This window comes from Heteronotia binoei, chromosome 3 (assembly GCF_032191835.1).
Source record: "Heteronotia binoei isolate CCM8104 ecotype False Entrance Well chromosome 3, APGP_CSIRO_Hbin_v1, whole genome shotgun sequence".
Taxonomy (NCBI): Eukaryota; Metazoa; Chordata; class Lepidosauria; order Squamata; family Gekkonidae; genus Heteronotia; species Heteronotia binoei.
In genome coordinates, this window is record NC_083225.1 from 19,069,221 (window position 1) to 19,141,309 (window position 72,089).

Genomic DNA, 72,089 nt, shown 5'->3' on the forward strand with positions numbered 1-72,089 from the left:
TGGGGAGAGGCTGTCTTGCTGCACAGCAGCTAACTGTTACTGTGGAGGCAATGCTTCTTCTCTCCCCCACCCCCCACCCCCAAAACGATTCTGCTCCAGGGCTGGAGAAATATTTTTGCAGATCTGTGAGTCGACTCACTCCATTTTGTTTTTAGAACTACTAAGAATCCATTGTCTGTGATCAGCCCTCCAATTTTTTAAAAATGAAACTTTAGAAGCCATGAAGCTGCCTGATGCTGAATTACAGCATCGATCCATCCAGGTCAGTCTTGTCTATTCAGACTGGCAGCAGCTCCCCAGCGTCTTAAGCAGAGGTTGTTCACATCACCTGTTCAGTAACATCACCTGTTACTGAATAATTAAGGAATACCCCTATAATAATGAATGAAAGCAGGCTTCTGTCTTCAAAAAGAGGGTGTCTGATGCAATGTTTGTTAGAAGCACAGACAGCCTTCAGTGGGTGTGGGTTCACAGATGTGTATTAGGATAACACAAAGGGGCCTCACTGAGAAGCTTCTTGCTGGAGCTGATAAGGCATGGAGACAGGAGGTATGGAAAAGTACTAGAAGGAGAGCAAGGGGGTGAGGTATGTTGAATCAGATAAACTTGTGAGCCTGCCTGCTAAGCTTGCTTTGTGCTTAAAAAGCCGGTCTGAGGATTGCGTTGCGGGGAGGTTCAGTATTTTTGGAGCTATGTTGCTGAACATATGAACATGAACATATGAAGCTGCCTTATACTGAATCAGACCTCTGGTCCATCAAAGTTAGTCTTGTCTACTCACACTAGCAGCGGCTCTCCAGAGTTTCAAGCTAAGGTTTTTCACACCTACTTGCCTGGACCCTTTTGAGTTGGAGATGCTGGGAATTGAACCTGGGATGTTCTGCTTACCAAGCAGATGCTCTGCCACTGAGCCACCATCCCTCCCCTAGAGAAGCTTTTAAAACGGAAGTAATAACGTGAATTAGAAAATTAGAAAAACTCCGCAAAGAGTTGCCAAAATAAATTCTAAACAACTCATCTTGGAACGGAAAATCCTGGATTCTATTGAGAGCTCCAAAATCCAAAAATATCTACTCTTCATCAAACAAAAATACTGCATCAGCTCTCCTTGCTCTCTGAAATTACTTTCTTGGATTCATCCATGTTTCCCAAGATACTAATGGGCACTTGTATACCAAGTCATCAGACAGCACTCAAATCTTTCATGACTATTACCAGTCCCTGTATACTTTTTTGGAGATACCGGGGATTGAACCTGGGACCTTCTGCTTACCAAGCAGATGCTCTGCCACTGAGCCACTGTCCCTCCCCTTTAGTGACTCTCCAGGATCTCCAGCTGAGGTTTTTCATGCCTATTTGCCTGGACCCTTTTTAGTTGGAGATGCCGGGGATTGAACCTGGGACCTTCTGCTTACCAAGCAGATGCTCTACCACTGAGCCACCGTCCCTCCCCTTTAGTGGCTCTCCAGGGTCTCTAGCTGAGGTTTTTCACACCTACTTGCCTGGACCCTTTTTAGTTGGAGATGCCGGGTATTGAACCTGGGACCTTCTGCTCAGCAAGCAGAGGCTCTACCACTGAGCCACTGTCCCTCCCCTTTAGTGGTTCTCCAGGGTCTCCAACTGAGGTTTTTCACGCCTACTTGCCTGGACCCTTTTTAGTTGGAGATGCCAGGGATTGAACCTGGGACCTTCTGCTTACCAAGCAGATGCTCTGCCACTGAGCCACCGTCCCTCCCCAACTGGACCGTGCTTATGGTACCAAAAGTAAAATACCTCGCTTCATACCAGTAATGTGTGCAGTTCCGTTATTTTCCTGCTACACTACCTGATCCTTTTAAATGGAGATGCTGGGGGTTGAAACGGAGACCTTCTGCCTGGCAAGCAGATGCTCTGCCACTGAACCGCGGCTCCTCCCAGTTTTGTGGCACTGTGGCAGAGCGGCTAACCTGGCTTTTTATCCCCATTTTCGCGTTGTTGTAAATGATACTTGTTGAGTGATGTGCACTGAAATTATCCAGAATGTTCAAATGGTAGTTCAAAATGATAATAAAATAAAACATATAATTATTAAATGGTACAGATATTGAGGTGAAGGATAAGAAGCGGTGTTATTAGTTAGTAAGAAGCGGCCCCTTGGAGCAGAGTGGTAAAGCAGCAGTACTGCAGTACCGTGATCTGAACTCTCTGCTCATGACCTGAGTTCTATCCCAGCGAAAGCTGGTTCAGGTAGCCAGCCCAAGGTTGACTCAGCCTTCCATCCTTCCGAGGTTGTTCAAATGAGTCCCCAGCTTGCTGGCGAGGGGGGGGGTGGAGTGTAGAGGACTGGGGAAGGCAATGGCAAACCACCCCGTAAAAAATCTGCCGTGAAAACATTGTGAAAGCAACGTCACCCCAGAGTCGGAAACGACTGGTGCATGCACAGGGGACCTTTCCTTTTCCTATTAATTAGTGATACCACGGAAACTGTCCATTTCGTGGAGACATGTCAAACATATGGCCTGGACCGGCCCATCTTTGGGGATTGCCCAACATAGAGTTGACAAGCAGAAGTGGCAAGGAGGGCTCGTTTGGTCCAGAGTTCTGCTGAGGAAGGTGCAGGCCTGAAGCCAGAAAATTTGGGGTGGGGGAGAAATATAAGGGGAAGAAGGGGGAAGGGAATCTCCCCAGCAAGGCTCAGTGTGGAGGAGGCAGGTAGGCAGGGCAGAATAGCCTGCCCCAGCACCTCACTGTGCCTGCACCAGGGTGGTGGGGGAGGAGTTCACTGCATCATTTGACTTGTTATGGGACCCAGGCCACATAATGGGTTCACGTTATGCCAGCAGCAAGTTCCTTCCCCACCGCCCTGGCACAGACACAGTGGAGGGGAAGGACAGGAACAGCTCCTTTTCTCATGGTCAATCGATGCACGGCCTTGCTGGGTGTCCTGCTGCTTCCTCCTTCTAGCTGTAGCCAAGCAGGTGAGGAGGGAGTGGGGGTTTGAGAAGCTGGCTGTGAGGCTGCATGGAGGCCGCCACACACACACACACACACACCCCGCTGATCAGCCACAGTGGGAAGCACACAGGAAGTCCAGCCACTGCTCACCAGGGTAAGGAGTAAGTGCAACTGTCCACCGGAGTAAGAGATAAGTGCAATTGTCCACTGGGGTAAGGGGTAAGTGCAATTGTCCACCTGGGTAAGGGGTAAGTGCAACTGTCCACTGGGGTAAGGGGTAAGTGCAACTGTCCACTGGGGTAAGGGGTAAGTGCAATTGTCCACCTGAGTAAGGAGTAAGTGCAACTGTCCACCGGGGTAAGGGGTAAGTGCAATTGTCCACTGGGGTAAGGGGTAAGTGCAATTGTCTACCTGGGTAAGGGGTAAGTACAACTGTCCACCGGGGTAACGGGTAAGTGCAACTGTCCACCGGAGTAAGGGATAAGTGCAATTGTCCACTGAGGTAAGGGGTAAGTGCAATTGTCTACCTGGGTAAGGGGTAAGTGCAACTGTCCACCGGGGTAAGGGGTAAGTGCAACTGTCCACCAGGGTAAGGGGTAAGTGCAGCCTGTTATCCTCCCAGGTTGGGTTGAGGGGGTCAGGGGGTGTTGCAGATTTGAGACGGGGCACTACCCCCCCACACTGGGTATGGCTCTGAGGAGGGGTATGAGTTATGGTCAGTGGTAAAATATCTCCAGTACCTGGCATTACAGTTTATGGCACACATGGCCCAGCTCAACAAAGTGACATTTCTGTCAGATTCAGCCCTCATAACAAATGAGTTCAACACCTCTGTTAGGTTAAAATAACTGACCGCTCTACAGCACTATCAGAGATGGGGGGAAATAAAACAAGAAATTTAAAAAGTACGCACAGACAAAATGTTGAACTGTTGATTTAATCCAGAATCAAATAATATCAACCCTTAAGTGGAAAAGTCTAGAAACAAAGGCAATTTTTATTTTTCCAATCCAGCAACAAGAGTATTTTTTACATTTATAATAGAGAAATAGCATTGATCACAATAGGTTGCTTAGACACAATAAAGCAGTCATCCCCAACTTTTTGGAACCTGTGGGCACCTTCGGAATTCTGACCCAGCACGGTGGGCTCCGGCACAAAATGGCTGCCATAAAATGGGTGCCACAGGAGGTGGAGCCATCTACAAAACAGGTGCTGCAGCTTATGTTCACTCACATGGTGAAGATTCTTATGCTGTGGTGGCAGCCAAAGCCAAAGCAACATTTTTAAAAATCTGCACTGGCAATCAAATATACAAGAGCCAATTAGAAGCCTTGCTAGGCAACAGCCCCACCTGGCCCCACCCACTTTCCAAAAACATTTGGGGAAAATATCAGCAGGCACCATGGTGCCCACAGGCACTGCACTGGGGAACCATGCAACAGAGTATATTGTCTCAGTATAACCTAGCCAAATTTAAACATGTTTGCAGTACACAGATTTCAACAGAAGATTGATTCTTAATTCTTAATTGAAGCTTAATTCCCACAAATCAATGGAGACTTTAAAAGCCTTGGTAGGATCATTAAAAATTATTCCCAGGGACTGGTCGTGCGCCCATTAATCAATCATAAACCATATCCCTCTCCCCCCAAAAAATGTAGAAATTTTATTTCTCAGCTTTCCCAGCCATGCTCCTTCCTGAATATTGGCATTAAAAAAAAAAAAAACCTCTGTAGAAAATTACGATAGTGGAAGAGGTTGGAAAAATAGATTATACAACAGAAGATAGGCGTCATTGTAAACGTACAGTTTCTGATCCCCAGGGCTGTAATTGATGCTCTGAATTGTTTCCATCACTTTATCAAAAATGATACTTATTTGCCCTTCTTTTCCTGTGTTGGTGTCGTAACTGTAAAAGATTTCCTCTTTCCTTGTATTGAGAGTCCTCGTGGCATACAGCACCCCGCATATGATGAAAGCGTTTGATACTGATGGCTTATACTGCCTTGTTTGCCACGTATCGAGCACCTCCAGTGTCGTCTCGTTGAGTCTGCTGATCACAATGTTACCTGTGCTGGCTTCTGTGGAGTAAATCACCCATAACCCATTCTCATCCACTGCAAAATCCATATCTTGCCAGGATACGCCCGCATAGGAGAATCGATTGTTATAGGCAGCGTTTGGAAGCATTTTTCTCAGAGCCACTTGGTTGGTGTTTAAATCCAGCTTGCTCATATCTCTGGAGCTATGTGCATTAAAATACATGTAATTTTTGTATACGGCGGTACCGCTGCCTTCACCATACTGAACTCGATACTCCTTCGGATTTTTGTAGAGCAGCAAATCGTCATAGGAACGGTGAAGTCTATAATATTCCAAGTATCTCCCGTCAGTATTCAATGGAGCAACCCAGAAGAGATCTTTCTCAGGAGTTAGGGGAGAGTAATCCCTTCCCCAGGCACCATATTTGTAGGCAAATCCTCTCCAGTTCAGCTGAATCACATAGGGCTGGCTGACATTTAGGATTCCGCTGTGATTGCAACTTCCTGAAATGAACCCAAAATCAGAAATGTTTTATATACAAGCTTAAAGGGAAGGATATCTTCAAAAATAGGGATGCCAGCCTCCGGGTAGGACATGAGGACCACCCAGAATTCTAGCTCATCTCCAATCAGTTTCCCCAGAGAAAATGAATGTTTTGGAAGAAGAAGAAGATATTGGATTTATATCCCGCCCTCCACTCCAAAGAGTCTCAGAGCTGCTCACAATCTCCTTTACTTTCCTCCCCCACAACAGACACCCTGTGAGGTAGATGAAGATATTGGATTTATATCCCGCCCTCCACTCCGAAGAGTCTCAGAGCGGCTCACAATCTCCTTTATCTCCCTCCCCCACAACAGACACCCTGTGAGGTGGGTGGGGCTGGAGAGGGCTCTCACAGCAGCTGCCCTTTCAAGGACAACCTCTGCCAGAGCTATGGCTGACCCAAGGCCATGCCAGCAGGTGCAAGTGGAGGAGTGGGGAATCAAACCCGGTTCTCCCAGATAAGAGTCCGCACACTTAACCACTACACCAAACTGGCTCTCCTGGTGGATTCCATGGCATTGTACCTCACTGAGGTCACTGTCTTCCCCAGGCTCCCCCCTCCAAATCTCCAGGAGTTTCCCAATCTGCTGGTGGCCAGGGGGACCTGGCAACCCTAGTTCAAAAACAGAACTATCTGAGGCAGGAACAAAACTCATGCCTCTAAATCAGCCCCCCCCCCCAACCATTTTGAGCCTGGCAATATATTTGGAATTCTGACACAGTGCGGTGGACACAGCCTAAAATGGCTGCCACAAAATGGCTGCAACAGGAGGTAGGGCTGCCAACCTTCATGTGGTAGCTGGAGATCTCCTGGGACTACAAGTGATATCCAGCAGACAGAAATTGGTCTCCCTGGAGAAAACAGCTGCTTTGGAAGGTGGACTGTATGGTATTAGACTCACTGAAGTCCCTCCCCTCTTCAAACCCCACACTGCTCAGGCTCCACCCCAATCTCCAGGCTTTTCCCAGCCTGAACCTTGCAACCCTAGCAGGAGGTGAAACCTGCCATAAAATGACCACCTCAGCCACACAGTGAAGCTCCTTGTGCTGTGGTGGCAGCTGTCGCCAGAGCAACACACAGCCAATCAAATCTCCAGGAACCAATCAGAAGCAATTGCTGGGCAAAAGCCCCACCTGTCCCCACCTATTTTCTAAGAACAATAGGTGGGCACCAAGAAAGTTGTTGGCAGGCACCACGGTGCTCACAGGCCTCACCTTGGGACCCCTTTCTAAATAAAGGCCTGCCCCTCATGAACCTTCTTCCCCACTGGGAGACCTCCTGACTCATCGACTTATTCCTCTGTCACCCTCCTCTCCAACTCTGGCCAACTCCCTGCGCCTCCCATGCCTCACTTCCAGGGCCTTTTTTGAACAAGAAGGCACAGGAATGCATTTCCAGCTGTACAAAACAATGGTGAAAGGAGGTGTGGCCTAATATGCAAATGTCCCCAATGGGCTTTTTCTCACTCCTGTCCTCTGAGCCTTCAGAGAGCCCTTGCAAGTTCTATGCTGAGAGAAGCAGAGGACCATCTGCATTCAAATGTTGGAACCAGATAAATATTACTATTAAAAGCGATTACTAGATTTAGAGGACAATGATCACTAAGTGGGCTATCACCAGCTTTGAAATGGTCCGCTTGATCTAGTAATGTAATCTGTTGTAGGGTCACAATGCAGAAGCACTCGATGGCAAAGCACCGCTGAATGCTTCTTGCTTGGAAAACCCTACAGAGTCATCGTAAGTCAACTGTGACCTGACAGCACCTTCTATAACGTATCTTCATCAGCACAGAACAGAAAAGCTAGTACCGATAATAATAGTTTTTATAGGCTGGTTTTGTTGCTAAAGAGAGTCCCGCGGCACAGAGTGCAGTTCTAAGCTCTGCTCGCGACCTGAGTTCGATCCCCGGTAGAAACTGGGTTTTCAGATAACTGGCTCGAGGTTGACTCAGCCTTCCATCTTTCCGAGGTCGATAAAATGAGTACCCAGCTTGCTGAGAGGAAAGCGTAGATGACTGGGGAAGGCAAGGGCAAACCACCCCGTAAAAAGTCTGCCGTGAAAACGTTGTGAAAGCAACATCACCCCAGAGTCGGAAAAAACTGGTGCTTGCACAGGGGACCTTTCCTTTTCCTTTCCTTTGTTGCTAAATGTCTCACAGTTTACCCACTCTCAAAATCAATGGAAGTTCTTCTCACAGCAGAGATATCATTTCCTCTGTGGGTTATAGTTTGCCTAAACTGACAACTGCATGGACTAAATTAGTACAACTACATAAAAATGGTTGTGTTCAAATTTAATGCTTATGTGCATAAATCTACAATTTGTTTATTTTAAAGTAAAAATAAAGGGATAAAATGTCACTTGCGGGGCGCATAGATGTGGTTTGAAATCATTTTTTCGTGTCATTAAACCGAGTGCCAGGCGAGCTTTCTTTTAATAATTCATGAGTAGTTTCATAAATAAAAACAATCATGGATCCAGCCAATAGGGCATTTCTGTACAAAAGAAGCGAGAGAACTCTCTCCTGAACGCTCGTTTGTTTGTAATTTTGGAAGTAATGCATGAATTATTAAAGGTAGGAGCAGCTTTAGCTTAGTCACATCAAAAATACTTGGAGGGAAAGAGTCTTTTTTTTAAAAAAAAAAAAGATCATTCATGAAACATACTTTTTAACATGTACACCGTCATACAGTTGTCAGGAAGGGAGATCTGTTTCCTGTACAAATTCTGAAGGTTGTATTATTGTTTTGTTCGTATTTTTTACATGTAACTGTGCTGCCTGGAATTAGGGTTGGAGTTAGAAAACAAAGTAATCTCTCGTTTTGTAAATAACAGCAGGTACATCGAATTGGACGTGCCGCCGTTATTCAGAGGGTGGCTTCTTTCACTTTTTAAGGAATATTTATTTTATTTAATAAGAACATAAGAAAAGCCATGTTGGATCAGGCCAATGGCCCATCCAGTCCAACATTCTGTGTCACACAGTGACCAATATCTGTGTGTGTGTATATACACACACACACATATACATACATACATATACACACATACACACACACACACACACACACACACACATATATATATATATATATATATATATATATATATATATATATATATATATATATATATATATATATATATATATATATATATATATATATATATATATATACACACACACACACTGTGGCTAATAGCCACTGATGGACCTCTGCTCCATATTTTTATCCAATCCCCTCTTAAAGCTGGCTATGCTTGTAGCCGCCGCCACCTCCTGTGGCAGTGAATTCCACATGTTAATCACCCTTTGGGTGAAGAAGTACTTCCTTTTATCTGTTCTAACTTGACTTCTCAGCAGTTTCATTGAATGGCCACCGGTTCTTGTATTGTGAGAAAGGGAGAAAAATACTTCTTTCTCTACTTTCTCCATCCCATGCATAATCTTGTCAACCTCTATCATGTCACCCCGCAGTCAAAGTTTCTCCAAGCTAAAGAGCCCCAAGCATTTTAGCCTTTCTTCATAGGGAAAGGGTTCCAAACCTTTAATCATTCTAGTTGCCCTTTTCTGCACTTTTTCCAATGCTATAATATCCTTTTTGAGTTGGGGCCCAAAGTGGCTTAGATCATTCTCCTCTCCTCCATTTTATCCCTGAGGTAGGTTAGGCAGAGATTGTGTGACCAGCCCCAGGTCACCCAGCAAACTTCCCTGGAAGAGGGGGGATTTGAACCTGAGCCTCCCAGATCCTAATTCAACACCCTAACAGTTGCACCAGACTGGCAAGAAGTGGGAAAGAATGCGTACAAAGTGGATGCAGGTCTGGTACAAAAATTGCCTTGGTCACCTGAATCAATGAGAGGATAATTAATCCCCTTTGGCCACTGGCTTATGGGAGGCTGGAAAGTCACACATGGTGCTGCCTTGTACTAAATCAAACTATCCACCCATCAGAGTCAATATTGTCTACTCAGACAGGCAGAAGCTCATCAAAGACTCAGGCTGAGGTCTTTCACATCACCTGCCACCCGGTACTGGAGATGCTGGGGACTGAACCTGGAAACTTCTGCATGCAAAACAGGGACTCTTCCACCGAGCCACACTCCCATAAGTCTCATCTTGTCCCCATGCTCTTCAGCATCTGAAAGAACCCACTGTAAGAAGTCACTGAGAGACCTGAAGTTCTCTCACTGTGTGCTGAGAACCCCCTCCCCTTCTCTGTGTCTGTTAAGAACATAAGAAGAGCCCTGCTGGAACAGACCAACAGTCCATCCAGTCCAGCATCCTGTCTCACATAGTGGGCAATCAGTTCCCAACAACAGGGAAGAGAGGCTGAGGCCTTCTTCTGATGTTGCCTTCTGGCTCTGGGATTCAGAGGATTAGTGCCTCTGAATATGGAGGTTCCCCTCAGTCACCAGGGCTAGGAGCCACTGATAAACGTATCCTCCATGAATCTATCTAATCACCTTTTAAAGCTGGTTATTCCTGCGGGCAGCACTACATCTTCTGGCAGCATATTCCACATTTTATTTTTTCTGGGTTAGATAGGGCTCTACCACACCCAAAGTTTAAGTACTCGTTTTGGAGGTTCTCTTCATTGTGATGACTGGCAAGAAGGATCCTGGTCCCCCACTTGGAGAAAAATTGGAGGGGAAATGCTGGAAGTCCCAAAAATGCAAAGGAAAATGGAGTACCAAAAAGCCGCCTGACATCAGTTCAATACTTTGCTCCAAAACCACCATAACGAGAGTTTCAGCTTCCTCTACTACTTTTCTTCTGCCTCTTGGGCTGTAGTCAATGTACAGCCAATGTGGTGTAGTGGTTAGATGTTGAATTAAGATCTGGGATACCCAGGTTTGAATCCTCACTCTGCCACGGAAGCTCACTGGGTGACCTGGGGCCCCTCACACCCTCAGCCTAACCTACCTCACAGGGTGGTTGTGAGGATAAAACAGGAGAGGCTGTTTTAGGTAGATAACAGCTGATGGGAAAGATGCTCACACGCATGCTGATCCTCAGCTTTAAACTGCAATCTTATGAGGCTCCTTTTCATAGAATTATAGAGTTGGAAGGGACCTCCAGGGTCTTCTAGTCCAATTCCCTGCACAATGCAAGAAACTCACAAATATATTTCCCCAAATTCACAGGATCCTTATTGCTGTCAGATGGCCATCTAGCCTCTGTTTAAAAACCTCCAGAGAAGGAGAGCCCATCACCTCCCGAGGAACCTTGTTCCACTGAGGAATCACTCTAACGGTCAGGAAGTTCTTCCTAATGTTGAGCCGGAAACTCTATTGATTTAATTTCAACCCATTGGTTCTGGTTCTACCTTCTGGGGCCACAGAAAACAATTCTGCACCATCCTCTATATGGCAGCCCTTCAAGTACTTGAAGATGGTGATCATATCACCTCTCAGCTGTCTCCTCTCCAGGCTAAACATGCCCAGCTCCTTCAACCTTTCTTCATAGGACTTGGTCTCCAGACCCCTCACCATCTTTGTTGCTCTCCTTTTCATTAACCTTTCTACGTTAGAGTTGCCAGGTCCTTTCAATGAGCCAGTGGGGGGATTTTGTGGAAGTTCCTGGAGTGGGCAGGGTTGTTGCATGATGCGCTGATTGCACTCGGAAGTGACATCAGAATGTCAGTGATGTCAGGGGCAAAACTTTGCTTTTTGGGCTAAACTCTATGGTAAAATTAACCTCAAACCATAGAGTTTTGCCTAACAAGCTGAGCACCCCCAGCAATCACCGACATGCTGATGTCAGTTCAAGGTGATGTCAACATGTCATGTGTGGTGTTGCTGTTTGAGGGGGTGTGCGGGAGCTTCCTCCCACCAGCCAGAGGGCAATCCTCCACCCCTACCTGGGGAATGGTACCCCTACTCTGGGTTGTATTGGATATATCACATTTATATCCCGCCATGAGCCCATCAGGGGAGGGTGGGATATAAATGTGGGTGGGTGGGTGGGTGAGTGGATGGATGGGTGGGTGGGTGGGTGAGTGGATGGATGGATGGATGGATGGATGGATGGATGGATGGATGGATGGATGGATGGATGGATGGATGGATGGATGGATGGATGGGTGGGTGGGTGGGTGGATGGATGGGTGGGTGGGTGGATGGATGGATGGATGGATGGATGGATGGATGGATGGATGGATGGATGGATGGATGGATGGATGGATGGATGGATGGATGGGTGGATGGATGGATGGGTGGATGGATGGATGGATGGATGGATGGATGGATGGATGGATGGATGGGTGGGTGGGTGGGTGAGTGGATGGGTGGATGAATGGATGGATGGATGGGTGGATGGGTGGATGAATGGATGGATGGGTGGGTGGGTGAGTGGGTGGAAGGATGGGTGGGTGAGTGGGTGGATGGGTGGGTGGGTGGATGGGTGGGTGGGTGGATGGATGGGTGAGTGGGTGGGTGGATGGGTGAGTGGGTGGGTGGATGGATGGATGGATGGATGGATGGATGGATGGATGGATGGATGGATGGATGGATGGATGGATATCTACTTTGCCTGTGAGAAGCAAAGCAAGTTTACCTGCAACCTCCCTCCCTCCCTCTCTCCCTGAAGAGTCCCTGAAGACTCTTTGCTACTGTAAAAGATGAAGTCCTTTTGCAATGGAAGGAAAGAACAATACTTTGGAAACTTTCTAGCTATTTCCTGAAAGAGGCTAATGTCTTTGCTAAGCTTTAAAGAAAGGTTTGAGGTCTGGAGGTTTTTTTTTTTTCCATCCTTTTCCCCACTTGACCCAACAGACCAAAGGTTTCTCATGCCTCTGACAGAAAGCACTGCAATGTCTATGAGATACGAAAGTCCGAAAAGGTGTCTGAACAAGGACTACTTCATCTTCTATCATCCTTCTTTCTCCTTCTAACGAAGTGTCAGGAGGCCCAACATCGAAGGCTATGGAAGTGATCTGTGGGCAGGGAGGCCCTCTACCCATGATAAACACTCCTTCACACAAAGTCTTCTTAACACTCTAGCTCATTTCACATATTCAATGTACAGTTAGGAAAAATTGCCCTATTATGAGGCACTAACGTGAGAGGTCTCCTGCCAGCCACCCTAGAACAAACTCTGGCAGCATCTGGACAGTGACATCATTTCCTATCACAATCCATAAATGATATAGGGTGGATTCTAGGAATTGTCAGAAATTCTAAAATAAAACCCTAGAGTTTCTGGCAGGAGACCCACCCTACATCACTTCTAGATTGTCCCCGGAAGTGACAACATGGCACAGATTATGTCACTCCCACTCAAGTCCCCACCCCTGACTCTCCTGCCAGTTGCTTGGCACAGCCTGGCAACTCTACAGTGAGTACATTTAAAAAAATAAGCTTGGGGATTCAGAGGAAATGCCCCTTCCCATCTTTCAAACCAGATCATACAAACCAGGTTTGGGAAAGATCACAGCAAATTGCTTTACTTTGGTGGCAGCAGCCTTAGTCAAGCAACTATGCCTTGTGGAGACCTTCTGTGCGTGAAACCGCTGGCAGCAATCCAGCACAGAAGTAGGTGGCTATGGAACCTTACAGTTTCCCAACCCAGGCAAATGCCTTTTCCTCAGAAGGGCCCAGGCTAAGGGGTGGGGTAGGAAGTGGTGTAGGAAGATTCCAGCTCCTTCTCTCATCAGCTGTACCACAAGTGTCAGGAACTAATCCCTGACAAGGTTCCTCTTTGTGGTTGTAGGTTTCTGATTGACATTTGCTTGACTGATGTTCTTGCCCTGGAATTGTTATTTTTACTTATTAACAGGCTATATTAATTGTCACCCATTATAGATCCCACATGATACTAATCCTATTGTATGAACCTGTTTCAAGAGGCGTTAGATAAAAATATGGAGCAGAGGTCCATCAGTGGCTATTAGCACAGTGTGTGTGTGTGTGTGTGTGTGTTTGTGTGTGTGTGTGTGTGTGTGTGTTGGACTGGATGGGCCATTGGCCTGATCCAACATGGCTTCTCTGATGTTCTTATGTGACACAGAGTGTTGGACTGGATGGGCCATTGGCCTGATCCAACAGGGCTTCTCTGATGTTCTTATGTTTCCAGTTACAAGGTCTCTTGTTGAAATGCCCAGCAGTTGGTGAGATGTGGGATGCAGACTCGCAGGTGGAAAGTGGCCACAGGGAGACACATGTAATCTCGTCTCCCTAAACAACACTGATAAGCGTCAACTGAAGGGCAGAGTTTGCCTTGACTACTGCGGCCTGGGAAAGAAATGCATTTATTTTAATAAAGACTTTCAAAAGACTTTTGGTGGGCATGGGAGAAAGAACCCCCTCTTCTATAATAGTTGGTAACTTTTGATTGTGCCCCAGTCTGGCAAGACCTGGGCTGGTGTTCACTTGTCATGGAATGCTTGCTTTATTATTAAACTTCATTAAACTTCTTCTGATCCCACTCAAGAAGTCTCGCGATTGAACCTGGCAAAATCTTACATTTTGCCAGACTCACCTTGAAGCTGTGAATGGCCTTGACTGATGTTATTGCCCTGGTATTATTATTTTTACTTATTAACAGGCTATATTAATTGTCACCCATTTTAGATCCCACATGAGTGGATCTGGTGAAGAGGGAGAAAGGGCTGCCGGCGCTACAAAACCCAGTCCCTTGGATGAGGGCCACCTGAAGGACCCCGAGCCAAAAGTCCCCAATGAGAGATGGAAGGTCAAGGGCACCTCAGAGGGATCCCTCTCTCCCTCCAAGGTCATCACAGAGTGGAGGTCAAGACCCTGGCAGAGTGTGGATGCTGCAGAATAGCCAGGGATGACTTCCAGACAGTGACAATTGCAGCTCTTGGTGTCTTCTCGAGACCTGGGGAATTCGACAACGTGCACGGAACCACTGGAATCAAGGTGAAGGATTCTGGGGAACCCTACCCACAGATGAACGGGGACTCCCCAGTGCGGCCGGCCTGTGAGTGGCAGAAGTGGAGGAATAGAAGCATCTGCAAGCAGAGATGCATGCCCTGGGGTAAGAGCTATGGGCCGAAAGGACAGCGCTAGAAGAGTTTGTGACTATGAGGCTGCAGAACGCATCGGTGGCACAGCCGGAGGGAGCGGCAGATGAAGAAGAGCAGGAAGATCAAGAAGGTGGCAAACTGCCAGACCGAGTCCTGACCTCACCCATCAGGTCTGGGAGCCCCGGCTCCAAGACATGTCAATTGTCGGGGGCTGGGAAAGTTGAGGGCCAAGTTTGATGGCAACTCTGAGAAACTTGACTACTTTCTGGTGCAGGCCAGAGAATTCCTGCAGGAATGGGGGGATATGCTCCCCAGTGAAGCTAGTAGAGTGAATCTCCTGAGCTCTCAGCTGGAAGGGGATACCACGGACTGGTATGTGACTTTGTACAAAGCCACATCGCTGGACTTGCAGAATGCAATGGATTTCCTGCATGCCCTATGCAAGCAGCTCCAGGTAGAGCTGCCAGTTCCAGGTTGGGAACCACCTGGGAGGTTCCCAACCTGCCGGCCCACATTGGACCAGAGGGGGGGAACCTCTCCCAACGTTGCTGGTGCAATGATGTCACCCAAAAATGACGTCAGCATGCCGTTGATGTCGCATGGCAGCCACTCTAGGCATTTCCGGGAAAACTCTATGGTTTTCCCAGACGGTCTAGCCATTTGGGAGGGAAAACTCTATGGTACAATAGGTACACCATTGTGCCACAAGTGCAAAGCGCGCACGAGGTAAGTCCCCCGCCAGCAGCTCTGAGGGACTTGGCAACCCTAGTTCCAGGACCCCCTAGAGGAAGAGAGGGCCTGATCCATGATGAAGCAGCTACACCAAGGGGCAAAATCGATGTGTGACTACTCAGCTGCCTTCCATTCGTATGTCACCAAGGTTCGAGACTGGAACAAGAGCATCAAAGTGGAGTTCTACAAAGTGGGCCTAAACACAGACCTGGTGGCGAAAGCCTTAATGATAGACAATATGAACACTTTACTTGGATGAGTACAGCTCGTGTGTGAGGTGGAGAAATGAGAACAGATGGTGAAATTCATAAAGCAACAGTAGCACCAAGGCTACGGCCACAACAGTAAGGAGACCCGAGAAGGAGATGAGATTCCTGTTAAGAAAAGCCTCCCAGAAGCTGAGAGAGAACGCTGAATAAAGCAACACCTGTGCCTGAAATGTGTGTGGAGGGGAGAACCACTTCACTGCTGACTGACCAGCTGAGGCCTGGGCCCCTTCTTCCCCAAAGCCCATGGAGGCCCTGAAGAAGATGACCAGAGGACAGCCAGGGGGTCCTCTTGCAAAGTCAAGGATGGTGCTGCGATGGATCACACCTCCACTGACAAGAGGGTTAGCAAATGAGGGTCATTGGACAGTGATGGTGGAGACTTCAAGCTGCTAGGATATGAGACCGACCTGCTGTGAATGGTGCCAAATGGCAGGTCCAGAAACCCAAGCCCCGCCCAGGGTGAGAACACAGAGGACTTTGTTTTATGTATTAATGAAGCCCAAGTTAAACACCTATATACGTGTGCAAGCAATGCTGGACTTGGGGTGCACCCAAGACCTCATTGCTCCTTCCATAGTCATGGGACTAGGAGTAAGCTTGATAGACCTCTCTGAGCCCAACTCCATACATTATGGCATCTATACTTTGAGAGGCCCTGTAGTCTGTTCTAAGAGGTAACTTAATCCCCATGTCTTCCATCTCTTAAAAGATATGAACATATGAAGCTGCCTTCTACTGAATCAGACCTTGAGTCCATCAAAGTCAGTATTGTCTGCTCAGACTGGCAGCGGCTCTCCAGGGTCTCAAGCTGAGGTTTTTCACGCCTATTTGCCTGGACCCTTTTTAGTTGGAGATGCCAGGGATTGAACCTGGGACCTTCTGCTTACCAAGCAGATGCTCTGCCACTGAGCCACCATCCCTCCCCTAGAGAAGCTTTTAAAACAGAAGTAATAACGTGAATTAGAAAATTAGAAAAACTCCTCAAAGAGTTGCCAAAATAAATTATAAACAACTCATCTTGGAACGGAAAATCCTGGATTCTATTGAGAGCTCCAAAATACAAAAATATCTACTCTTCATCAAACAAAAACACTGCATCAGCTCTCCTTGTTCTCTGAAATTACTTTCTTGGCTTCATCCATGTTTCCCAAGATACTAATGGGCACTTGTATACCAAGTCATCAGACAGCACTCAAATCTTTCATGACTATTACCAGTCCCTGTATACTTCTCAGAAACCTTCACCTCTCTCCAAATTTCTCACACACCACTCTCAAATTAACAAACTGTCTGAAGATTAACAAGATGTCTGAAGATGAACAAATTAGCAAACTGTCAGTTCCTTGATTTTCCATTTGAGCCTTCAGAAATTTTGGACACTATAAAACTGTCTTGTCCAACCTTTAACCAATGTCTGCAACGATGTACTTCGGAGCAGAATTCTACCTTTCACCTGGGATGAAGTCTCTATCAGAGTTCTCCCCAAGCCTGGCAAAGATCTCACTAATCCAGCTTCTTTTCAGCCCATTTCCTTATGAAACCAAGACTTCAAAATCTTTACAGCAGCATTAGCCAAGCACCTAAATTCTTTGATAACTAATTATATTCATGCAGACCAAACTGGATTACAGACATCTATAAAACCTTACATGTGCTTTCATCATGGGAATCTTCAAAGCAGGGGTCATTTTGTAGAAAAATAGGTGGTGGAGCTCATCCAGGGATTGTTATGCAGCTGCACCTACTGTTCAATGGACAAGGAGGTGGAACTCTCAGAAAGGTTCAGGAGCTGTGCTCCTGTGAGCTCCCACTGAATCTGAGGCCTGCTTCAAAGTCAGCTGCAGTTCTACTCTCCCTCAACATCAAGAAAGCTTTCGACTCTTTGGAGAGTTCATACTTGTTATCACTCTTAAGGCACATGGATTTTGGAACCACTGTCATCAAAGCTTATTACAACTATCTATTCCAACCCTTCAGCCCATGTTTCTATTAATGGTCTGACACGTTCAAGTTTCAGAAAGGCATGGTCCTTTAGTAGCCTGAGTCTGGCATGATGCAAACATTCATGGTATCACTTGTGGCTCCCATACTCTGAAACAAAGCCTGTTTGCTGACGACATGATGCTTTTATATTTCTAAGTCTGAAGAATCCCTTCCTTGACTGCAACATCTACTTTCAACCTTCAGTTCCATCTCGGAACTTTCAACCTTCCGTTCCATCAAATCAATCAATCCAAATCTAGTATTCTTCCACTCAATCTCTCTTCCACTTCAGCGTCATTCATCCGTCAGCATTATTCCTTTCAGTGGTCTGTGTCCTCCCTACTGTATCTCGGCATTCAAATCCTCACACACTCGTACAACTTCTAACACTTAATTATACAGCAAAATTCAAAGGGGCGTAACCAGCTTGTAAATTTGGAAGGAGGTGTTGCCCGTAAACAAAGTTAGACTGAGTCCCAACTAATGAATGATCATACTCGAAATTGGAGGAATTAGACGCAATTTTTTGTGTGAGAGTCGTGACTGAGGAAGGCGTGGCCGAAACCGGTCTCTTATAAGGAATTATTTCTTCTCCTTGGCTTATTTCTACATCATTGAAAACTACAAGTACAATAATTTGGACTGAACAGTATTTTATGCACTGAGACTTTTGGAAGGAATTTGGAAATTTGTGTGATAATGTGTCTTTAAAAGTGTAAATTTATTAAAATAGTTTGTGTGTACTACTCGGATTTTGTATTTTTTGCCATATTCTAACCAGGTATCCTCTGTACTCACTAATGACACAGGAGTGGGCATGTTTAGTTTATCTTACTGTTTAATCACAATTTAATTCACTTTGGTATAGTATATAATATTATTTTGCTTCCTAAACTTATAGACACGTTTTTGGTCCATATTTAAATTTTCAAATATATTGAAGCTTCAGTTCCAATATATTCTGTCCTCCTCCTACCTAATGGCTTTACAATTTTGGTTCTGTGTTGTAAGAGTGATCATTCTTTGTTTGTTCTTAGTTTGAATTTTCTGCTAAATCATATGCTATTTAACCCCACCTTAGATTACTACAAGGCAGCCCCGTGGCACAGAGTGGCAAAGCTGCAGTATTGCAGTCCAAGCTCTGCTCACAACCTGAGTTCGATGACGGCAGAAGCTGGGTTCAGGTAGCCAACTCAAGGCTGACTTGTCCTTCCATCCTTCCGAGGTCGGTATAATGAGTCCCCAGCTTGCTGGGGGGGAAGTGCAGATTACTGGGGAAAGCAATGGCAAACCACCCTGTAAAAAGTCTGCCATGAAAACGTCATGATGCGATGTCATCCCAGAGTCGGAAACCTTCCCTTTTTTAGATTACTTCCGTATACTTCACATCTCGTAAATTGTCTCCTAATGTGTATACATTTTCTTTTGCAATTTTATTCCTGATTACTTATTCTTTGTATTTGAATATTTATCGTTACATATCTCAAGTGATTTACTTGCTACTGTTCTTGTTCTGTATATATTTCACAACTTTTCAATACACTTTTCTGTCTTTAAACAAACAGTGACTGGACAAACACTTTGTCAAGGATGTTCTAGGTTGATCCTGCATTGAGCAACGGGTTGGATTAGATGGCCTACATGGTCTTTTCCAACTCTATGATTCTATGAAAGGGAGATTAGATAGATTCATGGAGGATAAGTCTATCAGTGGCTACTAGAGAGCCAGTTTGGTGTAGTGGTTAAGTGTGCGGACTCTTATCTGGGAGAACCGGATTTGATTCCCCACTCCTCCACTTGCACCTGCTGGAATAGCCTTGGGTCAGCCGTAGCTCTGGCAGAAGTTGTCCTTGAAAGGGCAGCTGCTGTGAGAGCCCTCTCCAGCCCCACCCACCTCACAGGATGACTGTTGTGGGGGAGAAAGGTAAAGGATATTGTGAGCCGCTCTGAGACTCTTTGGAGTGGAGGGTGGGATATAAATCCAATATCTTCTTCTTCTTCTACTAGCCATGCTGATTTAGGGGACCTGCCACATACAGAGGCACTAATCCTCTGGATTCCAGAGGTAGTAGACAACATCAGGGGAAGGCCTTGGCCTTCCTACCCTGTTGTTGGTTATCCAGAGGAACTGGTTGGCCACTGTGTGAGGCAGGATGCTGGACTAGATGCTACACTGGTCTGATCCTGCAGGGCTCTTCCGATGGTCCTATGATTTAAGCAGTCGTGGTTCCCTACTGGGGAGAAAGGGCAGGGTGTAAATGAATATGACACTTTCTGGAGGAAGGGGCAGATAAATGTGTATCACGTGTCTGGATTTCAGACTGTGCAAAGGAATTATCAGGAGGTCACACCATTACTTGCTATACACTCTAAGAAAGGCAATATAATCTTATGTACATTTTTAATTTCCCAAACAGGGTAAGTGCTTACCAGGTGGGAAGTGGGGAATGCTAGTATGGTTTCGGTCCTTTTCGCACTCCTTCAGTCTATTCTGGAGAGCCATGACTTCTCGACGGATTGCCAGGACGTTATTCTTGTCCAGGGATTCCAGCGCAGTCACTGTGAGGCTCAGATTCTTAATCTAGATAAAGGAAATGACATACAGGCAAGCCTGGGTTATGTTTAGGTTAGTTTTGCACACAAACATTGCTACAAACCTCCCCCCAGCGCCTGGACAGAAGAAATCAAACATGTCTTGGCAAAGGAGTGGGAGTCACTTCAAAGATCCCCTCACCCCTGGGGATGATGGCTGCCTTTACAGGGGTGAAAAGTTGTATGTACCTGAGGCACTGAGGGGGGTTGGTTCTAAAACACTGTCACGACATCAAACTTGTGGAACATTTGGGGTTTGTAAAGATGCTCCATCTATGCACAAAGATGTTTCTCAACATGTAATCTCTTGCCAAATTTGCCTAATGGGAAAGAAAAGCAAGGGGGGTGGGAAGCCACCTGGACTCTAAAACTTCTAGAAGCCCCTCCGATCCCTTGTCAGTGGTCTCAGTGGACTTCATTATGGACTTGCCTCCCAGCAAAGGGGAAACTGTGATCCTAGTAATCGTGGACATTTTCTCTATGCAAGCTCACTTCGTGCCATGTGTACATCTCCCTACCGCTTAAAAAGTAGCTAAACTGTTTACGCAGCATGTAGTGCGCTTGCATTATTTCCAAGACAAAATAATCTCGGACGAGGGCCCCCAATTTGTGGCTAAATTCTGGAGAGAGTTTATGAAATCATCTGGTAGGGAACAAGGGCTCAGTTTGGCTCACCATCCAGAGATGGACGGGCAGACAGACTGGACTAATCAAGTGTTAGACCTATTTCTCAGTTTCAATTACCAACAAGATGATTGGGGAGACTTTCTATCATATGCTGAGCACTGCTGGAAAAAGCTAAAATGGATTATAAACAACAAGCTGACAAGAAAAGCCCCCCCCCCGCCCCCGAAATTCAAGCCTGGAGACTCAGTTTATGTTTCCACAGAACTTGAGAGGGGAACAGCCAAGTAAAAAACTTGGCTGGAAGTATTTAGGACCCTTTAAAGTATGTTGTCTTATAAACAGTGTAACTGTTGAATTGGGTTCCCCCTAAAAATCTAAAACATGTACATTCTGTTCTTCATTTCAGCTTAAACAAGGAAAAACTCCTGGTCCAGATAAATGGCACCCTGAACCAGCCACTCTCCCCCCCCCCCCCCAGTCATGGTTGATGGACAATCACAATCAAGAAGTCAAGCAAACTGAAAATAGATGTCTTGTATGATTTAATTCAGTGAAAACCTCTAATGGTCATAGCAAATGGGTCCAAGCATCTATTGTAAATGCTAAAAAATTAGTTCAAGAGTTTCATAAACAGTACCCTGCCAAACTGGAGGGAATGTAATATTTGGGGGGCAGTATGTCAAGATCCATAGTATGAGTCCTCCTGTCGTATTATTTTTCTTCCTGCACCATTTTGCATACTGTCTGGCTATGGGTATATTACGACATTCTTGGAATGGTTGTTTTGGTTCTCACACTGAGGCTGTTGGTAACTGCCTGGGAATGTGGGGCCTCCCCATCTCTGCCTTTTACACCATCTGGAGATGGAGGCTGGGAGATAAGGAAATGAGAGCACTGTGAATTACTGTGTAAAGAATTCTGTCTTTGAAGTTCAGGGACGGGGGTGGGCATGCTTTCCTGACAATATATAATGCTGTCTCTAGATGTTAGTTTCATTCCTGGCAAGACCTCTGTATGAATGAATCTGAACTAGTAACATATCAATAAAGCTTCCCCTGAGCTTTCCTAAGTATTACTTGGCAGAACCTCACACTAACTTCTGTCTCATTGGGGAAGGACTGCGGCTCAGTGGAAGAGCCTCTGCTTTTCATGCTTTGCATGCAGAAGGTCCCAGGTTTAATCTCCAGCATCTCCATCTAAAAGGATCTGGCAGTAGGTGATTGGAAAGACCTCTGCCCAAGACCCTGGAGAGCCACTGCCAATCTGAGTAGACAATACTGACTTTGATGGACCAAGGTCTTGTTCAATATAAAGGCAGTTTCCATGTGTTCATGTGCTTCATTCTTGAAATCTCTGTCTCTCTCTTTGCCCTCTTCAGCCCTATTTCTATATAAGCGACAGCGTAAACTGGCTTGGACAGAAAGAACTAAATGAGAAGAGCTAAACTCTACCCTCCTGTTGCACATGAACAAAGCATAGGACAATCATGGGAAGCCATTCTCCTTGGGTCAAGTCAGAGATAATTGCGGGGTGGACAACGTTTTAACCATACCTCTACATGCAGCTGCTCAACAACCACATTGCTCCCAGTTAGCGTGCTCTTCAGCTGAGTGATCAGCTTTTCCATTTGAACGATTTCCATTTTCACCAGCTGAAAGTCCAGCTCAGTATAAGAAATGCTGGTCTTCTCCATGGCCTCAACCTTAAGACTTAGGTTCAGAATAGTTTGTTCATAGATTTCGATGGCTTTGGTGTACTGGCTGACCTATAAAAAACACAGATGAATTCATTCCATTTTAGCAAATGTATTTTTTTCATTTTCAAAAGTTTCTATTAGTTTCAGAAAAGCTTAGAAAATTGGGATCGGGGAGAAAAGGGGATAAAAGCACACTACATTCTGGCCTTGTTTTATATAAAATACTTTCCAAAAAACAAAAGGATAGTTCCACAATATTTTCTTAATATAAGTTGTCTCTTATTATTATTTCTTTTGTCTAAACCATATATAATCCATTTTAAAGTTTTATAATGTAACTCTTTAGCTATTTTCTAGTAATTTACCAATTTTATTCAAAATAAATTTGATAATTCCACTAAAGATAAATGTTATAATATAAGCACGGGGAAAAAAGGGGGGGGGGGAATCAGATCACACCAGAGAATCTTAAGAATCTTGAGTGTCCAACCAGGCAAACAACTTCATCCAATTTTTTCTTGCTTCTTCTTTAGATTTCCCAGCCATCAGCTGGGATAAAAAGTCAAGCTCTGCTGTCTCCAAAACTTTTCCCACCAAATCCATTTTCGTGGGAGAGCAAATGTATTTTAAGGTCCCTCATTAAAAAAAATAACTTCTGCCTCACTGTTTCTCACTATCTTGCCCTGATCAAACTATGATCTAAATGGGTACAACGGAGTGCAGTAGCTAACCTAGGACTATCTTTATTTTTAGACCCAGAATTCAGAGCCAAGATTACAGATAAATGGCACAGATAGAGCAAAATGTCTGCCAGACGGGTGACGTGTAATCTCTGATCACCTCTTTTTTTAAAGCAATTTTTAAAACTGAGTTCAACAAGAAAGTGTCTGTGTTCCAAAAGAACACCAAGTGTAGAGTTGCCAAGCAGTGTGGGAGGGTTGGGGGGAGGCAGCGTCCCAAAAGAAAAATTAAATAAAGAAAATAAGGTCTCGGCTACTTACCAGAAGTTCTGACCATAAAGTTCCTGGCAATTCCTAGAGCTACACTTTGTCACTTTTAAGTAGCTGTAGGAATCACCAGGAATTCTATGGTCAGAACTTCCTGTACATAGACGAGACCTTATTTTTATTTTTAATTTTTCTCCGTAGGATAATCACACACACACACACCAGTGAGCATCAGAAGGCAAAGACCGCAATTACCTAGAGGTTTCCTATCATAAATGGGGAAATGGGAACACTGACACAGAGTATTGTTATTCCAGTGTATTCCAGTGAATGGCAAAACTTCTGCAGAGTAGTGTTTCCAGTTGTGAGTAAGGGTCACGAAAAAGTACTTTTGACTAGGAACAACGGCGGGATACTAGGGATGCTTGAACACCCACACATTTTCTTGTATCCTGTTTGCTGGTTACTACTACTACTACTAATTTATTTATTTATTTATTTATTTTATACTCCTTCTTTGTTTCTGAGACTCAAGGTGGATTACATAGTGTAAATTAAATACAACCAACAGGATGAGACATCCAATAAACAACACAATAGGGCTTGGACTACAGAAATCTGGAAAAACAGATGAAAACAAAAAAAAATCTTAAACAGAGCTGAAACATTCAGGAGGCTTACTCCTTCCGGGCACTTCTGGCTCCAAGGATCACCGGTGTTGAATGTGCCGGCATGTTGGTTGAGGCGAAAGAGAGTTTGGCTATTTGGCTGGTGTACCGACCACCCTCTGCACCAGCCAATGCCCTGCCGGCCCTGGTGGAGGCTATAGCAGGCTGGGCGTTGAAGCTCTCTAGACTTCTGGTCCTGGGTGACTTCAATGTCTATGCCAATGACGTGGGCTCCACATTGGCGTCAGACATGGTGTCATCCATGGAGGCGCTAGGATTCTCTCAATATGTAACAACTCCCACCCATCAAGCCGGTCACATCCTGGATTTGATCTTTGTGACAGGAATGACAGTGCACCGAATTATTGCAGATGCAGTGCCATGGTCGGACCACTACGCCCTGAAGGCTCGTCTGAAGGTCCCGCTCCAACCCTGCTTGGGTGGTGAGCGTATTTTTGCTCGCCCGTGGAGCCAAATGGACCCTATGTGGTTTCAAATGGCACTTTGGGATCCTTGGCCCCCTGGCAATTCCCTAGATGAGCTAGTGGAAACCTGGAAAAACAAGCTCACCACGGCCATCGATGAAATTGCACCCAGGCGCCCTCTGCGCCCCTGTACAAAGCTGGCACCCTGGTATACGCCAAGGCTATGGCAAATGAAATGGAGGCTCAGATGACTAGAGAGGCTGTGACGATGAGCCCGTGATGAAGTGACACGATCAACTTATAGGGTATTTATGAGAACCTATGAGATGGCGGTCAAGGCCGCTAAAAAAGTATACTTTACGGCCATGATCGCGTCTGCGAACTCGTGCCCAGCACAATTATTTTGAACAATTCGGTCTCTAACTACCCTATCGATGGGTATACCAAATGCTAGGGAATTGGATATCGGCTGCGACACTTTTGCGAGCTTCTTCGCAGATAAAGGCCTGTTGTTCCGCCACGACCTCCCAGTCACTTTAGAAACAGTAACAGAACTCGAGGGTCCGAGCATGTCTTCTAGTCCAGTTTTGGATTCTTTCACTCCACTCAGCCTGGAGGAAGATGACAGAATACTCTCTACTGTACGCCCAACTACCTGTAGGCTGGACCTGTGCCCCTTTGGCTAATAAAAGCTGGTCGTGAGGGGCTACAGGCTTCCCTAAGGGAAATTGTCAACCTTGAGGGAACCTTTCCCCGGCCTCTTAAGGAGGCTGTGGTTCGTCCCCTTCTTAATAAGCCATCTTTGGACTCAGCTGAATTGGCAAACTATCGGCCGGTGTCCAACTTGCCGTTTTTAGGCAAGATTATTGAAAGGGCTATGGCATGCAGCTTCAGAGTTTTCTGGATGATGCTTCCGTGCTAAGCCCACATCAATCCAGTTTTCTTCTGGGTCATGGGACGGAGACGATACTGGTTGCCCTCACAGATGACCTCCAGAGACACCTGGATAGAGGTGGCTCAGCAGTGCTGATGTTATTAGACCTGTCGGCAGCATTTGACATGGTTGATCATCAGTTACTGACCTGTCGCCTCGCTGGAATCCAGAGGTTAGCCTCGCAGTGGCTTTCCTCCTTTCTCCAGGGTTGGGGACAGGGTGGCACTAGGGGAAGAACTATCCCGGTGACACCCACTTATTTGCAAAGTGCCACAGGGAGCGGTTCTTTCTTCGATGTTATTTAACATCTACATGCGCCCCCTCGCCTAGAGGCATGGGCTGGGTTGTCACCAGTACACTGATGACACCCAACTCTACCTGTTGATGGGTGGCCAGTCCAATTCCACCCTAGAAGATCTGTCCACAGCATTGCAAGCCGTGCCGGGGCAGTTCAGGCTGAGTGGACTGAAATTAAATCTGACGAAGACGGAGGTCCTATACCTAAGTCGCCAGGTCTGGGACCAGAGGTCCGTTTACCGACCTTTGATGGGGTGCAGCTTATGCCAGCACCCATGGTTAAAAGCTTAAGAATGCTCTTGGATGCCTCCTTAATGATGGAGGCCCAAGTAGCCGCCACTGCCAGGTCAGCTTTTTACCATCTGCGGACGGTAAGACAGTGGGTTCCCTTTCTTGATCGTGATGACTTAGCTACGGTAATCTCAAGATTAGATTACTGCAATGCCCTCTACATGGTACTGCCCTTGTCCCACATCCGGTGACTTCAGCTAGTGCGGAATGCTGCAGCCAGGTTGTTAATGGGAGTTCCTTTACGGGAGCACATCCAGCCTGTGCTGAAAGTGCTGCACTGGCTACCGATAGTGTACCGGATTTGCTTCAAGGTGCTGGTTATTACCTTTAAAGCCCTATATGGCCAGGGTCCTGCATACCTTAGAGGCCCCAGCGAGCCCCAGCGAGCACTCTGGTCCAGAACCCAAAACCGATTGATGGTCCCCAGCATCAAAGAAGCTAGGCTTGCGTCAACAAGAGCCAGGGCCTTTTCCATTGCTGCTCCCAGCTGGTGGAATGAGTTGCCGGAGGAGGTGAGGGCCCTGCGAGAGCTCACACCGATCTGCAGGGCCTGCAAAACGGCACTCTTCCACCACGCTTTTTCATAATTACAGCAATGGATTGGGCCCAGAAACACCACCAGTGGCTTGCCTGGGACCTCCAGAAGTTAATCGACCAGTCTGATTACCACCGCTAATATCTTGTTGTCTGGATACATCAAATTATCACCAGATGTTTTAAATGTTTTAACGTTTTTATATTTAATGTTGTTTGTATTTACTGTTCAATGGTCGGGCATGCTGTTGCTGACCCTTGTGTAATCAGCCGTCCTGAGCCTGCCTTGGCGGGGAGGGCGGGATATAAAGTAAATAAATAAATAAACTTTCTGAACATTTCGTTACAGTAAAGTCCTATGTCCTGTGCAAAAAAGCCCTTTTGGATAATTTTATTTTGCATAGTTTTTTGGGAAACTGGAAAAGTGGGAGCTTTTTGAACCTAGTGTTGAAGGCTAAGACGAATAGATTTAAGGGCAGCTTCTATCCAAGTGCTGTGGTTAGGCTAAATGCAGGGTTATGAATGGTTATTTTGTTTGAGATGTAGGCTAAATGTAGGGTCATGAATGGTTATTTGTTTTAGATGTATTTTAATGGTCTATGTATATGTCCTTTTTTTTTAGTGTTGATGTGTTGGATGTTTGTGGAAGAGCACCTCATTTCGTTGCTCTCATTTTCCTTTTCTGAGAACAATGACAATAAATTTATCTTATCTTATCTTAGTCAAGGCCATCCCGTCATCAAGGCCACAACAGAGAATGGATGCTTATCAATTTTGCCCAGTCGCAGAACCTGCTGGGATGAGTGAAGTCATTATGGCAGAGCACAGAGAAGCAATCCCATGCATAAAAGGGGCCATGGCCACGAAGGGCTTTGTCTGTGATAGTCAATACCTTGAATTTAGCCCAGTATTGATGGGCAGCCAGTGGAAAGATTGCAAAATGGGAGCTATGTGCATGTTCTGTCTAGGTCATGATAATAACCCAGCCACGGTAATTTGAACCAACGGAAGTCTCTAAACTGACTTCAAGGGGAGTCCTACGCAGAGCACATTACAGTCTAATCTCAATGTTACCACAGTGTGGATTCAAGCTGCCGGACTAGCTGAGTCAAGGTACGGGGCTATCTTGCAGGCTAGACTGAGTTGGAAGAAAGTATTTTTTGCAATTGCATTAGCTCGCTTCACCAACGGTAATGCCAGATCCTATATAACCCTAAGTGTTAGCTGAACCCCATCAAAAGAGGGAAGCACAAGGTCCTTCAAGACACCTGCTTTCCCAGCCAGCATCATTTCAGTCTTGTCTGAGTTTAGTTCCAATCTATTTGCTTTCAGTCACTCAATTCCAGCAGTCAGGCAGTGCCTCAGGATCTCTATTGAATCACCTGGGGATTTTAATAGAGAGATGTCACCTGCATGTTGATGACATCCAGTTCCAAAGCTACAAATGATTTCTCCTAAAGGGTTTACACAAAGGTTGAATAACATGGCAGATAAGATTGCACCCTGAAGAGCTCCACACCCTGAAGAGCTCCCTAACTAAAGATAGCCCATCTCCAATAGCAACCCTTCAAGTCTATTTTATAAGAGTTATTTAAACCAATCAAAGGCACTTCTCCCGGTCCCTACTGCTGCCTCCAAAGAGGTTGGTATGGTCAAAAACTGTCAAAAACCGCAGACAGATCCAAGAGGAGCGACAGAGAAGCATGACCTTTGTTTTCATTCAGGTGGCAGTCATCAATTAAAGCCACTAGAGCTGCTCCTGTCCTGCAGCCTGGACTGAAACCATACAGGAAAGGGTCTAGAGCCCACATAGACTTGGAGTTGGTCCACTACTGCTCTGTCATTTTGCCTAGAAATCTTTTTTTCCCAACTGCCTTCAGTTCTTTGGGAAAAAATCACCAGGGATCCTCAGTCACGGGTGTGGTTTTTTGACAATATCAGTGAAGCGGAGTAAGGAGAGTAGCAAATGAAGCTTTAAAATAGGAGTCCCCAAGCTTTTTGAACCTGCAGGCACCCTTAAAATTCTCACACAGGGTGGTGGGTGCAACCACCAATTGGCTGCCACAGGAGGCAAAGCCAGCCACAAAATGTCAGGGTGTAAGGTCATACATAGCTAATAGTCACCCTTCAACACTTCAAGCAGAATCTCTGTACATCAGGATGCCTTTCTAAATAAACTTATTATTTCCAGATGCTTTCTCGCAGACAAAGTTTACCATCAGTCGCATAGTGAAGACCGTTGTGCTGCGGCGGCAGCTGATGCTGAAGCAACTTTTTAAACACTCTGCACAGCCAGTCAAGCCCCCAGTGGCCAATTAGAAGCCCTGCTAGGCAAAAACCCCACATAGCCCTGCCCACTTTCTAAAAACGCTTGGGGGTGCCCTGGGCACCATGTTGTGGATGCCTGCTTTTATCCCACAGCAGTAAAACATCTGTCAGCCTTTTCTAAATAGACTCGCCAGTCCTGTCCCCATAGCTCTCTCTGCTTTTGCTCACTCTCACAGAGGGAGGATTTGGTTTAGTCTGGACATTGCTCTGTTCCACCGTCCTCCACTTGCAGTGCCCACCAACTGCATTCAGAGAGGCAAATGAGAACAATATTCTTTGAAGTCAACAGACTCATAATTTAAGAACATAAGAGAAGCCATGTTGGATCAGGCCAATGGCCCACCCAGTCCAACATTCTGTATCACACAGTGGCCAAAAAATTATATATATGTGTGTGTGTGTGTGTGTGTGTGTGTGCGCGTGTGTGTGTGTGTGTGTGTGTGTGCGCATGTGTGTGTGTGTGTATACATATATATACACACTGTGGCTAATAGCCACTGATGGACGTCTGCTCCATATTTTTATCTAACCCCCTCTTGAAGGTGGCTATGCTTGTAGCCGCCACTACCTCCTGTGGCAGTGAATTCCACATGTTAATCACCCTTTGGGTGAAGAAGTACTTCCTTTTATCCATTCTAACTCGACTGCTCAGCAATTTCATTGAATGCCCACAAGTTCTTGTATTGTGAGAAAGGGAGAAAAGGACTTCTTTCTCTGCTTTCTCCATCCCATGTATAATCTTGTAAACCAACATGGCTTCTCTTATGTTCTTATGAGACACAGAGTGTTGGACTGGATGGGCCATTGGCCTGATCCAACATGACTTCTCTTATGTTCTTATGAGACACAGAGTGTTGGACTGGATGGGCCATTGGCCTGATCCAACATGGCTTCTCTTATGTTCTTATGAGACACAGAGTGTTGGACTGGATGGGCCATTGGCCTGATCCAACATGGCTTCTCTTTTGTTCTTATGAGACATAGTGTGTTGGACTGGATGGCCCATTGGCCTGATCCAATATGGCTTCTCTTATGTGACACAGAGTGTTGGACTGGATGGGTCCTCAGCCTGGTACAACATGGCTTCTCTTATGTTCTTATGTGACACAGAGTGTTGGACTGGGTGGGCCATTGGCCTGATCCAACATGGCTTCTCTTATGTTTTTATGTTTTTAAGTGGTAGCAAAATCAAATAGCTACCAGTAGGGAAGTGGTAGCAAAATCTTTTGCTGCATCCCACCTGTGTTTCCTGACATCTGACCATGGAAGCACGCAAGCAAGGCAGATTGGCAGTGTGAATCCACCAATACACTCTAGGTGCTCACTGGTATTCTTTTTTAAAAAAAAATCACTGCCACAAAACACATGAGCGCATGGCCACTAAAAAAGTAAGGGGAAAAAAGGAACCCAAATTGTGCTAAGGGGAAGGCATGCAAGAATTGTGTGAGTGCACCAAAGCACCCCCATGTGATATGGGAGTGCCTCAGATGGGAGTATAAGAAGAAGAAGACTGCAGATTTATACCCCGCCCTTCTCTCTGAATCAGAGACTCAGAGCAGCTTACAACAGGATTTCGGGTTGCCATGTCCAATTCAAGAAATATCTGGGGACTTTGGGGGTGGAGCCAGGAGACATTAGGGGTGGAGCCAAGATCAAGGCTGTGACAAGCATAATTGAACTCCAAAGGGAGTTCGGACCATCAAATTTAAAGGGACGGCACACCTTTGCAATTCCTTCCTTCCATAGGAAATAATGAAGGATAGGGACACCTTCTTTTAAGGCTCATAAAATTCGACCCGCTGGTCCAATCTTTTTGAAATTTGGGAGGTAGTTTGGGAAGAGGCACTAAATGTTATACTGAAATGTGGTGCCTCTACTCCAAAAAACAGCCCCCTCAGAGCCCCAGATACCCGTGGATCAATTCTCTATGATTTTCTATGGGAATAAATCTCCATAGGGAATAACAGAGTTCCCAGCAGACATTTCCCTCCCCTCCCCCCGCTTTCTGATGACCCTGAAGCGGGGGGAGGGTCTCCAAACCGAGGGATCTCCTGCCCCCACCTGGGGATTGGCAACCCTAACAGGATTAGTCCACTCCATTTTGGGGTGCAGCGATCTAAGGCGCTTCTCCCGTGCATGGAGCTGCCTGCCTGTACCCAACCATAGAGAGCAATCCTGTCCCCCCTCAATCTCCACTTCTTCAGATTGAACATTCCCAAGTCCCTCAGCTTTTCCTCACAGGGCTTGGTCTCCAGGCCCCTGATCATCCTCGTTGCTCTCCTCTGCACACGCTCCATTCTGGCCTACAGAACTGAACACAGTACTCCCTTGATGGCGGCTGGGTTCCCTTCCCTCTCTGCCAGCCAATTCCTTTGTGAGCTCAGGTCTAAATCCTGCAAGCTGCTATCTGAAGTTTGGGAAGGCCCTGACAACAAAGTGAGTATGAAGTACGCAACAAAGTGAGCATCGAAACAGCCCTCTGGCTTGTTTCTGGCATCCTGAGACTCCGAAAGACATAGGAGCTAGAAATCAGAGAACCAAAAGAGACTAAAAATGGAGAAATGCTGGGTGTTGGCTGCATGCAGCCAATGGCAGGCAGGCTGCTTCAGCAACTGTTGTGTATCAGGGCTCTGGAAGGACTACCAAAGTACATGCATTTGGTTGTAATAAGGGCATGTGTTTATTGAAAGAACTGCATGATAGCTTAATGTGCTTTTAATGTATGCTGTACATCACCCAGAGTCTGGTGCAAGCTGGGATAGAGTGATTAATCAAGCCTAATAAATCATCATCACCGCCGCCGCCGCCACCACCATCAACCAGGGGCCCAAATCACCAGGTATTTCCCAAGGAAGAGCTGAGCCTCCCAGGAGGCAAATTTTGAAGGAAGAAATAAGAGAAGCTGTTTTTCAAGTTTCCCTCTCACCCTTAAGTTCAGAGCCAACAGAAGTTTCCCTCTCACCCTTAAGTTCAGAGCCAACAGAACTGTGAAGGGGGCGTGAAATATCAACAGGGGAGGGAACAAACATGAAATAAACTGCAGCTGGGGAGAGGAAATGGGCGGAGGTTTCAGACTTTTGAACTGGTTCCTCTTGCTTTGTCCCTTTGATTGGCAGCAAATGCAAGGGAGCTATTTACCTGTATGCCATGGAAAGTTTCTACCCTGCCTTTCCATACCTTAAGCCTCCATTAAAGAGACACAACATTTTTTCCCCCCTGTCAAGTTGGCAGCCCTCAGTAGAAGAACCCTCCTCATCTCTTGATAGCGCCTGACACCAGGCCTGAAGAAAGACTTGCTGATGTTGAGACTGAAGGGATCAGACCGGTCAGCCTGGCAGCTTCCGCACACATAAAGATGATTCAGGTAGGTGAGATAAAATGGAAGTTTCCTTTGCTAATCTTGCTCAGCTTGGTTTGGGTAACAATAAACTGAGGGGCTCATGAATCCACCTTGACACGTCAATAGGCGGAGGGTGCCAGTCTCCCAGTGGAGCTGAAGATCACCCCGAATCACAACTGGTCTCTAGACGACAGAGATCTGTTTCCCTTGAGGAAACAGGCCGCTTTGGAGGGTATATTCTATGGCATTTATACCCCACTGAGCTGCTTCCTCTTCCCAAACCCTCCCCAGACTCCATCCCCAAATCTCCTTTCCAATTAGTAAGGTGAAGTGAACCTCGGCTCCCCAGGAGAGCCTAACAAACTTCACTTGAGATGATTGGAGCACCTGAGGAGGCAGGTGAGGAAGAGGGCCCCTCCCCATCTCAGTTGCCCTTTTTCTCTAAGGAGAGAGCTTCCCGTGTTTGCTCGGTATATATCAAAGAAAATTATTTAAACAACAACAAAAATGTTTCCTTCACCATCTCCTTCTTGTCGCTGTTGTGTGTGCTTTATCTCTTCCCAATTATATCGTGGGAATGTTTATGAATATTTATGGCCAGAATTTATAATTTAGCACTCTGTCTTTGGCTCTGATTAATTCAAGGACACTTCATTTGTTAAGATGGCCTGCTTCCTAGAGCAGTCATAGCCTTTCTCCTGGACAGCTAATTGAAATCCTGCATATTTTTCACCAAGCAGCTCTGGCTTTTGACTGTGCCAAAGCCTTTTTCGGTTTCCCTGAGATAACAGAGGTTGTGGGTTATTTATCAGTTTTACAAGAGAAATGGGAGCTGAATTTCTCCAACAAAGAACCGAAGCAAATGCAAAGCAAGGGAGTTTGTCCTAAGTAGAATAACAGGGATTTCAGATTTTTGGGGAAGCAAGATGGATCTGTGGGGTCTGGGTTGGATCTAATGAATCACAAACTCCTCAAACCCATGAACTCATTCTATGCACAATTTATTGGGTCCAAGACATCACAGGATCAAGGAAGAAGTTCCTCAGCTGTGTCCCTCAAGCAGTAATATTAACTGATCAAAGGACTTCCAGGAGATGAATCACCTCTCTTTTGACCAGTTAATGAACCAATTGAAATTAAATCAAAAGAGTTTCTGGCTCAACATTAGGAAGAACATTCCATCTCCTTCTGTCCTAAGCTTTTGACTTTTCTGCAGTCTTCATTCTTAAGGCTGACACACTTCTTTCTAAACCAGCATAGCTAATAGCAGCCAGGGAACTTTCTGCCTCCTTGGCTCCTCAGTGGCCTTTGGGCAGCTTAGCCAAATACTGGAGTCATTCACTCACCCTTCAGAATTTGCCAGCCTCTAGGCGGGGCCTGGAGACCTCCAGGAATATTACAACTGATCTCCAGCCTAAAAAGATCAACTCCTCTGGAGAAAATGAAGGGGGGGACTGTATGGAATTGTACCCTGCTGCTGTCCCTCCCTTTCCCTCCACTGCCAAACCCCCAACCATCAGGTGGAGCCTGGGGGTCTCCCAGAACTAACTACTGATCTCAAGACTATAGAGGTCAGTTACCCTGGAGAAAATGGCTGCTCTGAAGGGTGGATCGTGTGGCATTGTACCCTGCTGATGTGCCTCCCCAAATCTCCAGGTATTTCCCAACCTGGAGTTGGCATCCCTATGAACTACTCCCACTACAAAGTCCCCTTTTGTACTGATTGAAGGACCTCTCAGCATCCTTTCCCGCCCTTCTGACAGAGTCGGTTGTTCTATTTCACATCTGAAAAAATAGTTAAATTCAAGCCCAGTAGCACTTTAAAGGTAGGGGTCCCACGGCGCAGAGTGGTAAGCTGCAGTACCGCAGTCCAAGCTCTGCTCCCAACATGAATTTGATCCCGGCGGAAGCTGGGTTCAGGTAGCCGACTCAAGGTGAATTCAACCTTCCATCCTTCCAAGATTGATAAAATGAGTTCCCGGCTTGCTGGGGGGAAAGTGGAGATGACTGAGGAAGGCAAGGGCTAACCACCCTGGGGAAAAAAGTCTGCCAAGAAAACGTCATGATGTGATGTCACCCCATGGGGTGGTAATGACTTGGTGCTTGCACAGGGGACTACCTTTATCTTTTTTTTTAGCACTTTAAAGGCCAACAGGATTTTCAGGGTGCCAGCTCTCCTCAGGAGTCAAATCTCCCTTCATCAGAAAGGAGCATGAACAAAATCTTTTTTCAAAGTCAGAAGGTGGGAGGGGTGTTGTCAAGGATGCTTGTGGGGAGTGCTGTGCCAAGGCACCAGGTATTCTGTCATCAGCTTAGTTAGAGCAGAGGGCAAATGCTTGGGGGCAGAAAGTTAGCATCTCTAGTGAGAGAAGAATCCTACATCCCTATTCAGTCCCAGAGCTGGATTAACAATTAGGCAGAGTAGGCACTGCCCTAAGGGCCCCCACGCTTTTAGGGGCCCCGGGCTGGTTTGCCTCTCCAGGGCCGTGGAGAGAAGCCCAAGGAGATCGGAGTTTGTGTTTGCCTCGCCTTGCAAAAGCCCAGGGAGATCCAACAGTCTGTTCCCTTGCAAAAGCCCAGGGGGTTGGAAAAAACTCACCTGCACCTTGACTCTGCTCCTCTTTCTTTGGGATGGGAAGAAGGGGGCACTTTTTCTCGCCTTGCAAAAGCCCATGGAAACCAAAGTGTGAGTTGCCCTTTTTAAGCCTTAGCGACAGAATCCCCTTGGCCTTCCCCATCTTTTTTCATACCTTGGTGTTTTTAATGGAGGAGCATTGGTTGCACAGAATTCTATTGGAGACTGCCTCTTCCACCATAAGAGCACCTGGAAGTCATGGTGACACTTCATCTGTTTTCGAAAATTGGTTATCAATGGGGAGGGGGGGGGGGTACCAGAAGTTAGCTTTGCCAGGGCGCCAGATAGCTTAGGGCTGGCCTTGTGTCTCTTTCTGCTTCTCCCCTGCAGCTTTGTCAAAGGGGCTTTTGAGAAGGTGCCTGCAGGAGATATTAGAAGATAATTTGCAAGGGGGACCCCAAGATTTCAACTGCCTAGGGGACTCCACAGGGTTTAATCCGGCACTGTTCAGCCCTAGGTGGAGTCCACTTTTCTGAACTTGTGAAGGAACTCAGATTCAGCAATCTCATGTTCTAATCTCCCCTTGAAGCTTTTCTGCTTGAGAACTGCCCCTTTTTGGAAAACAGGGTAACTTACTTTGGAGAGCTCCTGGTCGAACTTCACGGAGAGTGTTTGGGCTAGAATTTCTAGCCGCTCAACCTTCTGCACAGGAAATGTGGTGTCTGGGAGGTATACAGAACAGTGGCACAGTCCATTTTCATCTGAAGAACCGGTGACATTGGCAAAAAGCTGTGAGAATATGAGAGGAGGGAAAAGGTCAGTCAACCAATCGGATGGTGGCCTTTCTCTCTAATGATCGTCACCCAGGGGGAAGAACAAGGAAACAGCATTACTAGGGCATTTTCAAGACCATTCATAAAAATCAGTTGTGCTAAAACTGTTTGCCTGATTGTTGTTGAAAATTTCCACGTGGAACATTTGTTCAAGGATTAATGCCTTGCTGCAAGATAGAAGCCAAAAACAACCCCCATTGCTGCTCACCTTGTCCGAAAGGGGCACTCCTCACCCCCATACAGCTGTAGCAAAGTGTGGATGTTTCATCTGCATTAATGAACATATGAACATATGAAGCTGCCTTCTACTGAATCAGACCCTCGGTCTATCAAAGTCAGTATTGTCTACTCAGACTGGCAGCGGCTCTCCAGGGTCTCAAGCGGAGGTTTTTCACGCCTATTTGCCTGGACCCTTTTTAGTTGGAGATGCTAGGGATTGAACCTGGGACCTTCTGCTTCCCAAGCAGATGCTCTACCACCGAGCCATCAGTCTCCTGGATAAAACGGCTGCTTTGGCGGATGAATTCTCTAGCATTGGATCCCTCCCCTCTTAAAGTTAACAAAAGGCCAGCTTGGGATGGTGGACTAGTTGGGTTAGTCCCTTCCCCCAGAGGTAGAACAAGGTGCTGTTCTGCTGCCACACCCCTTTAGGTGATTAGCATGTTAACACTGGGATCTGTTCGAGGGGGGAATGTAAGATTACAACGTAAGCACATATTTGACAATATCGGCTCATGAAATGAACCTTCATAAAGCAAGCTTTCCCCTCCTCCTCCTGCAGCACCCTACTCAGGGCTCCCAAATTGTATTCCTGGGGGGGAGGGGGAATCAGAGTACTCTTAGAAACAATTCAGGGGGGGCGGGGCGGGGGATTGAGGGTGTGCAGCAGGAGGTGGAATCAGCAGAAATCGCCTTTTTTCTGTGAAGACAGAATCAGATCAGAATCCACCGCTGAGAATCACACCATGGAGCAGAGATTGGCTTTGTGTCTTATAATATTTTATCTCTCCCAGTGTCCCTGCACTTCTTTATTTGATCCAGGCTGTGCATTGATAGACACAGACATACGCATTGATAGACACAGCTGGTTGGAGCCTAGCCCAACCTAACCCCCCCCCCCCCCCCGAGCACTCAACTGTATGAGCACGTGGATCCCTTCGTGTGCCTTCCGGCGATCAATTCCTCAAGGGCAGCTTCCCGGGCTCCTGCATCCATTCCCCCTGCTCTGTCCAGCCCTCCTTCCTTGGCCCTCAACACCACCCTTGCTCCCCCTTCCATGTCACCTCCACCCTGACTCAGCTGTGCCCAGCACTGCAGATCCAACTTCCAACCAGGATCCTCATTTGGCCTCTGTGCCCTCTTGTTGGCCCTCCAGAGGAGCTGTCCAAAGATTTGCCAACTCTGCTATTAGCGTATAAGAGGTGGTTATTTAAAAACATGGGAGTGGGGAAGGGAGAATCCTATGAGAATCTTGGGAAACCCTAAGGGGTAGCAGTGAAGGTAGGGCTGCCAACCTCCAGCTGAGGCCTGGCAATCTCCCAGGATTTTAACAGATCTCCAGGCGACAGGGATCAGTCCCCTGGATAAAACGGCTGCTTTGGTGGATGAATTATCTAGCATTGGATCCTGCTGAACTCTCTCCCCTCTCCAAACCCTGCCCTCCCAGGTTCCAACCCCCAAATCTCTAGGGATGTCCTAACCTAGAGTTGGCAATGCTAAAAGAGCAATAGTGTCTTCCAGGTAGGACCCTTGAAAAGCAGGCAACGACATTCAGAGTGAGTCAGAGAACTGGTTGTAATGAGAAATTTTTAAAAAGAACCCTCCGAATTCTCCACAGGGCTTTGAACTACACAGAATGTTTGTGTACAAGCAAAACAGCACGGATTTGCTATAGAGTCTATCCCTGATTTTCTTCTACGGTCAGGCAAACAACAAACACCTTTGTGCACTTGGCAAGAGAGGGAGTCCACAGGTGAAACCCTGGCACCCCAATGGCACAGGGCACCCTATTGCTGAGATCTCATGTTCCTCTGATGTGATGGTCACCCTCTGAATAGGGTCCTTACAGACTGACCTCAATGACAGAAGGAAGCAAGACTTGGAGAACCAAGTCAATCATCCTAAGATACCTCTTACCTCATTTCTGGTCACTGTTGGAGTGGTACCCATGGCTACTGCATTTTGGAGGAGCAAGAGGAGCCCAGCAGCTGTGGTCAATTTCATTTTCAATGCCTGGAGGGATGCAGCTGAGAAAGAGCCAGGAGGGCCTTTTTATGAGGTGGCCTGGGGATTCCCCAGTCGGAGGGCCTTGCGCCAAAGACAAACTTGCACAATTGCGCCTGGCATTTCCTCCCAGGGCTGATGAGCACATCGCCAGAGTGCATGAGTAATTGATTCGCAAGATCAAACGAGAACAATACACGGTGTGTTTGGTGAGCGCCAAAGGATCCCAGTAGCTTATCAGAAGGACCATAAAGATCTGATAGATTTTCCTGCCTCTAATGCCCATTTTGCAACTGCTGTTTTCAAGGGTATTTTTTTTTAAGAAACTGTTTTCATTTGTATAGATCAGGGGTGGCCAATGGTAGCTCTCCAGATGGTTTTTTTTTTTTGCCTACAACCCCCATCAGCCCCAGACATTGGCCATGGTGGCTGCGGCTGATGGGAGTTGTAGGCAAAAAACTTCTGGAGAGCTACTGTTGGCCACCCCTGGTATAGATAACTTAATTTAAAACATACTCCCCAAGTCCCAAAGGTCAATGTGTTCTTTTATTTGGATAAAAATATGGAACAGAGGTCCATCAGTGGCTATTAGCAACTGTGTGTGTGTGTGTGTGTGTGTGTGTGTGTATGTGTGTGTGTGTGTGTGTGTGTGTGTATATATGTGGGGGGGGTGTGGGGGTGTACATATGTGTGTGTTTATGTATGTATGTATGTATGTATATGTATGTGTGTGTGCATACACACACACATATATTGGCCACTGTGTGACACAGAGGGATGGACTGGATGGGCCATTGGCCTGATCCAACATGGCTTCTCTTATGTTCTTATGTGACACAGAGTGTTGGACTGGAGGGGCCATTGGCCTGATCCAACATAGCTTCTCTTATGTTCTTATGTGACACAAAGTGTTGGACTGGATGGGCCATTGGTCTGATCCAGCATGGCTTCTCTTATGTTCTTATGTGACACAGAGTGTTGGACTGGAGGGGCCATTGGCCTGATCCAACATAGCTTCTCTTATGTTCTTATGTGACACAGAGTGTTGGACTGGAGGGGCCATTGGCCTGATCCAACATGGCTTCTCTTATGTTCTTATGTGACACAGAGTGTTGGACTGGAGGGGCCATTGGCCTGATCCAACATAGCTTCTCTTATGTTCTTATGTGACACAAAGTGTTGGACTGGATGGGCCATTGGCCTGATCCAACATGGCTTCTCTTATGTTCTTATGTGACACAGACTGTTGGACTGGAGGGGCCATTGGCCTGATCCATCATAGCTTCTCTTATGTTCTTATGTGACACAGATTGTTGGACTGGAGGGGCCATTGGCCTGATCCAACATGGCTTCTCTTATGTTTGCCAGTTTGGTGTAGTGGTTAAGTGTGCGGACTCTTATCTGGGAGAACCGGGTTTGATTCCCCACTCCTCCACTTGCACCTGCTGGAATGGCCTTGGGTCAGCCATAGCTCTGGCAGAGGTTGTCCTTGAAAGGGCAGCTGCTGTGAGAGCCCTCTCCAGCCCCACCCACCTCACAGGGTGTCTGTTGTGGAGGAGGAAGGTAAAGGAGATTGTGAGCCGCTCTGAGACTCTTCGGAGTGGAGGGCGGGATATAAATCCAATATCTTCTTCTTCTTCTTCTTCTTCTTCTTCTTCTTCTTCTTCTTCTTCTTCTTCTTCTTCTTCTTCTTATGTTCTTATGTTCTTCTCTTCTAGGATTCCATTCAGGATTACTACCCATACATAATTTTTCATGACAGTTTATCTTTCCAGAATCTGTTTTAAAATATGGAAAGAAAGTTCCTGTTTTCAGTGAAGTCATCAATCAAGGCCGTCTTCAGTTTCATTCTCAACAATAAAAGGGGGCTTCGGGCAGAAACCAGAAGCAAAAGTAGTATTTTAGAGGAATGGATTGTAAATAAACAGTGGCATGGTTTGGCTTTCTGTCATGTTCTCAGGGTGCAGGCAGGCAGGAGTCCAAAGCCAGTCCAAGGTCAAAGTCCAGGAAGTCAAGCAGGAGCCACGTCACCAATGCAGAATCACAACCCGGAATCAGAAGTCAATGTCCAAAAGCCAAAAGGTCAGGGTGCCATAGAAATCAAGCAGGTCAGGATCAGGAAGGAGCATGGATGCAAGCCAGAGAATAGATTTAATGGCCCATCCAGTCCAACACTCTGAGTCACATAAGAAAATAAGAGAAGCCCTGTTGGATCAGGCCAGTGGCCCATCCAGTCCAACACTCTGTGTCACATAAGAACATAAGAGAAGCCATGTTGGATCAGGCCAATGGCCCATCCAGTCCAACACTCTAAGTCACATAAGAACATAAGAGAAGCCCTGTTGGATCAGGCCAATGGCCCATCCAGTCCAACACTCTGTGTCACACAGTGGCCAGTGTGTGTATACATACATACATATACATGCATACACACACACACATATATATACTGTGGCTAATAGCCACTGACGGACTTCTGCTCCATATTTTTATCCAATCCCCTCTTAAAGCTGGCTATGCTTGTAGCCGCCGCCACCTCCTGTGGCAGTGAATTCCACATGTCAATCACCCTTTGGGTGAAGAAGTACTTCCTTTTATCCATTTTAACCTGACTGCTCAGCAATTTCATTGAATGCCCATGAGTTCTTGTATTGTGAGAAAGGGAGAAAAGGAGTTCTTTCTGTACTTTCTCCATCCCATGCATAATCTTGTAAACCTCTATCATGTCACCCCGCAGTCGACGTTTCTCCAAGCTAAAGAGCCCCAAGCATTGCTTCCACAAGGTTACCAGGTCCTGGGTGGGAGCTATATGGGAGTCTCAATCAGCCTGGTTCTTGGGTGGCAGTGACTCTGCTAGAACTCAGGGCTGAGATATCAGAAGCTTCGGCGTGCCTCATGTCTTCACTCTGAAAGTTCTTTCCGGAGCCTGCTTCGAACTCTTGAGATGAGAGGAGGAGAGCTTGGAGGAGATTGATTGTCAACAGCTGACACTGATGCCTGGAGAGTGATTGATGGGCCAGCTGAGGAACTGGCTGGCAACTCTTCCAGGTCTGTTAATCCTTCCAGCTCCTCCTCATCAGGGCTCATAACACTATCCTAATTGTGTCATGCATGCTGCAGTCTAGGGTTGCCAAGTCTTTCCAGGCTCCGGGGGGAGGGGGGATTATTCTCATGTGCACTGCAATGTGCTTGGCGCAACGACATCATCCAGAAGAGACGGTATTGCACTGGGCATGCCGCGCATATGACACTCTTATCAGTTGGTTAAAAACTCTATGGTATGACTTCCAGGTGATGCCATCATGCAGGGCACGTTGCAATGCATTGGAGGTTTTCAGAGGTGGGGCTCCTCCCGCTGGTCTGTTATGGGGCAGTGGGCTGGAGGCCCCAAAATTGGGGGAATGTCAACCCCCGGTGGGAACTTGGGAACCCTACCACGATCCGACACAGCCTGGCTGCGCCTCTAATCTCTCTGGGACAAATAGAGGGAGCAGAGAGACGTGTCATCCTTCTTTGTTTAAAAAACCAAAACTTTACTTTGCACATGCGCAGAACTGCTTGTCAGGGCGGGTGCGTGAGAGTAGGCAAAGTAGTCAGTCGCCTAGGGCACAACCTGGCCTAGGGTGCACCCCAGACACATTACTCCGGCTCCTGACCATTGTTGCCTTTTCTTCTCCCATCACCAAGCTGCCCTCAACAAAGCCAAGCCACCCCCCTCTCCCCGATGCGTGACTTGGTCTCCCACCTCATCCTATCCCACTACCCTCCTTTCTGGCTTGGCCGGCAAGCACTGATTCTCACCATTTTTAGTAACATATCGCTTTTTTAAAAAAAATGAAAATTAACAATCCATAAATTAACAATGTGAAAGGTTTCAAGTTTTGCGCTCTTCATTTTCCCTATTTAACATGGGATGGAGAGAGTCGAGAAAGAACTCCTTTTCTCCCAGTACAAGAACTCGTGGGCATTGCAGGGCACTAGTGGGTGATTCGCCTAGGGCGCCAGAAAGCCTAGCACTGGCACTGCTGCTTGTTCGCCATGGGTGCGTATTCAGTTATGCACATATTGCTAATTGAGAAAAGAATGGTGCCCAGAGAGCAGAAGCCACAGGCCTCCAAATGTCTTGAGTGTGCAACAGGGTGATTAGATGGCCAGAAAAGCATGATGGGACAATTAGAGCTGTAAATACCAGACTTTCTCAGTTCAGGAAGTCCTGGCCAAGGACAGGGGAAGCGACAGCTGGCGAATGAAACAGAAGACAGACGTTGATATCTGGTCGTGCCCATTAGACCTGGTAAGGAGAAGGGACATTGGACCCAGCTGTCAAGCATCAGTGTTTCAAATAATCAAGCTATTGTTTGAATCAAAGACTTGTTTTATTGATAATCCAATACTTGCTCAAGGTACGATACCTTGAAAGTGATACAAAACATTACAAGACAGAGCATCTTAAAGGCTACTTCAAAGGCATAGTTCAGATAACTAAAAGGCATAGCATACAGATGTAAATTGCATAGCAGGATCAAAGCACACTATCAGCTAATTCATGAACACCATAACATCCCTCACTTCTCTTACATTCCTGACTTGCTGATTACGTATGTGAACGACTACTTCTTACAGCATGGAGGTTACTTGCATATTCTACATCCTTGGAACACTGCAGGAGGGGAACTCTAAGGAAACATCTTTATTGAAAAGAAAAGAAATAAAGGAGGAAGGGAGGGGACAGGGGGAATACCAATGCTTACTAATTTAATGATCAGGAATCTTATGCTTGACACCAACAGCCCATCTGATTGCACCCTCAGGTTGCCTCTATGGCTGAGCGGAATTCTGTGCCAAGAATTTTGTCAGGGCACCAGACAGGATTTGAGAGAGCTCAGTGCCATCTCTCTCTCCCCCCCCCCCCATCTTCTTCATTATAATTTTGTGGCTGTTCCTATAGGCGCTTCTTGTCTGCTCCTTCTTGGGTTGTCAAGTCTGGCCTGGGGAATTCTTGGAGATTTGGGGACAGCTCCTGGGGAGGACAGAATTTAGGGAAGGAGGAAGCTGAGCAGGGATGTGACATCAAATAGTCCACCTTCTGAATAGGGTCGCTGGCCTCCAGTAGGGGCCTGGAAATGTCCTGGAATTACACCCAGTGCCCAGACTCCAGAGATCAGTTTCCCTGGAGAGAACAGCCCCTTCGAGGATGGGCTCTTATGGCATCACCTCCCGTCCAAGCTTCCCTCCCAGCTCCACCCCCAAATCTCCAGCAATGTCTCAACCCGTAGTTGGCAGCCCTAAAGTGAAGACCGCCAGACATCTCCCATCTCCTGCACTACACTGAATGAGGAGGGAAGAGGACAAGGGAAAACTGCTGAAGGAAGCTGAGAAGAAATTCATTCAAGGTGCAGCAGACTGGAAGTGGCCTAGATGTCACCACATTCCTGGAAGAATCTCAAGAAACAGAACATATTTGCAGAAGTTGCAAAATTTGCCACATAATGGGTTATGGAGAACATTGTGGAGGGAGGGCTATGTGGGTTGGTTTTTTTTTTTTCTCCCAACACTGTGGACACGCTGCCTTCTCTATAAACCAGTCTATGTTTGTCAAAACCTAACAAGGAAAGGGCAGTTCAAAAGATGCAGTGTTCCTGCTGCCCTTCTTTCACTCCAGTTTACGTAATGATATTCTCAGGTAGAAAAAAGTGCAGGAACCTGGAAAGAAGCTGGAGGGGAGTGTGTGCGTGAGGAGAGGAACTGGAGGGAACTAATCCTGCCATTGCAAGGGGCTGAAATGGTGAATTTTTGGAGCCCCTTCACATCCCTGCCCGCTGATGTATAAGAATAAAGTTCAAGACCAGCGGCACCCTTAAGACTAACAAAGTTTTAGTCGAAGTGTGAGTGCGCATGAAAGCGTATGACTTGAAAACCACCACCACCCACCCTGAATCTAGCCTGTTTTCAAGGCAGGACCAGGTCTACATGCTTTTTTTGTGGGGGGGAGGCAAAATTTTAACATGATGCCCCCTTATGGGCCATTCTGTCTTATGGTCCCATAGAATACAATGGACTTCATACCCCATATTAAATCTGGTAAGGAGAAGGGACATTGGACCCAACATCCCTCAGGTTGCCTCTGTGGCTGAGTGGAATTCTATGCCAAGAATGGAGAGCCAGTTTGTGGTTCAGTGTGCAGACTCTTATCTGGGAGAACCGGGTTTGATGGGAGGGAGGGAGGGACGGTGGCTCAGTGGTAGAGCATCTGCTTGGGAAGCAGAAGGTCCCAGGTTCAATCCCTGGCATCTCAAAAAAGGGTCCAAGCAAATAGGTGTGAAAAACCTCAGCTTGAGACCCTGGAGAGCCACTGCTAGTCTGAAAAGACAATACTGACTTTGATGGACCGAGGGTCTGATTCAGTAGAAGGCAGCTTCATATGTTCATATGATTCCCCACTCCTCCACTTCCAACTGCTGGAATGGCCTTGGGTCAGGCAGAGCTCTTTTATCTGGGAGAACTGGGTTTGATTCCCCACTCCTCCACTTGCAGCTGCTGGCATGGCCTTGGGTCAGCCATAGCTCTGGCAGAGGTTGTCCTTGAAAGGGCCGCTGCTGTGAGAGCCCTCTCCAGCCCCACCCACCTCACAGGGTGACTGTTGTGGGGGAGGAAGATAAAGGAGATTGTAGGCCGCTCTGAGACTCTGTCCTTGAAAGGGCAGCTGCTGTGAGAGCCCTCTCCATTCCCACCCACCTCAAAGGGTGTCTGTTGTGGGGGAGGAAGATAAAGGAGATTGTAGGCTGCTCTGAGCCTCTGTCCTTGAAAGGGCAGCTGCTGTGAGAGCCCTCTCCATCCCCACCCACCTCACAGGTGTCTGTTGTGGGGGAGGAAGGGAAAAGAGATTGTGAGCCGGTCTGAGACTCTTCGGAGTGGAGGGCGGGATATAAATCCAATATCTTTATCTACCTCACAGGGTGTCTGTCATGGGGGAGGAAGGGAAAGGAGATTGTGAGCCACTCTGAGTCTCTTTGGAGTGGAGGGCAGGGTATAAATCCAATATCTTCTTCTTCATCATATGCCCCCCCCCTCTTTCAGTGCCCAAGGCGAGCACCCTCTCTGCCTCCCCCAAGATCCAGCCCTGTTTCAAGGTGCCACTGGACTCAAACTTTGTTCTGCCTCTTCAGACCAACACAGCTCCCACCCTGAAACTAGCTGATTTGTACTTTCTGCAACGTAAAGCACCAGGGAGTTGCTTAGACTTGAGCAGTTTTCTATTTTTCTATTTCCATATTTGAACGTTTACTCCAGGTTGTTTGGTTAAGGCTCAACCCTTTAACCAAACATACAGCACCTCTTGGAATTTTCAATAACTCCCCAAAACAGGGTGAGTATCAACATACACTCCGTTGGGGAGGGCGTGGCCAGGGCCTGAGGGCTCTGCTGGGGACTAGCCCACTGCTCTGCTAGTGCTTCACTCTCCGTGGTCCCTGCCCTGCTGCCCAGTGCCACTGGGGAAAGGTCTGGAGGCTGCTGTGAGCATGGGCAGTGGGAGTGCTTGTGAGCAAAGAAGGGAAGGACACACAAGCAGGTGGGAGGCAGGGAGATGGGTGGGAGGGAGGGAAGGAAGGAAGGAAGGAGGGTGTGAGTGCCTGGCAGAGGAGGGGGGTGGGCTGGGAACTCTCTGCTCAGGACTTTTTGAAATTTGAAACCAGCCCTGCTTGATAAACATTTTCAAGAGCAAAACTAGACATATTCCAGTTTGTTCATTGCAGCATTTCAGAGTCAAGTTGGGCAACTTGGTGCCATATCGTATTTGGAACAGAAGAAATCCATATGTGAAAGAAGAGTGAACATATGAAGCTGCCTTACACTGAATCAGACCCTCGGTCCATCAAAGTCAGTCTTGTCTACTCAGACTGGCAGCGGCTCTCCAGGGTCTCAAGCTGAGGTTTTGAACACCTACTTGCCTGGACCTTTTTTATTTGGAGATGCCAGGGATTGAAGCTGGGACATTCTGCTTACCAAGCAGATGCTCTACCACTGAGCCACTGTCCCTCCCCAAATATGAAGCTGCCTTCTACTGAATCAGACCCTCGGTCCATCAAAGTCAGTCTTGTCTACTCAGACTGGCAGCGGCTCTCCAGGGTCTCAATCTGAGGTTTTCCACACCTATTTGCCTGGATCCTTTTTTGGAGATGCCAGGGATTGAACCTGGGACCTTCTGCTTACTGAGCAGATGCTCTACCACTGAGCCACTGTCCCTCCTCTTTAGTGGCTCTCCAGGGTCTCCAGCTGAGGTTATTCACACCTACTTGCCTGGACCCTTTTTAGTTGGAGATGCTGGGGATTGAACCTGGGACCTTCTGCTTACCAAGCAGATGCTCTACCATGAGCCACCGTCCCTCCCCTTTAGTGGCTCTCCAGGGTCCCCAGCTGAGGTTATTCACACCTACTTGCCTGGACCCTTTTTTAGTGGAGATGCCAGGGATTGAACCTGGGACCTTCTGTTTACCAAGCAGATGCTCTACCATGAGCCACCGTCCCTCCCCTTTAGTGGCTCTCCAGGGTCCCCAGCTGAGGTTATTCACACCTACTTGCCTGGACCCTTTTTTAGTGGAGATGCCAGGGACTGAACCTGGGACCTTCTGCTTCCCAAGCAGATGCTCTACCATGAGCCACCGTCCCTCCCCTTTAGTGGCTCTCCAGGGTCCCCAGCTGAGGTTATTCACACCTACTTGCCTGGACCCTTTTTTAGTGGAGATGCCAGGGATTGAACCTGGGACCTTCTGCTTACCAAGCAGATGCTCTACCGCTGAGCCACCGTCCCTCCCAATCATGGCAATCATGCGCACTTAATAGTGAACTTTCAATCCACTTTCCAACTGGGTTTTACCGTGTGAACTGGCAAAATCCAATGGGAAAGTGCAAGGAGAGTGGATCTATCTGCATTGTTTAGTGTGTGTGATCACAGCCAAGGAGTGTCTTCTTCTAATTGAAAGGACTACTTGTTCCAGTTTTATGGAATGTGTATATATCCATTTGAGGTTGCACCTTTCAACATTTTGTATGGACTAACAACTTTTTTGAAATAATACACAGGACTTGATTATAAAAGACTGTTATTCCACTTATTGGTGTTATACTTCACGGTAGCAGCTGCTTGGATTTTCTACCTAATCCATGAGTTTCATTGATTTGCTGATAAACATTTACTACGGTGTTGCTTTTTCCCAAGGTCGCATTCCAGTTCTGCAGACATCTTTCTTGTTCCCAGGGAGACAAGATTAGGCCCAGGCTTCTCACAATAATCCACCCTCTATTGGGGCCCCATATTATTCTATATCATACTATAAAACCATAATGAAGGCAGGCAGGCTGGCGATGTGTACATGTGTGCGTATACCAGAGCACTATGTGGAGAGCATCCAGGGTTGCTGAAAAGCCAACTGTCATGTCCCTGTACTATGATGTTCATAATGCCTGGAATTGACAGGCAACCATCAGACCCCAAACAGCAAAATATTGTTTTCCAAATACCCTTATTGGACTGGAGCTTTTAAAGGGAAAGGGTGGTACGGAGTGTACGGAAAATTAATGTACTCTCTCACACACAAAGCTGCCTTGACTGAATCACAACACTGGTTTATCAAAGTCAGTATCATCTACTCAGAAGGGTGGCAGCCTTCCAGGATCTCAGGCTGAGGTCTTTCATATCGCCTTATAAAGTTTGGCCCAGAATCTGTCACAAGACTTCTTAAGAACATAAGAGAAGCCATGTTGGATCAGGCCAATGGCTCATCCAGTCCAACACTCTGTGTCACACAGTGGCCAAAAAAACCCAGGTGCCATGAGGAGGTCCACCAGTGAGGCCAGGACACTAGAAGTCCTCCCACTGTGCCCCCCCCCAACAGCCAACAATACAGAGCATCACTGCCCAAGACAGAGAGTTCCAACAATACACTGTGGCTAATATCCACTGATGGACCTCTGCTCCATATGTTTATCCAATCCCCTCTTGAAACTGGCTATGCTTGTAGCCACCACCACCTCCTGTGGCAGTGAATTCCACATGTTAATCACCCTTTGGGTGAAGAAGTACTTCCTTTTATCTGTTCTAGCCCAACTGCTCAGCAATTTCATTGAGTGTCCATGAGTTCTTGTATTGTGAGAAAGGGAGAAAGGTACTTCTTTCTTTACCTTCTCTACCCCATGCATAATCTTGTAAACCTCTATCATGTCACCCCTCAGTTGACATTTCTCCAAGCTAAAGAGCCGCAAGCATTTTAACCTTTCTTCATAGGGAAAGTGGTCCAACCCGTTAATCATTCTAGTTGCCTTTTCTGGACCTTTTCCGATTCTGTAGTATCTTTTTGAGGTGCAGTGACCAGAATTGTACACAGTATTCCAAATGAGACTGCACAATCGATTTATACAGGGGCATTATGATACTGGCTGATTTGTTTTCAATTCCCTTCCTAATAATTTCGAGCATTGTGTTGGCCTTTTTTATTGCAGTCGCACACTATCTTGACATTTTCAGTGAGTTATCTACCACGACCCCAAGATCTCTCTCTTGGCCAGTCTCTGCCAGTTCATACCCCATCAACTTGTATTTACATTTAGGATTTTTGGCCCCAATGTGCATTCCTTTGCACTTGGCCACGTTGAACCTCATTTGCCACGGTGACGCCCACTCACCCAGCCTCGATAGATCCCTCACAATCCTCTCTGGTTCTCACCACCCTGAACAATTTAGTGCCATCCACAAACCCATATTATTCTATATTATACTATAAAACCATCATGGATATATATAAAGGTTACTCAACGCTGATATTAAAAGGCAAAGATTAATACAGTCATGAATACATGTGGGTAGTTACATGCATACTTATATACAACAATACAGGTAGAATTATAGATACGAATACATGAATAAATATGTGAATATGTAAATGGATATAAATTATATGAATATATGTGTGAATACATGTATATGCTTTTTGTAACTGACCATTCTTTAGCAATAACAATACTAACAAGAAAACCACTTGGTTGTTTCTGAATCACAAACTCAACCCGTGCTAGGAACTTGTACTTGACACACCTCCTACCCGATCCTTTTGACCGGAGTTGCTGAGGGGTGGCCCCGCGACCTTCTCCATGCCAAGCAGATGGTCTGCCATGGAAGCCCAGCATCTCCCTTGCCGCCAGCCTCGTTACTGTCATTTGCCATTATCTCCTGATGTAGGTCAGGCTGAGAGAGGGTCACTCAGCAGACTCCCTTGGCATGAGTGGGGATTTGAACCTGGGTCTCCCACATACTAGCGAAATGCTCTTAACCACTACACCACCCTGGCACTGCCCAAAAGTTTCAGCTTCCCCATTTTCACAAGGACATGGTGGGATACTTCTCAGGATTGCTCTTCCAAGAGCGCAGAGGTTGGGACATTAACACCCGCATTGCTTTCAAAAAAATTCAGATCTTGATGCAACGTGGACGTTGTAGTGCAAAGACGTTACTTGTGGTGTGAACTTGGCATAAATGTGGCGTTGCACAAAAACATTTCTTCTTGGCACCACCGATTTAAAAAAAAAAGGTCTACTGTTTTCTGCTAACAAACAATAAACCCATGACCTTGGGTCAGTCAACATTTTAAGTGCATTCTCTCCAGGAACATTTATTTGATCCTGCGATATTACAATGTTTGCACATGTGTGTTTCCTCCTCCTTCCACTCAAATATTTTGGACAAAAGACAAAGAGCACCTATTGTGCAACAGCAGGGATCCAAGGACATGATGTGTGGGCTTGCCAAGGACTTTTCTAACTGCACCAATTACTATTATCAGGCTAATAAACTTTGTTCCTTTGACTACAGCATTAGCAGGTTGTGAAACGAGGAAACTTCACAAGATTTCTCAACTTGTGGCAGAAGTGACACAAAGGTAACCCATTACTTCCTCCTTTGTACGGTTCTCACTAAGATATTGAACATTTTGTTAAGATGCAGTGCAAATGCCTGCATTATGAAACCTTTCTACAACAGGTACATTCAAAGGGAAAAATGATGGATCATTATTCTCATCTAGGCTGCACATTTATCCTTGCAAATAATTTCTGATGATATCAGTGGTCATGGACGATTGGAAAAATATATCATAGAATCATAGAGTTGGAAGGTACCTCCAGGGCCATCTAGTCCAACCCCCTGCACAATGCAGGAAACTCACAAACACTTCCCCCTAAATTCACAGGATCTTCATTGCTGTCAGATGGCCATCTAGCCTCTATTTAAAAACCTCCAAGGAAGAAGAGTCCACCACCTCCCGAGGAAGCCTGTTCCACTGAGGAAGCGCTCTAACAGTCAGGAAGTTCTTCCTAATGTTGAGCCGGAAACTCTTTTGATTTAATTTCAACCCATTGGTTCTGGTCCTACCTTCCGGGGCCACAGAAAACAATTCCACACCATCCTCTAGATGACAGCCCTTCAAGTACTTGAAGATGGTGATCATATCACCTCTCAGCCACCTCTTCTCCAGGCTAAACATCCCTAGCTCCTTCAGCCTTTCCTCATAGGACTTGGTCTCCAGACCCCTCACCATCTTCATTGCCCTCTTCTGGACCAGTTCCAGCTTGTCTATATCCTTCTTAAAATGTGGTGCCCAAAACTGAGCACAATACTCCAGATGAGGTCTTACCAGAGCAGAGTAAAGCGATACCATCACATCATATGATCTGGACACTATACTTCTGTTGATACAGTCCAAAATGGCATTTGCCTTTTTATCCATCGCATCACACTGTTGACTCATGTTTAGCGTATGATCCAATAAGACCCCTAGATCCTTTTCTCACATACTACTGCTAAGACAAGTCTCTCCCATTCTATAACCATGCATTGGATTTTTCCTACCTACATGCAGAACTTTACAATTATCCACGTTAAAATTCATTTTATTGGTTTTAGCCCAGTTTTCCAGCCTGTCAAGGTCATCCTGTATCCTGTTTCTGTCTTCTTCTGTGTTTGCAACCCCTTCCAATTTAGTATCATCTGCAAATTTAATAAGCATTCCCTCTATTCCTTTATCCAAATAATTGATAAAGATGTTGAACAAAACAGGTCCCAGGACAGATCCTTGAGGCACTCCACTTGTCACTCCCCTCCAAAAGGGTGAGGAACCATTCACAAGCACTCTTTGGGTGCCAGCTGTTAACCAGTTACAAATCCACCTAATGGTAACATGATCCAAACCACATTTTACCAACTTGTCTTGTTTAAAACAATTTATTATACTGTAATATATTGTAATCACACTCATCATCTGTTATTAAAGATTAATACATATACATTACATTTTCTCCCCCCTCCCCCCTTTTGATGACCCCCGGCAGTGTATTTTATTTAAATTGTTAAAAAGGTAAAACTTTATCTATTAAAGAATATTCATAATAATTAAATTGCTTAAAAGAAAAGAAAAAAAAGAAAAAGGTAATCAAATAAATTTGTTAAAGAATCTTCTTTTAAAAAGCATTATAAAGCAAAAAGAGAGAAAAAAAGAAAAAACATATGTTATAACTATAATCCATCTTCATAGTAGTCCTTTAATCATTGTCAAAAAAACAAAAAAAATAAGTTCCCATAGTCTTGCTTTTTTACTATAATCCATTTAACGTTCCTTTAGAGTTTAATCATTGTCAAAGATCGCCGCATTTTACCAACTTGTCAACAAGGATAATATGTGGAACCTTATCAAAAGCCTTACTGAAATCAAGATAAACGACGTCTACAGCATTCCCCTGATCCAGCAAGGTAGTCACTTTCTCAAAAAAAGAGATCAAGTTAGTCTGACATGACTTGTTTTTGAGAAAACCATGCTGGCTCTTAGTGATCACATCCATTATAATAATATAAATATTATTATAATAATTGTAAATATAAATATTATTATAATATAAATATAAAAACAAGTGGAGCCCCACAAGGAACTTGCTGGGACTAGGGTAGGAAGCCCTCCCCAGAGATGTTGGGGGGGCAGCAGCAAGGAATTTCCTGAATGCAACAACAGGGGTGGGCTGTGAGTCATGCATTGATGGACAAGCAACTACAGATCAGTACTTTTAAAATGAGAAGCGATTTAAATCCCTTAAGTATGTTTTAAGCTTTTTCTGAAAACCTGAGGCGTCCCCCAAGTTTGCATGAAAATCTGTTTTGTGTCTGCTTTGCCTCTATCAGCATATTTCGATATCCACAGAATGGGCCACGCTTGACTATTAGAATATAGGCCGGCCCAGAGGAGAGAGTCCAAGGGGGTCCCGACACTCATGTTGAACCAGGATCAGAAAAGCACCAATGCGCCATCCAGGGATTCAAATGACACTGCCTTGGCCCTTGAAGCCAGCGGATCCAATAGCCCTGGCTAACTTGTGCCCCGTTGTTTTCGATAAGACATAATCAAAACTAATTTTGTGATGGGGATGTCCCTACTCCTGCTGGCTTGGCTTGCAATTATAATCGCCAGTCACAAATATCCATCAGATCGACGATCTGTGGAGCCCTTGGTTGGAGTTTGCTTGGCAATTGCACATCTAGTACAGCAGCATGTGTGCAATCGGTTTTTGTGCACGAGCGCTGTGTCTTACATGCATGAATTAGCAAAAGACATATCCGCCCTATGGCTTCTTTCACCCCGAGGATTTTCTTCCCATCTGGAGGTTCTGTCCCTCCAGTAAGAAGGTGCCCCCCCAAGTGCCTGGTTTGTGAATTACTTCCTAATTTGGAACTTTTTCGGCATATGACAGCTCCCCCCACCCCACTGCTGTGTATCACTTTAGAGGAGGAGGAGGAAGAAATAGATGATGATGATGACTGATGATGATGATATTGAAGAAGAAGAAGATATTGGATTTATATCCCGCCCTCCACTCTGAAGAGTCTCAGAGCGGCTCACAATCTCCTCTCCCTTCCTCCCCCACAACAGACACCCTGTGAGGTGGGTGGGGCTGGGGAGGGCTCTCACAGCAGCTGCCCTTTCAAGGACAACCTCTGCCAGAGCTATGGCTGACCCAAGGCCATGCTAGCAGGTGCAAGTGGAGGAGTGGGGAATCAAACCCGGTTCTCCCAGATAAGAGTCTGCACACTTAACCACTACACCAAACTGGCTCTCCATATTGGATTTATACCCCACCCTACACTCTGAATCTCAGTCTCAGAACAGCTTACAATCTCCTTACCTTCCCTTCTCCCGAAAAACAGACATCCTGTGAGGTAGGTGGGGCTGAGACAGCTCTCCCAGAAGCTGCTCTTTCAATCTGAGAGCTGAGAGAGCTGACCCAAGGCCATTCCAGCAGCTGCAAGTGGAGGAGTGGGGAATCAAACCAGGTTCTCCCAGATAAGAGTCCACATTCTTAAGAAGGAGGAGGAGGTTTTATACCCCACCCTTCTCTACCCAAAGAAGTCTCCGAGCAGCTTACAATCTGCTTTCCCTTCCTCTCCCCACAACAGACACCCTGTGAGGTAGGTAGGGCCACGAGAGCTCTGAGAGAGCTGGGACCGGTCCAAGATCACCCAGCTGGCTGCATATGAAGGCGTGAGGAAATGAACCTGGTTCTCCAGATTATAGTCTGCTTCTCTTAATCACTATGCCACACTGGTGCTCCACAAAGTTCTTCCCATTTGGGGGGGGGGGCATGTTTGCAGCAGAGAGCTTCCCTAAGTGAATTTCTTCCTATTTGGAAAAGTTTGTTTCTGCAGTGGGAAGAACCCTCCCGGTACCTAATTAATGCATGATTTTCTAACCTGGGGCTCTGCTTAAGCATATGAAAGCTGCCCCCTTCTGCTGTATATCAGTACTAATGGAGTTCTTCCATTTGAGGGTCATTTCTTTGGTGGAAAGCTGCCCCCACACACACACACCAGTTACTGCAATGCTTCTTCTTTGGGATCAGTTTCTGCATTGGAAACCCACATTCGCAATGGATTTCTTCCAATTTTGGCTCGATTTCAGCACTGAAAATACTTCCTCAACTGTCTTTTACTGCAAATCACCAAGCACAGGGGAAGTCCCCACCATCTCCAGTACCGCTGCCTCGTTAATGACATTTTAACTCAGTCCGTGCTTTGTTCATACTAGTTGCAAGCATTTTCAGCACTTGTCTAGTTGCCACAGACTGTTGAATAAAGCGCTTTCGATTCACTTTAGCAATCCTTTGCCGGTGGATCTTGCCATTTCATACAGTAGAATACAGTGGCCAAGAGCATGGAAAGTGGATGAATAGAGGCTTTCAAGCCAAGTGAGAAGCCATCACCTTTCTCTACAGAGTCTTCCTTGGTGGTCTCCCTTCCAACTGCTGACCCTGCTTACCTTCTGCAATCCGGCAAGATCTGACTATACCGTGCCGCTTTCCCTCCCCAACGCCATTGTTCCCATCATGTATGGCAAGTTCATCCAGTAAACTCATATGTGGCATCTCTATTTTGAGGGCCATCATGTTTAGGGTGTCAGGGTTTTATACGCTATAACAGGAAGTTCCAATATGGACACCCATCTTGGCTGTAGTATCCAGCATCAGCTTGTATGGATACTTGGCCTGCAGTCCCAAACTTATGCTAATGTGTTCTTGAAGGGCAAAAGGCTCCTCTGCACACCTTGCGGCCACATTCTGAAAAGGCCCTGTGCTTCCCTGCCTTTAGGTGTTAAAATATTTACACTCTGCTTTTCCTCCTGAAAGCTTTTGTATTCATTCAATCCATGTTCAAATGAAATCATCTATTTAGGACGTCATTTAACAACGGTCAGGGGCCTGTCTAGCTGCGGGACCGCCTTTCTCCACATGTTCCCCAGCGAGCACTGCATTCAGGGACAAAAAAATCTATTGTCCATCCCTGGACCAAAAGAGGCTAGGTTGCATTTGACACGAGCTAGGGCCTTCCTGGTGGCAGCACCAGAATTGTGGAATGCTCTCCCCTAGGCCCTAGGGGCACTGTGGGATCTCTCCACTTTCCGCAGGGCCTGTAAGACCGAACTGTTCCGACAGGCCTTTGATATCTAGCCAGGAGAGAACTGCCACCCAACATCATATAGAGTACTAGGTGATCACCGTCAGAAAAGAAGAACTCGCCTATATTGTAGTGATACAGCACCACGAAATGTTTTTTAAAGTCTTAAATTGTAATCATGTTTTACTGGTTTTTACTGGCTTTGTTAGAGAATTAGCAGAGCATAGTTATCAGAAGCTGCTGCTAAGGAAGCGTATAGTAGGAACAGAAGGGCACACACAGTTAGCAGACAAAGGCAAACTGTGGTTTCCGTGAATATATTTACCAGAACAGGGTCCAATACTCGAAATCTTAGCCATGCCAGGGTCAACCTTACAGTTCAGTCAAAAATAGCAGTCGCTACAGAGAATGGTCCAAATACAGATTCCTAGGTCGATTCACGGTTTCACCAAACAGACAGACAGCATGCTATGCAGAACTCACAATCCCCACCCACCTCACAGGGTGTCTGTTGTGGGGGAGGAAGGGAAAGGAGATTGTGAGCTGCTCTGAGACTCTTCGGAGTGGAGGGCGGGATATAAATCCAATATCTTCATCTACCTCACAGGGTGCCTGTTGTGGGGGAGGAAGGGAAAGGAGATTGTGAGCCGCTCTGAGACTCTTCGGAGTAGAGGGCGGGATATAAATCCAATATCTTCATCTACCTCACAGGGTGACTGTTGTGGGGTAGGAAGGTAAAGGAGATTGTGAGCCGCTCTGAGACTCTTCGGAGTGGAGGGCGGAATATAAATCCAATATCTTCATCTACCTCACAGGGTGTCTGTTGTGAGGGAGGAAGGGAAAGGAGATAGTGAGCCGCTCTGAGACTCTTCGGAGTGGAGGGCGGGATATAAATCCAATATCTTCATCTACCTCACAGGGTGTCTGTTGTGGGGGAGGAAGGTAAAGGAGATTGTGTGCCGCTCTGAGACTCTTCGGAGTGGAGGGCGGGATATAAATCCAATATCTTCATCTTCCTCACAGGGTGTCTGTTGTGGGGGAGGAAGGGAAAGGAGATTGTGAGCCGCTCTGAGACTCTTCGGAGTGGAGGGCGGGATATAAATCCAATATCTTCTTCTTCTAAGCAGACTGCAGAACAACTCGCTGTCCCCACTTTATACGCATGTCAGTCATGCAACCTGGCCAGAGATTGCATCAGCCTCTGACTCAGCATGTTGCATCAGCATAGGTGATGTCATCTCCCCCACAGTAGTAATCAGTTGCACCTGGTGTGTGCCTGAGCAGTGTACTCACAGACATCTAAATGACTAGTACTTAAAATGTGTTCAGTTTCTTCCATATAGGAACCGATCCCTGACAGGTTTTAACTTGTGAATATGAATGTTGTCAGCCGCCTTGTGTCCGCTTGCGGAGAGGGCGGGATAGAAATTTAAAGTAATAAATAAATAATAAATTAATAAATAAAATAAACAAAAGACATTTTGAATTGTATGATTTATTTAAAAAAAAATGCCATGCTACTCAACCATCGCAACACTTTGGCCATTCACTGGAGAGAACCCTGAAGGGCTAAGACGCAAGCATATGCAAGGCGCGATACATTCAGTCTTTCCATGTACCCTAAATGAGTCCTCTGACTTTCAAGCCATTTGCTTGCCTACAACCTAGTGTGAAGAGGAAGAAGAGCAGTGAGGAATACGTCTTCCAATCCTGACTTCCTGCGCTGAAAGGAAAGCAAGCAGCTATCCCTTCATCCAAATTGCCACTGGGCAGACTTAGGATTTCTCCCATTCAGAGGGTTCAATTGCAAGCTCCAGGATGGGAACATAAGAACATAAGAGAAGCCATGTTGGATCAGGCCAATGGCCCATCCAGTCCAACACTCTGTGTCACACAGTGGCCAACCCCACCCCACCCCCCCCAAGTGCCATCAGAAGGTTCACAAGTGGATCTAGAAGCCCTTCCACTTTGCCACCACCCCCAAGCACCAAGAATACAGAGCATCACTGCCCCAGACAGTTCCAATAATATACTGTGGCTAATAGCCACTGATGGACCTCTGCTCCATATTTTTATCCAATCCCCTCTTAAAGCTGGCTATGCTTGTAGCCGCCACCACCTCCTACGGCAGTGAATTCCACATGTTAATCACTCTTTGGGTGAAGAAGGACTTCCTTTTATCCGTTTTAACCTGACTGCTCAGCAATTCCATTGAATGCTCATGAGTTCTTGTATTGTGAGAAAGGGAGAAAAGAACTTCTTTCTCTACTTTCTCCATCCCATGCATAATCTTGTAAACCTCTATCATGTCACCCCATGGTCAACCTTCCTCCAAGCTAAAGAGACCCAAGCGTTTCAACCTTTCTTCATAGGGGAAGTGTTCCAAACCTTGAATCATTCTAGTTGCCCTTTTCTGCACTTTTTCCCATGCTATAATATCCTTTTTGAGGTGCCGTGACCAGAATTGCACACAGTATTCCAAATGACAACACACCATCGATTTATACAGGGGCATGATGATACTGGCTGATTTGTTTTCAATTCCCTTCCTAATAATTCCCAGCATGGCGTTGGCCTTTTTTTATTGCAATCGCAAATGGTCTTGTACCTGGAAGTACCTGGAGCTTTGGGGGGGGGGGGTAGAGTCTGAGGAGGGCACAGTGGGGTACAATGCCATAGAGGCCACCTTCCAAAGCAGTCATTTTCTCCTGAGGGTCTGGAGACCAGCTATAATCCCAGGATTATACCAGTCACCACCTGCAGGGTGGAAGCCCTATCAAAAAGGATAACTATAACTGAAGAAGATAGAAGAAGATATTGGATTTATATCCCGCCTTCCACTCCGAAGAGTCTCAGAGCGGCTCACAATCTCCTTTACCTTTCTCCCCCACAACAGACACCCTGTGAGGTCGGTGGCGCTGAGAGGGCTCTCACAGCAGCTGCCCTTTCAAGGACAACCTCTGCCAGGGCTATGGCTGACCCAAGGCCATTCCAGCAGGTGCAAGTGGAGGAGTGGGGAATCAAACCCGGTTCTCCCAGATAAGAGTCCGCACACTTAACCACTGCACCAAACTGGCTCTCCAACTGCACATGAAGAGTCCCAAGGTCAGGTGATCCTGCATTTTTCTTCAGAGCTGCTTCTCTACACAGACCATATCCAGTTTTGCAACCTTCAAAAGACAGGCAGGGATGTGTGTTTGTGTCTGTGTGTGGGTGCATGTTTATCAATTCCCGTTATCATTCTCATCTCAGCCAACACAACAGTGATAGAAAGGCGCTGCTGTATTATGTCATTAATACTACATTGTTCGACTTGCTGCCCACAATCAGAGGAGAAATGCAGACATGAATGTTTCCATATTTATGGGCTGGAGCCATTGCAGGTATTTCAAATGAGCATTTTATATTCAGCTCTGCTTCCTCCCTTCCTCCTCTCCCCCACCTTTCGAAACAGAATTGCAATTCAGGACTATAATGTGGGATTTCTCCTTTGAGCCGCAGAATGCCAAAGGATTCTTCTGGCCCTGGAGAGTCCACAAACAAAGCACCAAGGGCCTTCCTGACATGGCCCTCCTTGCACTGGGTCTCAGAGACTTTCTGCCTCTGAAAATAGAGGCTCCCTTTACTGCTGTGGCTAATAGCCATTGGTGGAGCCTCTCTCTTCCCCCTTCTAGAGAGCCAGTTTGGTGTAGTGCCAGTTTGGTGTAGTGGTTAAGTGTGCGGACTCTTATCTGGGAGAACCGGGTTTGATTCCCCACTCCTCCACTTGCACCTGCTAGCATGGCCTTGGGTCAGCCATAGCTCTGGCAGAGGTTGTCCTTGAAAGGGCAGCTGCTGTGAGAGCCCTCTCCAGCCCCACCCACCTCACAGGGTGTCTGTTGTGGGGGAGGAAGGGAAAGGAGATTGTGAGCCGCTCTGAGACTCTTCGGAGTGGAGGGCGGGATATAAATCCAATATCTTCTTCTTCTTCTTCTTCTAAGCCATCCATACTCATTCAAATGACTATTCATTGAATAAAGGTGTGTTTCCTTTTTTTTAATGTAATGATAAATATTGAACATGCATTTTAGGATAGGATTATTTTGCACCTGAGCATCTCTTTTGCTCAGTGTCTCTTGGAACAACGTGACAATCTTCTAAAAAAACAAGCACAATGGAATGCAATCGATATTTTCTCCAGGATGGAGTTCATCATCGAACTGCTTGCCAAAGATGGATGCTCTTCCTCTTCCAGTTCCTGTTGGAGCATAACCCTGAACCATGAAGTCTTCGATTATTCTATGAAATTTTGTGCCCTGTTGGGATTGTTGCGCAGAGTGGTAAAGCAAGCAGTACTGCAGTACTGTGATCTGAACTCTCTGCTCACGACCTGAGTTCTATCCCAGCGAAAGCTGGTTCAGGTAGCCGGCCCGAGGTTGACTCAGCCTTCCATCCTTCCGAGGTCGGTCAAATGAGTCCCCAGCTTGCTGGGGGGAAAGCGTAGATGACTGGGGAAGGCAAGGGCAAACCAACCCATAAAAAGTCTGCCGTGAAAACATTGTGAAAGCAACGTCACCCCAGAGTCGGAAACTGCTTCCAATACAGCCCCATGATAATAATGTCCATAGTTTCGATAGAAACAGAGGACAGCTGCCAGATATCATGAGGTACCACAGCTATTCTTCACTCTTCTAGAAGGACCTTCCTGCAGGGGAAGCCAAACTCACCAGAAGTATTCCTTTTTGTCTGCCCTGAACCTATTTCACAACAATTTCATTGAATTTCATTGAATGCCTCCAAGGACAAGGGATGACAGCAAACCTGGCACTGGGGGTTCTGCCGCCCCAGGCAGAGCCCTGCTCCCCACCCACAGCCTGGGCAAAGTCGGAGTGGAAGTGGGCATGCTCAGAGCCCTCCCACAACCTTGCTGAGGCTTCCCGAGTCTCAAGAAGCCTCGGTGAGATCAGGATGGCAGCGGGCGCATTCAGAGCCAGGCTCTGAGTGCTCTCGCTGCCACACACACACACACCCCAACCTCAACGAGGCTTCCTCCACAACCTTGACAAGGCAGGCACTCCAAACAGAAGCTTGTGGTGCCAGAACCAGTGTTTGGACTGGGCACCACTGCATGTCTTCCTGCAGGGGACAGTGTCCTCCTCAAGAAGCCTCGGTGAGATCAGGATGGCAGCGGGCGCATTCAGAGCCAGGCTCTGAGTGCGCTCACTGCCACACACACACCCCAACCTCAACGAGGCTTCCTCCACAACCTTGACAAGGCAGGCAATCCAAACAGAAGCTTGCGGTGCCAGAACCAGCATTTGGACTGGGCACCACTGCATGTCTTCCTTCAGGGGACAGTGTCCTCCTCAGAAGGGACGTGTCTCTTGGGGTGGTCCAAATATTGTTTTTGGGGTACAGCTAGGCCCCAGTTTCTACCTTTTTGAGTGTCCCGGAGGCACCTTGTTCTGGAGCAGCTGGCATGAGAGTCGGGAACCAGCACATGTCCTCTTGAAGGGCAAAGTTCCCTGAACATGGAGGTGTATGGCATGGGTTGCTCCATATTGAATTTGGGGGGGTACAGAGGGCAAGCAGTCAAAACAGTTCTTTATTGAAATCTCCTTTGGAATACTGGCTTCTAGGTGGCACTCCAAATGGAAGCTTGTGGCACCGGAACCATTGTTTGGATCAGGCACCATCGCATGTCCTCTTGCAGGCACAGTGCCCTGAGCATGGGGATGTGTCCAATGTTTCCTCTAAGCTGCAGTCTTGTGAGCAAAAATTCTACTTTGTGAGCTCCTGGCATGAAAGTTAGGAGCTACTGCATCAATTGGTGTGCTCTGGAGTCATCCTTCCTGAGTTAAGACAAAAAATGTGTGAGGTGGAGGCTAAAAATCTGTGAGCTAGCTCATGCTAAGTCAGCTTAGAGGGCACACTGGATGTGTCTCTTGGGGTGGTCCAAATATTGTTTTGGGGTATAGCCTGGCCCTAGTGTCTGCCTGTTTGAGTGTCCTGGGGGCAACTTGCTTTGGAGCAGCTGGCATGAGAACCGTTCTTTGGACCATGAGGTAGCACATGTCTCTCGAAGGGCAGAGTCCCCTGAATATGGAGGTGTATGATATATGGAGGTCCAGACTTTATTTTGGGGTACAGAGCTTTCAAACCCTCCTTAGTGTTTTTGGTTGAATTCACGATTAAGTAATGAATAATGAACCGGGAATAAGGAACAAGCTTCAGCCTCATGGTGACAGTAATTGCTTATATTGAATCTGAACAGAAAATGCAATTGCAAAGCTACAAAGTTACACAGAGCCACCATTTTTAGTTGAAACTTGACAATAACTACTTAATTACAGACAGACATATCTGATAGTGAAGGTTAACAGAAAGAGACTGATCATAAGAACATCAGAGAAGCCATGTTGGATCAGGCCAATGGCCCATCCAGTCTAACACTCTGTGTCATACAGTGGCCAATATGTGTGTGTGTGTGTATACACACACACACACACACACACATATACACACTGTGGCTAATAGCCACTGATGGACCTCTACTCCATATTTTTATCCAATCCCCTTTTAAAGCTGGCTATGCTTGTAGCCGCCGCCACCTCCTGTGGCAGAGAATTCTACATGTTAATCACCCTTTGGGTGAAGAAGGACTTCCTTTTATCTGTTTTAACCTGACTGCTCAGCAATTTCATGGAATGCCCACGAGTTCTTGCATTGTGAGAAAGGGAGAAAAGGACTTCTTCTTCTACTTTCTCCATTCCATGCATAATCTTGTCAACCTCTATCATGTCACCCCGCAGTCGACGTTTCTCCAAGCTAAAGAGCCCCAAGCGTTTTAACCTTTCTTCATAGGGAAGGTGTTCCAGCCCTTTAATCATTCTGGTTGTCCTTTTCTGCACTTTTTCCAATGCTATAGATAGATCAATGCTATAGATAGATCCTAAGCTATCTATCTGGCAGACAGGGATGGATTCAGAGAGATGCATCCTGACTCCCCATCTTGTGTGCACGGAAGGGGGCGTGGGGGGGGGGGGGTGGAGAGGAGATTGCTTTTCCCTAGGAGTGTTCATTGGTACTTCAAAGGAGGACTGTGAAAATAGAGAGTAAACAGGAAGGAACTCATTGCGTGCCTGTCTACTCTGTGGTCACTTGTCTCTGGAGATCTGAGGCAGAGGGATTCCCCACTCTTTCACATGCAGCCAGCTCAGTGACCTTGGGTCAATCACAGTTCTTCCAACATATAAATAATCCTCCTCCTCTTTTTCTTTTTCTTCTTCTTGTCTGGCGTCACTTGTGTGGGCGTGGTATCTACAGGAGAGACCTCTAAAGACGTGTCTCAATGGAAGGCCACGTAAAGCGAAGGAGAGGACAAGGCAAGAGAGAAGGGAAGGGGTCAGAGGTCGCCTCCCAAGCTATGACAAAGAGAGGCATCCCATTCAAGGAGATCACACCTATGCACACTTGATAGTGACAGGATCTCAGCCTAACGGTTGATGACGTGAATGGCAACAAAGGCCAATTAACACGTGCAGAAGAGAACCACTAATGCCTCTTTGGAGTAATTGACTAACTGCATGTATATTCTTTTTGAGCATTGGTTCCAGATTATGAAGCATTTTGGTCAGAGGAAGTTGATATCGAAACACATAAATTCTACCTGGGAAATATGTTATCAAATATACTTCTTATTCGTACTTGAGTCTTCACTACACTGCAGCATTGTTGTTCTGAGAGTCTTTCAGCAATAACTTTGTTTCACCACGGTGAGGTCTGCATGTTAACACTGCTACACTATAGCAGCCCTTTTGGGTGGACTCTTTAAGTGAGTCTGGATTTTGCATGATTTGTAATGCTTTCAATGTATTTTCATAAATTGCGAGCATGTAAAAATAGGCTCATCGCTTTAAATGCATCTATAACTTTATTACTTAGCTTTTAAAGTGGATGTATCTTGGCATTGATCTTTTGTAAGCGTTTGTAGTTTATTTTAAGTCCTTAGAGACTTCTTGAGAGATTTTACATCTCTTTTGAACATGGTTCTCTCTAGGTTCTCAACCATACTGTGTTTTTCCTGTTTGGTTTACAGATTGTATTATGGCACAGGTTCTTTTACTATGAACCTGCCAGTACACTCCGGTCATGTTCAGAGGCCCTGCTTTGGTTGCCCTCACAATCTGAGGCTAGACAAGTAGCAACCCAAGAAAGGGCCTTCTCAGTTGTGGCACCAAAACTTTGGAAGTATTTCTTTTTGTCTGTCCTGAACCAGTTTGGTGTAGTGGTTAAGTGTGTGGACTCTTATCTGGGAGAACCAGTTTGATTCCCCACTCCTCCACTTGCACCTGCTGGAATGGCCTTGGGTTATCCATAGCTCTTGCAGAGGTTGTCCTTGAAAGGGCAGCTGCTGTGAGAGCCCTCTCAGCCCCACCCACCTCACAGGGTGTCTGTTGTGGCGGGGAGAAGATATAGGAGATTGTAAGTTGCTCTGTGTCTCTGCTTCAGAGATAAGGGCGGGTATAAATCTGCAATAATTCTTCTTCTTCTTCTTCTTCTTCTTCTTCTTCTTCTTCTTCTTCTTCTTCTTCTTCTTCTTCTTCTTCTTCTTCTTCTTCTGAGGTTTTAAAACAGAGGCTAGATGGCCATCTGACAGTAATGAAGATCCTCTGAATTTAGAGGGAGGTATTTGTGAGTTTCCTGCATTGTACAGGGGGTTGGACTAGATGAACCTGAAGATCCCTTCCAACTCTATGATTCTATGACTCTGGGACTCTGGCCCAGGAGCAGATCTGTGTCTCTTGCATCCTCCAACTGCACTGAACTGCCTTGTTTCCGGCCAAAAACACTAATATAATCTGCAGTTTTGACTGGTTCTTTATCCAAACTGTATCCTATTGATCCCATCTTATGGCATGAACTTGTCTGTTTGAAATATTGTTGAGATCGGGTCCCACTTAGAAGTCAATACAGCTTGGATAAAGAACCATTTGAAACTGATCAATCTGACTGCTTTGTAGGTGTGCATGTGTGTGCATGTTCCGTTTCATTCAGTGGAAGTGCACCCATCTTCTGGGGTATGGAGAAATGAAGACTGTATTCAGGAGAACCACAGTGCTGTATTTTTATTTATGTTTTTGGGAGGAATTGGAAAGTCTCCTGGCTCTGCCCCCAAAGTGTCCCAGCTCCACTCCAAAGTCCCCAGGTTGTTTGGTGCCACAACCAAAACTTTTCTGAGTTGGACCTGGCAGCCCTACAACCAAGCTTGGTTTTGTCAGTAGAAGGTGGGGCTCTGATCTATCTATCTATCTATCTATCTATCTATCTATCTATCTGTCTGTCTGTCTGTCTGTCTGTCTGTCTGTCTGTCTGTCTGTCTGTCTGTCTGTCCGTCCGTCCGTCTGTCTTATTTGACAGTTTGACATCAGAGCCCCGGCCGAACAGGAGGGCGCGATCAGCCATAGGCCGGCGGTTCCGCCACAGCATCCAGGCCCCTGACAGAGCCGGTGGCCGCGCCAACCCCCCAAGGGTCCCCCCGGAGGTCAGCAAGGGTGCGCACAGCTCCCGCTTACTTGAGGGATTATGTGTCCTGAGCTAAGGGGGGAGGAGTGTTATGTATTGACTCAAGATGGTACCGCATGGCGAGCCCTACAGAAGGTGACCCTAAGGTCCCTGGATGTAGCTCGCCATCCGCCCCGCCCACCAAGTCCTGTGGCAGGAAGTTTGGACTGACCAGGATTGGCCTGGTCAAACCAGGGGGGCTGTCCGGGCGATGTATATAAGCAGGGCCCGGCCCACATGTTCTTTTGTCTGGTAATGTACTCCCCAATAAAGAATGTTGCCTTCAAACCATCTCGGTTCTCAGTACATTACAGTTCTGTAAGGGAAGATCTTGTCTCACTAACCTGTTACAGTTCTTTGAGAGGGTAAACAAACATGTGGACAAGGGGGACCCAATAGATGTTGTTTACCTTGACTTCCAGAAAGCTTTTGATAAAGTTCCTCATCAAAGGCTCCTTAGTAAGCTTGAGAGTCATGGAGTAAAAGGACAAGTCCTCTTGTGGATCCAAAACTGGCTAATTAATAGGAAACAGAGAGTGAGTATAAATGGGCAATCTTCGCAGTGGAAGACGGTAAGCAGTGGAGTGCTGCAGGGCTCAGTACTGGGTCCCATGCTCTTTAACTTGTTCATAAATGATTTGGAGTTGAGAGTAAGCAGTGAAGTGGCCAAGTTTGCAGACGACACGAAATTGATCAGGCTGGTGAGAACCAGAGAGGTTTGTGAGGCACTCCAAAGGGATCTGTTGACCACCTCCTCAGAGAGCCTGTTCCACTGAGGAACTGCTCTAACGATCAGGAAGTTCTTCCTAATGTTGAGCCGGAAACTCTTTTGATTTAATTTCAACCCATTAAGAACATAAGAGAAGCCATGTTGGATCAGGCCAATGGCCCATCCAGTCCAACACTCTGTGTCACACAGTGGCCAAAAAAAATTATCTATCTATCTATCTATCTATCTATCTATCTATCTATCTATCTATCTATCTATCTATCTATCTATCTATCTATCTATCATCTATCTATCTATCTATCTATCTATCTATCTATCTATCTATCATCTATCTATCTATCTATCCACACACACTGTGGCTAATAGCCACTGATGGACCTCTGCTCCATATTTTTATCCAATCCTCTCTTGAAGCTGGTTATGCTTGTAGCCACCACCACCTCCTGTGGCAGCGAATTCCATGTGTTAATCATCCTTTGGGTGAAGAAGCACTTCCTTTTACCGTTCTAACCTGACTGCTCAGCAATTTAATTGAATGTTCACAAGTTCTCGTATTGTAAGAAATGGAGAAAAGTACTTCTTTCTCTACCTTCTCTATCCCATACATAATCTTGTAAACCCCTATCATGTCACCCAACAGGTGACGTTTCTCCAAGCTAAAGAGCCCCAAGCGTTTCAACCTTTCTTCATAGGGAAAGTGTTCCAACCCTTTAATCATTCTAGTTGCCCTTTTCTGGACTTTCTCCCATGCTATAATATCCTTTTTGAGGTGTGGCAACCAGAACTGCACACAGTACTCCAAATGAGACCGCACCATCGATTTATACAGGGGCATTATGATACTGGCTGATTTGTTATCAATTCCCTTCCTAATAATTCCCAGCATGGTGTTGGCCTTTTTTATTGCAATTGCACACTGTCTTGACATTTTCAGTGAGTTATCTACCATGACCCCAAGATCTCTCTCTTGGTCAGTCTCTGCCAGTTCACACCCCATCAACTTGTATTTGTAGCTGGGATTCTTGGCCCCAATGTGCATTACTTTGCACATATCCAGTAGAGGTCTCTCCCCTTCCCAAACTCTAGCTTCTGTAGACTCCACCACAAAATCTCCAGGAATTTCCCACCAACCTAGAACTGGCAACCCTAGTCAGGACAGGTCTCAGTGGGTTCTCCCTCCAAGGCCAAAAGAGGCCTGGAAAGGGCCTCCTCCCCCTTCCTTTTACTGATAGAACCAAGCTTGGAATACTATGGTTGCCTAGCAACAGTTACTGAGGGGAAATGGAGGTCCTGGCAGGATGGGCCAATAGGATGCAAAGGCAGTTTCCCCAGTGACCCGGTCCTCATCTGTCCCGGGGCTGGAAGGTGGAGTTGCTTTCTGTTGAGATTGAGAGACACACAGCTCAGCCAATGGAAGGTGAGTTGAGTCATTGGCTACATGGCTTGCCTTATATATAGAAAGAAAGATAGCCATTGATTGACCAATCCCCTATGAATTAAAGGGATCTAAGCTAGTCTTGATCACAGTGTTTCATGGCAATAAGTGGTGAATCCTATGAAGTACTTCCTTTTGTCCATTCTGCATCAGCTTTGTTGGGTGTCCCATGCTGATTATCCATGTTCGCCACTCCATGCATAACTTATCACGGGGTCACCAATGTGGTACCCATGGTTGCCATGCATCCATAGACACCTTTCCTCCCACCTGTCAAGTGTTTTTAGAAAGTGGGAGGGACTCAGTTGTAGCTTTTGGCCCAACAAGGCTTCTGATGGGCCACTGGGGGTTTGATTGGCTGTGCAGATTTTTTTAAAAAAAATGTTGTTTGGTAGCAGCTGTCACAACATAAGGATCTTCTCTGTGTGACAAAAGGTAAGTCATGGCAGCCATTTTATGGCAACTATTCTGTGATGTATCAGAATTCCAAAGTTGCCCACTTTGGAATTCAACAAGGCTGGGGATCCCGAATCTATCCTATCTCTCAGAGACATCATTTTGCTATGTTAAAAGACATCAGAGTCTTTCCTTGGTTATTGCTTTTTCTGCATCCTATCTAACTAAATAATATTCCTCTTCAGATGCTGCAACAGAGTTGTTATCAAATTACATGATGAGTCTAGCTTGATTCAAAAATGCAAGTTTCTTTCACAGTATCTTGGCACTTGGGATAAAACTGGGGCCACTGTTTTCCCTGATGGTATCTATGGAATTCAGTAGAAATATTGCCATTCAAACACATGCCTATTTTTTGGCCTATGTAAAATTACAAATAAATGGAGTGAAAATGCGGGGCGGGTTGGGAAGTCTGATTGGGTTGGACTGCACACATCCAATCCACTTCCAATGAAGGGAGGAAGGCTCCCCCATTTCCCTCCCCCAGCTGCAAGAGTCAGTTCTGACAGAGAACTTCCTCTAAATGCTTGGATCACTTCTTTAATCCCTCCTGGAGACTGGATCTGGGCACTTAGAGGTGGATCTAGGGATGCTCACGCACCTGTTGGTTTGGCTCACATCCTTCTTGCCCGTCACAAGCAGGGAATTGATGGTACAGCAGGCAGCCTGGAGTTCTCTCAAGCAGCTGTTCTCCAGGCTAAGTGTCACACATGGACAGCACAGATTAAAACTCCTCCATACACACTCACATATACTCCCAATGCTGTTGTCAAAGTACGCTCTGGTACTAATTGTCTAAATTGACAACAGTCAATCATCTGTGTCTTTCCGATCAATGTTAATGGCTGTGGCTCTACTGGGATCGGCAGCAATTTGCACTGGTGCATTTTCACACGGCACTAAGAAGTTTTGCATTCCCTCCACCCCCAACCCCTGTCTTTTAATTATCTGACCCAGCCAACCATAACCCTGGGGAGGACAATCAGTTTTCTTCATTGCATGGAAGCACAGATTAGCCTGAAGTCATCAGAGCTCAGAAGCTAAACAGGGTTAGCTCTGGTTAGTAGTTGGATGAGAGACCACTCAGGAAGACCAGGGTCACTGTGCAAAGGAATGCACTATGCAATGGCAAACCACCTCTGAAGTCTCTTGCTTTGAAAACCCTATGGGGAGTGTCATAAACCAGCTGTGACTTGACACCATGAGGAAAGGAAAGGTCCCCTGTGCAAGCACCAGTCATTTTCGACTCTGGGGTGACGCTGCTTTCACAATGTTTTCACGGCAGACTTTTTAAAGGGTGGTTTGCCATTGCCTTCCCCAATCATCTACACTTTCCTCCCAACAATCTGGGTACTCATTTTACCGACCTCAGAAGGATGGAAGGCTGAGTCAACCTTGGGCCGGCTACCTGAACCAGCTTTCGCTGGGATAGAACTCAGGTCATAAGCAGAGTTCAGATCACAGTACTGCAGTACTGCTGCTTTACCACTCTGCACCACGGGGCCGCTGTTCCATGGGAAAGGAAAGGTCCCCTGTGCAAGCACCAGTCGTTTCCGACTCTGGGGTGACGTTGCTTTCACAACGTTTTCATGGTGGACTTTTTATGGGGTGGTTTGCCATTGCCTTCCCCTGTCTTTTATACTTACCCCCCAGCAAGCTGGGTACTCATTTTACCCACCTCGGAAGGATAGAAGGCTGAGTCAACCTTGGCCGGCTACCTGAACCCAACTTTCTCTGGGATAGAACTCAGGTCATGAGCAGAGAGTTCAGACCACAGTACTGCAGTACTGCTGCTTTACCACTCTGTGCCACGGGGCCGCTTGACAGCATGAAGGAGATAGCTAATTCAATAAAGAAAGCTATAGCAAACCACCTCTGTGCACTCACTCTGACCTGGATGACTCAGGCTAGCCCGATCTTGTCAGATCTTGGAAGCTAAGCAGGGTCGACCCTGGTTAGGACTTGATGGGAGATCACCAGGAAGTCTAGAGCTGCTCCACAGAAGCATACAACAGCAAACCACCAATGTTTGTCTCTTGCCCTGACCTGGATGGCCCAAGCCAGCTGGATTTCACCAAGTCTTGGAAGCTAAGCAGGAGCGCCTCTTGTTAGTATTTGGATGGAAAACCACCAAGAAAGTCCAGGGTCTCTATGCAAGGGAAGACAGTGACAAAGCAGCTCTGAATGTCTCTTGCCTTGAAAACCCTATGGGGCCGCTGTAAGTCATCTGAGACTTGACAGCACTTTCCATCACTACCACAGAAGCAAAAGCAGCTACAAGGCAGAAGGGAATGAAGCTCCCCCAGCATTCCTGTTGCACTTGCCCGCACCCAGTGTTCAGCACGCTGGTCAAGTTAGATGTCTGTGAGACTAGGAGATACCCCGATTTGGTTCAGGTTTGATTGATACAGCTAAAAATGTTATGTTCTGCTAAATGCCATGAAGTTTATTTATTTAATGCATTTGTACCCCACCTTTCTCCCCGGTAGGGACCCAAAGCATCATACATCATTCTCCTCTCCTCCATTTTGTCCTCACGAGAACCCTGTGAAGTAGGTGTGACCGGCCCAAGGGGTCACCCAGAAAGCTTCCGTGGCAGAGTGAGAATTTGAACCTGGATCTCCCAGATCTTAATCTGACCCTCTAACCACTACACCATGCTGGCTTTCTGCACTTATCAGGGGCTTTTGGGAAGGGCCTTTGTCTAAAGCTTTTTGTACATCCAAGCATGTAACCTGTGTCGTGGCTGCAAGCCAGCGGGGTGTAGTGGCCAGATCTGGGAAGCTAAGCAGGTTTGGCCCTCTTGAGTACTTGGATGGTGGAATGCTTAGTGAGGTGGGGCTTCCTACTGTCCACTTATGTCCATGCTCCTGTACTAAATGAGAAGAGTCCAGTATACACACCAGGGAAATGCTAATTACCACTTTGGGATCAAGAAGCAATTTTCTACAGGCCACTTTGGCCAGGGATCCACGAGAATTTTTTTCCCTATCTTCTGGGCATGGAGCAGGTGTCACTGTCAAGCACAGTTATTTCCCCCTTAAGGTGGCTGAAGTATAGTCAAGTAAGAGCCCTGGTTACTCTCCATTACCTACAACCCCTTTCTCACGTCCCTGCAGCCATCTGGCAAAGGATGTTTATCTAACAGAATTGTCTTGCTGTGTGCCCTAATTCCCCCGTTTCATCTCAGGCACTTCTCAAGCCTTATCTTGATCACAGGTTGGTGTTAGAAGGCTATTGCTAGGTAGAGGAAAATTACTGCTTTGCCCTTTGAACCCCAGATTCCAATAGTGTGTGTTTGTAACTTTATGATACCCTATATACCATCCTGTAATCCCTGATTCCTCATTCTTCTCAAAGACAATGTTCTGTATGCAACCTAGAGTTAAATAAAGAAGATCACTTTGATTCAAAACAAAGGACTCTATTATTGAACTACTCATGCTTGACATTTTGAGAAGACTCCCCTGTATGTGGGGGTCTTAACCGGATTTGAAAACTTTGAACGCTATGGCAGACAAGGTCCCAGATAACGAAGAGGCTCCCGCAGACCCATGCACTCCGGCAGGCAAGGATCCAAATTCCAAAACAGTACTTAGGCCTCCCCCGTGGCATGTCCTGGACGCCAGGAGACAAGTTGGGAGAAGCACACCACTGCACATACAGTGTCTGTTCATCATCCCTAAGGATTGGGGCCCCCGCCAATCGACCACCTTAATGGACGAGAGGCTGGAGCTCCGGGAGGTGATCCTGGAGCTTTCCCCTTTGAAAGTAAGGTCAGAGGGAGAGAATCCGGGAACCTCAGAAGCAAGTAGAGGTAATGGCAGAGAGGACCGGGGCACAAACCCGATCCCCAATGAGGAAGAGGAAGACAAAGACCCTGACCTTCGGGACTTCTTCCAACTCATCAGATTCCAATGCTGGAAATTGCCCAGAATCTGAGGGATGAAATGCGGGCACACAACGACTTCGTGATATGCAAAATGAAGGCGCAGGTCAACCAGGCGCTGAACCCACCAGCACAGCCCGTGGGACAAACGGTACCTCAGCAGCCACCACAGCGCCCTCCCCAGCAACCGCTACTACCTCCACTGCCCCAGCCTCTACCACTACCACTGGCCCCACCAGTAGATTACAGGAGAGGACGGGAGTTGATGGCTACCTTCGATGGCAACCTGGAGGAGGTGGAGTATTTTACTATCAAAGCTAACAGCTTTATGTACTACTGGGGCCACAGAGTGGATTACCTAGGCTCCAAACTGAAAGGTGCGGCCAAGAGATGGTATGTGAGCCTCTACGAGACACGCAGCCCCAAGCTAGACATGGTAGAGTTAAATAAAGAAGCTCACTTTGATTCAAAACAAAGGACTCTATTATTGAACTACTCATGCTTGACAGTCACTATATGTGTGGGGGGTAGTTGTGAATTTTCCTGCAATGTGTTGGATTAGATGACTCAGGAGGTCTCTTCCAACTGCATTCTATAGCATTTTGAAAAGAAGTGAATGTAAATTTTGCATGGCTTCAAATCCACCTAGTATGCTTGTTTTACTGTTGCTAGCTGACCCTGGCCATGTTTCCAAGAGGCTGTTTTAAGGCAGTGAAGAGAAACTAGAAAGGAGGGAGAGAAGATTGCATTCCTTCCTGCAGTGAGATTGTTGCTAGCCTTTGAACTTTCTGTTCTCTCAACAGTGTGGGGAAAGTCAAAGAATTCAATACAACTCTCCTTAAGTGGGCACAAGGGCCAGGGGAGACCACAACGTGTGTGATGGAGAGCTGCAGGCAATTGAGGGAGTCTTTGCTCTCTCGCTCTCTCTCTCTCTCTTCCTCGCAACAGAATGCAAGGGAATAAAAATGACATTGACTTCTACTTTGGGAAGAATCTCACTGTGTTTTGTTCTTGTTTCTTGAGCTCCACCCCAGTGATGCTGTGCATTCATAATGTCCTGAATTTGGCACACAGAAGCAACAAAGCCAGACAAGAACAGAACGGGGAAATTGTCAGAACCCCTCTCAGGTTTCTGCCACTGACTATGGTTTCTGCTGTTGGATATGATGTTTGGCGTAACTGCATGGGAAGCCCTATCTGTCTTGAAGCATATGGGATTCCCTTTGTTTCTTCTCTTTGTCCCTTCC

The 72,089-nt window shown here is 46.4% G+C and overlaps 1 protein-coding gene across 1 annotated transcript; it reads right to left on the bottom strand.

Annotated features, from left to right (window-relative positions):
* Positions 1-4,659: 4,659 nt before the first annotated feature.
* On the bottom strand, positions 4,660-37,754 carry OLFM4 (olfactomedin 4). Its single transcript, XM_060235224.1, has 5 exons — positions 37,722-37,754; positions 35,389-35,541; positions 22,270-22,482; positions 19,929-20,079; positions 4,660-5,483 (listed from the first exon to the last, which is right to left on the bottom strand). The coding sequence occupies exons 1-5, from the start codon at positions 37,752-37,754 to the stop codon at positions 4,678-4,680; spliced, it is 1,356 nt and encodes a 451-aa protein (XP_060091207.1). The 3' UTR covers positions 4,660-4,677.
* Between the last annotated feature and the right edge of the window lie 34,335 nt (positions 37,755-72,089).

Bases quoted from the DNA above. Each gene is read 5' to 3' on its own strand.
- OLFM4 (XM_060235224.1), bottom strand. From the start codon at position 37,754: ATGGGTACCACTCCAACAGTGACCAGAAATGAG. The intron at 20,080-22,269 runs GTATGGTTAAAA...TCCTTTATCTAG, and splicing joins TTGAGCAGCTGCATGTAGAG to ATTAAGAATCTGAGCCTCAC. The intron at 5,484-19,928 runs GTAAGCACTTAC...GGTTCATTTCAG, and splicing joins CATTCCCCACTTCCCACCTG to GAAGTTGCAATCACAGCGGA.